At 42.0% G+C, this 72,089-nt stretch overlaps 2 protein-coding genes, 1 non-coding gene and 1 pseudogene across 3 annotated transcripts; all 4 read left to right on the top strand.

Moving 5' to 3' along the window:
• Positions 1 to 24,065: 24,065 nt before the first annotated feature.
• On the top strand, positions 24,066 to 24,989 carry LOC149438964 (olfactory receptor 1L6-like; annotated as a pseudogene).
• Positions 24,990 to 45,441: 20,452 nt separating this feature from the next.
• LOC149438963 (olfactory receptor 5V1-like) lies at positions 45,442 to 46,491 on the top strand. The gene has a single exon (XM_089659632.1). The coding sequence runs from the start codon at positions 45,571 to 45,573 to the stop codon at positions 46,489 to 46,491; it is 921 nt and encodes a 306-aa protein (XP_089515758.1). The 5' UTR covers positions 45,442 to 45,570.
• Positions 46,492 to 51,706: 5,215 nt separating this feature from the next.
• TRNAV-UAC (transfer RNA valine (anticodon UAC)) lies at positions 51,707 to 51,779 on the top strand. The gene has a single exon. It is a non-coding gene; the product is annotated as a tRNA-Val (tRNA).
• A 14,113-nt stretch (positions 51,780 to 65,892) lies between these two features.
• LOC149438961 (olfactory receptor 5V1-like) lies at positions 65,893 to 66,816 on the top strand. The gene has a single exon (XM_089659630.1). The coding sequence runs from the start codon at positions 65,893 to 65,895 to the stop codon at positions 66,814 to 66,816; it is 924 nt and encodes a 307-aa protein (XP_089515756.1).
• The last annotated feature ends 5,273 nt before the right edge of the window (positions 66,817 to 72,089 follow it).

The following is a 72,089-nucleotide window of genomic DNA, read 5'->3' as shown; positions in this document are numbered from 1 at the left end:
ACTTGTCCTTCAAAGAAGTTAGGCCCAAAATACGTGGGTCCTTTTCCCGTAAAGAGGAGAATCAATGACGTAGCGTATGAGCTCATATTACCAGATTCCCTAAAGATTTATCCTGTATTTCATGTGTCACTACTCAGGACTGCACCCTCTAACCCATTCCCAGGTCGGGAGGTGGGGCCACCCGAACCTGTAATCGTCGATGGCGAAGAAGAATACGAAGTTGAAACCATTGTTAACTGCAGGAAGAGGAGGAATCAACTCCAATATCTGATTAAATGGAAAGGGTATGGCCCTGAAGATAATTCTTGGGAGCCAGAGTCTAACATCCATGTCAAAGAGTTAATTGAGGCATTTAAACGCAGGCATCCAGAGAAGTTGGCCCAGTTGGGCATCCGGAGGCTGCCCTTAAGGAGGGGGCACTGTCAGGGATCCTGTCGCCGTGCAGCGGTGTGATGGCGACAGATCTCCTCTAGTCACGGCGGTGTGAGTAGTGCGGAAAACTCGCACATGTGCAGTAAGCGCACCCGTCACATCTGGCGGGCTATTTAAACCTGCTTCATAGTGAAATCACTGCCTTCTGGTCTAATATGTTCCTGCATACATTTCCTGATCCTGATACCTGTATTCTACCCGACTAAGAAAGAACTCCTCCTGCATTGACCCCGGCTATCCCTGACCATTCTCTTGCCTGCTCCTCTTGTACTTATCTGCCCGCTTGTTACCGACCCGGCCTGCCTGACTCCGCTGTATTATTCTGCCTGCACCTGCACCTGACCTGCATCTCGTCAGCTACCATATCCACCTACCGCTGCACCCACGGCTCTGCATCTGGCCTACATCCAGATCACCACCATATCTGTCAGCCACCGCATCCACGCACTGGTGCTCGGTTCCAAGACCCACACCCTGACTGCCGCCACACCTGCTTGCTGCTGCACCTACGTTCCTGCACCATTGCCTGGCTTGTGTCCGGATCTCCTGGGTCCCCAGCTACCTGCTGACAGCCGCAAGATCTACACGGCACTCCTGCAACTCCTAGCTCTGCGCCCCTGTTCCCACTTTCAGGGGCTCCGAGCAGGAGTTGTAAGAGGATGCCCCCTCTCCACTTCAGGCTCCCCAACCAGGTACGTGACAGGCAGGAAAGGGAAAAAAACAATGATGTGCACGCACCCACCTTTCTCCTTATCAACTGATGATGTCATTGGTTGTTAGGATACCGGCAGCTAGACGGTCATAGAAATGCACAATGAAATCTGTGGCTTTATGTACTAAAAGGCAGGATTGATCCACCTGCTGGCTTGTATACATTTTTGGGAAATTTCTAGGCATTTTGCTAACACACACATAAAGAAGCCTGAAGGCACCCCAGGGTGCCTGGGCACCCTGGTTGAAAAAGGCTGTTCTAGGGGCATAAATTACACATCTAATTTCCTGACTACCTGTCACATTTTTAGAGGCCCTGGAGCACCAGGTCAATGAAAACACCCACAAAAATGAACACATTTTGGAAAGCAAACACCACAAAGTAGTTTCAAAGAAGCATTGTGAGTCTTTTGAAGACTTCATTGTTTTGACACAAGTTTTAATAATATATTGTATTTCTCACACAGTATAGGCATACTTAGAAAACACCTCAAAACACATTCTACTAATCCTCCTGAATATGGCAATACCACATACACTATATTGCCAAACGTTTTGGGACACCTGCCTTTACACGCAAACAGGGGCGGACTGACAAGTCATGGGGCCCTCGGGCAATAGGGGATCATGGGGCCCCTGTGTCCTTGCCCAAACTCAAAAAAGCCGATGAAAAAGGTACCAGGGGCATCTCATGGGGCCCCCTACTGACCCTGGGCCCTCGGGCAGTGCCCGAGTTTCCAAATTCTCAGTCCGCCCGTCCGCCCCTGCACGCAAATGAACTTTAGAGGCATCCCAGTCATAGTCCGTAGGGTTCAGTATTGAGTTGGCCCACCCTTTGCAGCTTTAACAGCTTCAACTCTTCTGGGAAGACTGTCCACAAGGATTAGGAGGGTGTCTATTGGAATGTCTGACCATTCTTCAAGAAGCACATTTGTGAGGTCAGGCACTGATGTCGGGGGTGGAGGCCTGGCTCACAGTCTCCACTCTAACTCATCCCAAAGGTGTTCTATGGGGTTGAGGTCAGGACACTGTGCAGGCCAGTTAAGTTCCTCCATCCCAAACTCACTCATCCATGTCTTTATGGACCTTATAATATTTAAAACACAGGTTGCGCTAATATTGTCAAAAAGATATATATGAATCAAATAAATCATATATTTAGTGTCCAAAAAATATTAAATGTGAAAAGTCCAAACCAATATAATATTGTGTCATACAGTAATATGAAAATTTGATTCATATATATTTTTTTGACAATATTAGCGCAACCTGTGTTTTAAATATTATGTGCACCTCTTCAGGTTAGGTTTGCAGCTTTAATAGTTCATATTTTCTTTGCTTTATTTATATTGATTTTTTTCTGTGGCGCTATTCATTTTTTTTCTACTTTATGGACCATGCTTTGTGCACTGGTGTGCAGTCATGTTGGAACAGGAAGGGGCCATCCCCAAACTCTTCCCACAAAGTTGAGCGTGAAATTGTCCAAAATGTCTTGGTATGCTGACACCTTAAGAGTTCCGTGAGACAACAGTGGCAGTCATCCCCTGCAGACAACTTCATTACCGGAACAACAGGACCTCTTTATTCTTTCTTTCTTCAGTCTCCAGTACTTCCTGGCTACTGAACATGTAATTCCTGGGGGAAGCCACCTACCCATAGGCTAGGCTTGCTTGGCTTATAGAAACTGGGACTGCTATAAGATATGCTACACTAAGCTATATTCCCTGGCCACTCATATAGAGGTAACCATTACAGCACATTGGTTTTGAAACAATTGGTTGATTTGTGTGACAGACATGATACAATGCCCAGTATACTGTAAATTATTATACAGGATTTATATAGCGCCAACAGTTTTCATAGCGGTTTTATAAAGGGAGACAGTACAATTACAATACATTTCAGTACATGCAAACTGCTTCTATAAACATTTGTGAAGAATGGGTCGCTCTCAGGAGCTCAGTGACTCCAAACGTGGTCCCGTGATAGGTTGTCACCTGTGCAATAAGTCCATCCGTGACATTTCCTGGCTACTAAATATTCCACACTCAACTGTTAGTAGGATTATAACAAAGTGGAAGGAACTGGGAACAACAGCAACTCAGCCACGAAGTGGTAGGCCACGTAAAATGACAGAACTGGGTTATCGCATGCTGAAGCGCACAGTGCGCAGAAGTCGCCAACTGTCTGCAGAGTCAATAGCTAAAGACATCCAAATTTGGTGTGGTCTTCAGATGAGCCCAACAACAGTGTGTAGAGAGCTTCATGGAATGGGTTTCCATGGCCGAGCAGCTGCATCCAAGTCTTACATCACCAAGTGCAATGCAAAGCGTCGATGCCGTGCTGTAAAGCACTGGACTCTAGAACAGTGGACACGTGTTATTTGGGGTTACAAATCACATTTCTCTGTCTGAAATCCAATGTGTCTGGGTTTGGCGGTTACCAGGAGCACAGTACTTGCTTGACTGCCTTGTGCCAAGTGTAAAGTTTGGTGGAAGGGGGATTAGGATGTGGGGTTGTTTTTCAGGGGTTGAGCTTGGCCCCTAGTTCCAGTGAAGGCAACTCTTAAGGTGTCAGCATACCAAGACATTTTGGACAAATTTCATGCTCCCAACTTTGTGGGAAGAGTTTGAGGATGGCCTCTTCCTGTTCCAACATGACTGCACACCAGTGCACAAAGCAAGGTCCATAAAGACATGGATGAGCCAGTTTGCGGTGGAGGAACTTGACTGGCCTGCACAGAGTCCTGACCTCAACCCCATAGAACACCCTTGGGATGAATTAGAGTGGAGACTGTGAGCCAGGCCTCCTCCCCCGACATCAGTGCCTGACCTCTCAAATGTGCTTCTGCAAGAAAGGTCAAACCTTCCCATAGACACCCTCCTAAACCTTGTGGATGGCCTTCCCAGAGAAGTTGAAGCTGTCATAGCTGCAAATGGCAGTGGCCAACTCTATATTGAACCCTACGGACTAAGTCTGGGATGCCATTAAAGTTCTTGTGCGTGTAAAGGCAGGCCCCGTAGTGTATCTGTAGCAACAGAGATTGATGGCTTGGAGTTATATAGGAGGTCTATATCATCAGAACATAGATTGAATTTCAGTATTTATAGATCCATCTCCCTCCTTTAGATACCCATGTTCTATCAATAATGGTATTTATGATCTACCTTTATTATTATTAATAATATTATTATACAGGATTTATATAGCACAGGATTTATACAGTTTGCTCAGCGCTTTACAATATAACGGGAGACAATACAGCAACAATAAAGTTCAATGCAAGAGGCATTTGAGGGCCCTGCTCCTTGGAGCTTACAATCTAGGAGGGAGGGGCTAGTGGTACAAAAGGTAGTAACTGTGGGGGATGGACTGGTTGGAAGAGTAGAAGATTCCATTATTAGCTGAGGGCAGGATAGGCTTCCCTGAAGAGATAGGTTTTCAGAGATCGCTTAAAGGTGAGCAGAGTAGCCGATAGTCTGATAAATTGCGGTAGAGAGTTCCAGAGGAAGGGGGAAGCTCTGGAGAAGTCCTGGAGATGAGCATGGGAGGAAGAGACAAGGGAGCTAGAGAGTAGGAGGTCTTGCGAGGAGCGGAGAGTACGGTTTGGGTGATATTTAGAGACAAGATCGGTGATGTAATTTGGGGCAGAGTTATAAATGGCTTTATACGTTATTGTTAGTGTTATGAATTTTAACAGTTGGGCAATGGGAAGCCAGTGGAGGGATTGGCAGAGGGGGGTGGCAGATACAGAATGGTTAGTAAGGTGGATGATTCTGGCAGCAGCATTCATGATGGACTGAAGAGGGGATAGCCTGCGATGAGGTCGGCCAATGAGGAGGGAGTTACAATAGTCAAGGCGAGAGATAACAAGGGAGTGAATAAGTTGCTTAGTGGTTTCCGAGGTTAGGATCGGGCGTATCTTGGAGATGTTGCGGAGGAGAAGTCTACAAGATTTGGACAGTGATTGGATTTGGGGCTGAAAGGACAGATGGGAGTCTAGAATTACACCTAGTACCTTGGCATGAGGGGAGGGACTGATGATTGTGTTATTGATCTTGATGGAGAAGTTGGGGGAGGGGGCACGGGCTGGGGGGAATACTAAGAGCTCCATTTTGTAAAGATATAGTTTGAGAAAGTGGAAGACATCCATGCCGATATGTCGCTTAGTAGGTTAGTGATGCGAGAGGAGACTGAAGGGGTGAGTTGAGGGGTAGAAAGATAGATTTGTGTGTCATCAGCATAGAGATGGTAATTGAAGCCATGGGAGTTTATCAAGTGACCAAGGGAGGAGGTGTAGATGGAGAAGAGAAGGGATCCAAGGACAGAACCTTGAGGGACCCCAACAGATAGAGGGAGTGAAGAGGAGGAGGCAGTGTTATAGGTAACGCTGAAGGAGCGCTGCAATAGGTAGGAGGAGAACCAGGAGAGAGCAGAGTCTCGGAGGCCAAGAAAGTGGAGTTTTTGAGGAGCAGGGGATGGTCAACCATATGAAAAGCCGCAGAGAGGTCAAGTAGTAAGAGTACGGAGTAGTGGCCATTGGTTTTAGCAGTTAGTAGATCATTAGTGAGTTTTAGTAGGGCAGTTTCAGTGGAGTGTAGTGAGAGAAAGCCAGACTGTAAAGGGTCAAGAAGGTTGTTGTCGGTGAGGTAGGAGCTCAGGCGATTGTAGACTAGGCGTTCTAGGAGTTTAGAGGTAAATGGCAGCAGGGAGATGGGTCTTAAGTTGTTCAGGTTGGTGGGGTCCAGGGAGGGCTTTTTAAGTATAGGAGTGATGTGCGCATGCTTTAGAGGGGAGGGGAAGGCACCAGTAGAGAGGGAGAGATTGCAGATGTGAGTGAGGGAGCATAGGATGGAAGAAGAGGGTGACCGTAGTAGTTGTGAGGGGACAGGATCCAGGGGACAGGTAGTGAGACGGGCTTCTGAGAAAACCTTAGTGACCTCTTCGGTAGTAGCAAAGTTAAAAGAGGAAAGTGTTGAGGGAGGTTTAGTATAAGGTATGCTAAGTGGGATGGATGTCTGTGCAGTGGAGATGCCCCTACGAATTGCGTCAATCTTGTTTTTGAAATGATTTGCAATCTCGTGAGCGGTGAGGTACTGGGTGGGGGAGGAGGTGGAGAAAGTAGGAAGTTAAAAGTAGAGAAGAGACGACGAGGACTGGATGACAAGGTATTAATAAGAGTGACAAAGTAGGCTTGTTTGGCAGCATGAAGGGAGGAATTGTATGTTAAGAAAGCAGATTTATATCAGGTGAATGCTTGTTGAGATTTGGTTTTACGCCACAAACGCTCCAGCGCACAACTATGTTGTTTAAGATTTCTGGTGTCGTCATTCTGCCAAGGTTTTAATGGTCGGGGCCTGATGCTTTGTGTTGTTAGAGGAGCGAGTCTAATGTGGATGAAAGTGAACTGTTATACAGCAGTGGCCAGGTCAGGGCAGGACAGGGGAGAGATTCTGTTGTAGAGTTGGTCAGTTGCAGATCTACCTTGCATTACTATAAGATAAATTACATTTCAGTAACAGATATAGATGATTTATCAACAATGATATTTATGATTCAGTAGGCTGCATTGATAGAGGATTGTTTGAACCTTAACATCAATAAATATATTCCTTTTCTCTGGTTTGAGAGGATCCATTGATCTATCTTTATATCCTCTGGATAGAGAAGACCTAATAGTAATGGTTTTGTATGATTTATCTCTACACAGATAGGTATTTACATTGGCCTAATACCTTATATTCAGGGATAATTTATGGTACAATATAGTAGGCGCTCTCCTTTCCCCATTGGTACATGTACATTGATATCTGAGCAGTTTGGGACATACTTTATAAATTCGCAGATCAAGGTTACATTTTAGCATTGGGCCTTCTGGTGTGTACGGACACGCACCCTCGTACAGTTTAGACTAAACTTGCAAAGTTACCAAAAGGTTCATTAAAAAAGAACACATGTCACTCCTAATCAACCTTCATTTCCATGTACCTGACAGTCAAAGTAAATAATTATGCTCTGGGGGTGATGTTATTAGTCTCTTGGGTTCTATATCTTCTATAAATTTCTCCTGGTCTCAGGCATGGCATTGGCATGCTGGCAATCTTTCTGTGTCCTGTCTACTGTATGAAACTGGTGGAGGGTCAGACAGTGCTAAGAACAGATACTATCCTCCCATGTTGTATATGTATCGTACTAGATGTGGGGACTGCGGATGAACTGGCAGAAACAGTCTGTTTAGACTTTGTGACAGGTAAGTGGACTTTTCCAAAACCTTACATGTGGTAAAAAATAATAATTTTCTTCGGTATTGTATACATAAATCTTAGATCTTGAAATGGTGGATTGGGCCCCGAGTAGGTACTGGTAAAGCTGCAATCACCCAAATTCATAAATCCCTGTTTTACTTCATTCCTGAATCTTACCTTCAATGTCTTTCTGTTTGTGAACGGAGATCATGAACCCATCAGATTGTTTGACTTTGGTACAAAGATTTTGCAGTCGATAATGGTGGATGTTGGGGATATTTTCAGTATGAGGTGTTATCACCACTAGCATTGCCATTATTTTGTTATATATGATCCATTTTTCCCCTCCTGGACATAACACGGTTTGGAAAAATAAGATCGCCATACCGATTTGTTCAGTCCAGTATACATTTTTTATTAGATGCAATGTAAAGACAAAAACCAGCACATTTTGAGGGCTTACAAATCCCCTTCCCCATATGGAAGAAAAATATATTTGAAATATATTTTTTAAATATTCTTCCCAAATATATTGACATATATTTGAAATAGTACAATTTTGGCCATATTCAATATATTTCAAAATATATTTCAATATATATATATATATATATATATATATACTGCATGTTGAAATGTGTTTTTATTACAAAATATATGAAAAATAATTTTAAAAATAAATTTCAAATATACCGTATGTCTTTAAAAATACAAATCTACATTTTTGGAATGCATTTACAATTATATGTAAAAATATATGTTAGAATGACTTTTTTTATGTTAAAAAAATTCAAAGAATATATTTAAAAATATATATATATATATTTTTTAAAATATATATTTTATAAAATATATTCTTCAGATTTTTTTAACATAAAAAAAAATTATATTTTTACATACATATATAAATGCATTCCAAAAGTGTAGATTTGTATTTTTAAAGACATACAGTATATTTGAAATGTATTTTTAAAAATATTTTTCATTATATTTTGTAATAAAAACGCATTTCAAAATGCAGTATATATATATATATGTATATATATATATATTTTGAAACATATTAAATATGTCCAGAATTTTAGTATTTCAAATATATGTCAATATATTTGGGATGATTATTTAAAAAATATATTTCAAATATATTTTTCTTCCATGTGGGTCATCAGGGATAGAAAATTAAACAACACGAATAGTTAGCTAACTATTTATACTACAAAGACCTTTTGATATATTCCTTACATTTTTATAATAATATTTGTATCTGTTTACACGTAGGAGCTCTGTGCAAATGCGACAAAATCAAGGGAAACACCTGTATTTTTGTCACTAGATGGTGCTGAAGATTATAGGAAATTAAACATTTATTTTCTATGATCACGAGCTCCATCTAATGGTCATATTAAAGTATTTTTGTGATTGGGAAACATTTGAGTTGTAGAGGAAATAGCCTGAGAACATTTGATTTTGCCCCATTTGCCCCAGAACAAATGTATATACAGTTTCAACAGACAAATAGCTCTGCACATTTCTTTTATCAATCGACCCAATGATGTTATTATCATTCCTTTATTGTCAATTGATTGCAAACAAGATTTGTTAATCTGCAAACACAAATACTTTTCCTAACAAATTCATTCAAGACCATGTTGCAAAAGTGAATACACCCCAATGAAAGTCTTAAGAGCAAAACTGAATTTTAGACAACAAAATCCTAATTAACAAGAATTCAACTACAGGTGAGTCTAATTATTCATTAAACAAGTGTCCAGTAAATAGTTGATTATAGAAGGGTGTTACTTAACAAAGAAAACCCCGCCCATTTCATGCTGTCAGCAATGGCACCACAAAGCAAAGAAATATCACAAGGCCTGAGAAATAAAGTAATTTCTTTACACAAGAAAGATGAAGGCTACAAGGAGATTAGCAAAGCTTTACTTATCAGTCAGAATACTGTAGAAAAAGTGATACATAAATTTAACAAAGATGGAACTGCAACCATCTCACAGAGACGTCCAGGCCATCCATGGAAGTTAACCCCTCAACAGGAGCGTCTTCTGATGAGAAGGTTGAAGAAAATCACCATGCAAGTTCACTGCAATTAACTAAAGAAGTAAAAAGCCAAACTGGGATGATTGTTTCCCATGACACAATACAGCGTACCCTGCAGAGGAATGGCAGGCATTAGTGTTGTCCACGAAGGAAGCCTTTCCTAAAGCGCCTGCCCAAAAAAGCCCACCTTGAATTTGACAGGGCCCATGCTGAAAAAGAAGAAGACTACTGGGACTCTGTATTCTGGACTGACAAGACCAAGATAAAATGTTTTTGGATCTGATGGCTTAGAAACTGTATGGTGTCGCAAAGGTGAGGAGTACAAAGAAAAATGCATGGTGCCTACTGTGAAACATGGTGGTGGCAGTGTCCTTCTGTGGGGCTGCATGAGTGCTGCTTGTGTCAGAGGGCTGCATTTCATTGATGGTATCATGAATTCACAGATGTACTATATTGAAAGAGAAGATGCTAGCATCACTCTGTGCCCTTGGTCGTCGTGCACTTTTCCAACATGACAATGATCCAAAACACACATCTAAGGCCACTGTTACATTCCTGAAGAAGAATCGGGTGGAAGGGATTCAGTGGCCAAGTATGTCTCCTGATCTGAGTCCAACCATATGGGGAATTCTAATGAGACAAGTTGAGCATCACTCTCCATCCAGCATCCAGGCTCTAAAAGAGGTGGTTCTTGAAGAATGGAAAAAGAGAGATGTTGCAATATATCACCAACTTGTTCACTCCATGCCTAGAAGACTCGGTGTCGGAGATCGCCGCGCCGCTGGTCCCGGCGCAGGCGCAGTACACCTCCCTGTACGCGAGCGCCGGGACTTGGCCGACCGCGGCAATCAGGTTCGCGCATGCGCAGTAGTGACCGCGGGCGCGCGCCTGGCACCAATGACAGCGCAGGGCGGGATATTTAAACGGCCCTGAGCTGTCATTCAGTGCCTTTTGGTCTTTTGTATCCTGTGAACCTGTGAACCTGTCTGAAGTAAGTTGCTGACCCGGATTGTGCCCTGACCTTGCTGTTTTCTCCTGTTTTGACCCTTGCTTGCCTGACCTCTCTCCTGAATGCCCCCTATTGGATCTGACCTGCTGTTGCTGACCTGGCGTGTGACCCGACTATTCTCTGCCCGCCGCTCTGTACCGCACCGTCCCCATAGTTACCGACCCGGCTTGTATGACCCTGCTCCTGCTCAGCCATCCATCCATCCATCCGTCCCTCTCTACGGGGTCTCCAGACCTCCTCATACCTGGCTCTCTCCCGTGGGAGCCCCTGGCGAATACCCCTACCACTGACGGGTGTCCTCAGTAGTCATGACCTGGTCCTAGGGTACTCCAAGTCCATCCCCACCATCAGGGGCCCTGGTGAACAAGTACCCTGGGGCTTAGACTCCGTGCGCTGGGAACATCCGACCAGTGGAGTGCTAGTGGTACCGCCGGGCGGTCCCTTACACTCGGTGCCGTCCTTACAAATCATGGAGGTCATAGAAAATACTAGATGGAGTAATTTTTGTTGTGGGGCGTATTCATTTTTGCATCAACTAATTGGAGTAAAACTGAAGATTTTGTTATATTATTAACATTATTTTCATGTAATGAGCGAAACAAATGTTCTATAAAACTCAGTTTTGTCAAAATTTTGGAAATCGTTCTTGTGTTCACTGAGATATTGATTAAAATCTTACTTTTTTCAAAAGGGGTGTTCTCATTTATGCTGAGCACTGTATGTGTTTCTGGTGCAGATCCAAGGGGATCATTTTCTGAGATATCTAATTTAGACCTTTGATTCTTAACTAGTTGCCGACCGCAGATAGCCGAATGACGGCTGCACTGCGGCCGGCCAGTTCTGAGTGGACGTCATATGACGTCCTCCCAGAACGCGCTCTCCTGCGCGCCCCAGGGGGCGCTCACCCGGCGATCTCCGTGAACGCTGTGTCCTACGGACACAGCTGATCACGTGATGTGGTAAAAGGCCAATCACTTTTACCACGTGATCAGCGGTGTCCAATGACACGCTGATCAGAGGGAAATGCAAGTGCCGGTTCTCGGCTGCACTTTCCTCACGCTGTCAGATCGTGAGGAAAGTACTGCCGAGAACCGGCAGTTGTCAGAGCGGGGATCGGCACCGATCATCAGGGCACTGATGATCAGTGCCCTGATGATCGGTGCCCAGCAGTGCCACCCGCAAGTTCCGCCCACCTGTGCCCAGCAGTGCACCCACTAGCTCCGCCCACCTGTGCCCAGCAGATCACCCACCTGTGCCCAGCAGTGCACCCACCTGTGCCACTCTGCAGTGTCACACACCTGTGCCCAGAAGTGCCACCTACCTGTGCCCAGCAGTGCCACCCACCTGTGCCCACCCACCTGTGCCCACCAGTGCCACCCACCTGTGCCCACCCACCAGCGCTGCCCACCAGTGCCACCCACCAGTGCAGCCCAGCAGTGCTGCCAGTCAGTGCCACCAGTCAGTGCCCAGGGGTTGTGCCAGTCAGTGCCGCCAGTCAGTGCCCAGCAGTGATGCCAGTCAGTGCCGTCTATCAGTACCCATCATCAGTGTCACCTATCAGTGCCGCCTATCAGTGCTACATATTAGTGCCGCCTATCCGTGACACCTCATTAGTGCTGTCTATCAGTGCAGCCTATCCGTGCCACCTCATTAGTACTGCCTATCAGTGCCCTTTAGTGCTGCCTATCAGTGCCCATCAGTGCCGCCTATCAGTGCCCATCAGTGCTGCCTCATCAACGCACATCAGTGAAGGAGAAAAAATACCTGTTTGAAAAATTTTATAATAGAAACAAAGAAACTTTTTTTTTTTCAAATTTTTTGCACTTTATTTTTTGCATTTTTTTATTTATAGCGCAAAAAGTAAAGCGCCCAGTGGCGATTAAATACCACCAAAAGAAAGCTCTATTTGTGAGAAAAAAATGATCAAAATTTCATATGGGTACAATGTTGCATGACCGCGCAATTGTCAATCAAAGTGCGGCAGCGCTGAAAGCTGAAAATTGGCCTGGTAAATAAGGGGGTATAAGTGCCTGGTAGGCAAGTGGTTAAGCAGCCCATAGTGTTGTTGGGGGAATCGGCACAAAAAAGGTAAAAAGAAGGATGTTCAAGGGTGACCCACCAATATATATCAAAACCAACTATACAGATACATATTTAATATAAAACCCACTTAACAAGTTTTATTCAACATACATTAAAAACAAAGAATATACACAGTATATAAAATACATAAATAAAAAAGCACAAAGGGGTTAACTGTCCATAGTACCGAGTTGAAGTTGTTGTTGACGCGTTTCACGGTTAGTACCGCTTCTTCATAACATTAGGCTGATACATGACAGATATTCAACCACTTGCCTGCCACCCTATAGTAGAAGTACTGCTACAGGGCAACACTGCTGTGCAAAATACGTATTGCATATATATGTGACTAGCATTTCCGGGTGGGAGTACGCGCGCTGCCCTACCCGCGCCGCCATTAGCGGCTAGAGATTTCAATCACCGGGTCCCGGCCACCGATTCCCCGCCGGCACTCGGAGATCATCAGGAAAATTGATACGGGAGAGACTTGTGTTTAAACACAGTTCTCTCTCCTGTCTGCAAGGACATGCTACTCTGTTTTAGCAGAGATGTATAAAACAGCATGTCTCCAAAGTAAAACAGCACACAGCACATAATGTTAAAGAGCACACAGTTAACCCTTTGATTGCCGCAGATGTTAACCCCTTCCTGCCCAGTGCCATTAGTACAGTGTCAGTGTCAGAATGCCCACCGCAGTCCTGCTATAAGTCACTGATCGCCGCCATTACCATTATGAAAATATAAATAAAAAATCAAGTATATATACCGCCATTTGTAGATGCTATAATGTTTACAAAAACCAATTAATTTACCCGTATTGGAATTTTTTTTAGCAAAGACATGGAGCAGAATACATTTTTGGCCTAAATTTATGACGAAATTAGAATTTTACATTTTTTTTTACTGGTTACGTTTTATAGAAAAAAGTCAAAAATATTGTTTTTCCTTTCAAAATTGTTGGACTTTTTTGTTTATAGCACAAACAATTAAAACCACAGAGGTTATCAAATACCACAGAATGAAAGCTCTATTTGTGGGAAAAAAGGACGTAAATTTCATTTGGGTGCAGAGTTGCATGACCGCGCAATTGTCAGTTAAAGTAACGAAGTGCCGAAAAACAAATGGCCTGGTCAGGAAGGGGGGGAAATTCTCTGGAAGGCAAGAAATACAAAATAAACAGTATGTAACGCTCCATCTTTCCCCATGTGGGTAGGTACTACATTGATTTAAATTTTTAAAAGCATAAACGTATACATGTATATTTGTTATTTATGGTATGTTTTGTACTTCTAGACATTTCATGGATATCTGTCATGTATGAGCCTAATGTTAGGAAGAAGCCGTACTAACCGTGAAACGCATCAAGAACAACTTCAACTCGGTACTATGGACAGTTAATCCCTTTGTGCTTTTTTAATGATGTATTGTGTATACTGTGTATACTCTTTGTTTTTAATGTATGTTGAATAATATTTGTTAAGTGGGGTCTACTTTAAATATGTATCTGTGTAGTTGGTTTTGAAATATATTGGCGGCATAAATAGCTTCAAACATGCTTGGGACAAGCAAAGATCTGTACTCAGACAAAAAAGGTAACAAAAAAACCCCAAAAACAAAAAAAAACCCCTCCCCACAGAAAAAAACAAAAAAGAATAAAAAAAAAAAAAAACAGGCAGACTCGATGGACCACTCTGTCTTTTTCTGCCATCACTTTTCTATGTATCTAGTTGGTTTTGATATATATATAAGGTAAATCTTCTTTTGACCTTTTTTGTGCTTTTTGCTTTTTGGGTTTGTGACCCTCCAATATAAATAATAGCATATATTTCATCTACTGCTGCAGTGCCAACCCCACCTTTAGCATTCGTTAGTTCTTGTTGTCCCTCTACTGTGTTCTGTCAGTGGGGAACCTTGCGATATACAGCACCGCACATATTTGAACCCAGGCTAAATGAATTTTCTTTTCGCAAAGTGAATTTTCTCTTGTCTTGAAGTGAGGTGGGGCTGATTTTAATCATCCAATCATGTGCAGTCATTTTTTTTTAACTTACACATGATTGGGTATTCTTTGCAAAGTGAGTGTTTACTTTCTTTCACTTCATGACCAGGGGACTAAAGATGGCTTGTAAATGCCACTAAACAATACCTACCCCCCATCCTTAACCTAAGTAACCACGCTGACAACAAATGGCGTTAATGGCCCAAAACCGGCCTTTCATTACAACCATCAATAAATAAAATGTTTTAAATAACAGAAAAACACAGTATAAATATATGTTCTTACAAGGTCCCAATAGGCATCAAGAAAACGAATGCCTACGTCCTGCTTAACTAGGTTTCCAGCCGCAACATCACCGACTCGGAGACACCACCGCAGATACCCCCACCAGAACAACTGGAAGCCGTACTTCAGACGGGTTCCTACAAAGTGCCTTTTCTTGTGCCCACATTAACCAATGAGGACTTCGCACCCCGCCGGACGTCCCCCAGCACCAATATGGCACAACCACCACCAAGACAAACCATCCAACAACGGGCGGGTGGGAGGGAAGTTTGCCCTGTGAAAACTCTCTTCAAACTGAAAACCCCCTGCCACACCCTAAAAGACCACCCCTCGTAGCTCCCCCCACTCCTTCCTTAACTATTTTTGACTCCCCCTTATGCTAATGGAACTTTGCCTCTCCCAACCCCCTTTAACCCCTGTTATGCCGACCATTTGTTCAGGTCTTCTCTCTTCTTACTCCGGGCCTTCCTTTCACGAAGACAAGGGAAAATTATCTTTGGAAGTATACATTCTCTACTCCTTTAATAAATGAGGGCCATTCTTCTTCTGACAACAAATCTTGATATCATGATTAGTTGGTCTTGCTATGCAGCATGGATGATGCCAGCTGATTTCAAAGTGCAAACCTCTTTATTTTTGTATGATCGCATAGAAAAGCAATGTTTCGGGACCATGTAGGGACCCTTCTTCAAGCTACCTTCAATGATCTAATCATGAGCAAGCAAAAATGCCTTTTTTAGTTTCCCATAAGATTGGGTATTATGCCGTGCAATGGACCAAAACATCGCTTTTCTATGTGATCCTACAAAAATAAAGAGTTTTGCACTTTGAAACAAGCCTTTTGATGTGCTGGCGATATATTCTGTCCACGTTTTATGCTGTCATCAGAAATGAGTCGTTACAACACCTTTTAATCACGGGATTCCAGTATGGTATGCAAGAGAAATGTACAACATGTTTGCTCTGCAGCTTGACCCCACAGCTCTGTATCTGTCATCCACTCATTTCTGGTGACAGTTACACCCTATTCACTGTATATTAGTGATGCACCGTTATATTGGCTGCTGAAAATTATCCGTCAAAAATCTGCATTTTGCCAATAGAAAAAAAAAAGGTGCTGTAATGCCTATGAAATGTGTTGGCATTGGACCCTTTGTTATTTTTACAATAAAGCATTGTTGCCCAAACGCCAGGGGCATGAGAGGTGACTTGATGTGTCATTTCTCTAGGTCAAAGAAACAAAGTCACAAGATATTCTGCTGAGAGCAAGATAAAAACTTGTTTATGGAATGAAACGTGTTTATGACACATTAGGAGATAAAAACCTGTTTAAAGACGTCTACTTGCTTGAGAAGTTAGAAATCTTTAAGTCTGGGGTAGATGAGAAGAAGTTTTGGGGTAGATAAGAAGCAAAAGTGTGACTTTTCAGATAGCAAATATGGTGGTTGAAAGTGACTCTGTTATCTTCATGGAACCCTTCTGCTAGCTCCTCCTATGGTGGGTGTGGTGCCCACCCAATATTGGACAGCTTCCAGAAAACTGTTTTATAAGGTGGAGGTCTGGGCGAGACCAGTAGAAGCCCCCCTTAGTGGCCAAAGGACACTCTGACGCGAGGATTTTTGCCCAGGCTATATGGGCTCATCGACTGGTCGCGCCTATGGCTTCTCCATGACCTCCTGGGCAGTTTGGTTCAGATGGAATCTGTTCCTTTCAGCTTCTAACATAGTTTTGGTAATGTACTAATTCTATGCTGTGACGCTGTCAAATGATGTGTCTATTTCATGCTGTAATGCTCTGCTCTTATTGGTGTGTGTTATTATGCAGATTGCAGATAACGGATCAAAATGCTCACACTAATGTACAAAGCTGTCCATAATACTGCCCCAAACTACATCACCGACCTAATATCCAAATACCACCCAAAACACACTCTCTGCTCTTCACAAGACCTCCTTCTCTCTAGTTCCCTGGTCTCCTCCTCCCATGCCCACCTCCAGGACTTCTCTAGGGCATCACCCATCCTCTGGAACTCCCTAACCCAATCCATCAGACTATCACCTACTCTCCTCTCCTTTAGGCGCACCCTGAAAACCCACCTCTTCAGGGAAGCCTACCCCGCCCCCTGCTAATTGCCAATCTCCTCCACTCTTCCCACCACTCCATCCCTCACAGCTTTTCCTCCCGTACCACTATCCCCTCCCTCCTAGATTGTAAGCTCCAAGGAGCAGGGCCCTCAAACCCCTCGTGTATCGCATTGTATTGTTATTGTGCTGTCTTATGTATTGTCTCCCATTGTAATGTACAGCGCTGAGCGAACTATTGGTGCTATATAAATACTGTATAATAACAATAGTAATAATTGTGATGACTATAAGATATATCCTCCTGTGTGTCATGTGATAATAAAAGTGGAGGTTTTGACAGTGCAGGAATATAGCAGTTGGATTTTGATATTTCTTGGAGTACCGGGTGAATGCTATAATGTGCCAGGGCAGGTGTTCATTGGGTAGATGGTCTTTCACGTGCGTAGAATATGTAATGGTTTAAATGCTGATTAAAAGGTACCTGCATGACTACATGTTGATTGTGTGCGTGTATATGACTTGTTTTTAATTATTGCACCCAGCATTTCTATTACAGGTGCCGATAATGATAATTGACTTCAATGCAAAATCGTTTCCCATTGACTTCAACTTTTGTCCCTTATTGACTTCAATTCAGAAATGCTCCCAATTGACTTCAATGCAAAATTATGTCCCAATGACTTTAATGGAAAAACGCCCCCCCCCCCCCATTAACTTCAATGCCAACTTGCGTCCCACTTCAATGCAAATACGCCCCCTATCGACTTCAATGCAAAAACCTGTCCATTTCTGTACATCCTGAATTTTTGGTTTTGATTTCGGGCTAGAATTTTCATTTTGGTGCACCACTACTGTACATGTTAATTTTTCAGTCTGTTGTAACACTTCTGAAGAAGGAGGATCACCCAACCCCCACCCCACCCCCACCTCTACAGAAGAGCAGTAAGTTCAACTGTCTTTGCTTTAATTTCATTATGCTGATAACGGTATGGAACAGGTTTGACAGATTTTCATACTGGATGTGCACATTAGCATTTTGGGATCCACCAACAGATTCTATTTGGTAGTCATGTTATTTGTACTAAAACTTGATGTTTCCATTTTATCTTAGGCCACCAAGATGTGCTGACATAATTCAGATCTTACAACATAGACAGGGTAAGTATATAGTTATTGTATCATTTGTACTTTAAAAGGTATATAAGATAAAGTGATCGTTCAAAAGTACATTCCTATGCCAATACAAGTACTACAGTATTGGGGTTTCTAGTAAAACAGTGTTAAGATGCCAAGAAAAACAAAAGTGTTTATTATACACTACCTAATCACCTGGTGCAGATTTTCTCAACCTTTGTACCCAGGGCAAAACCTTAAAATAATTTTCAGGTCTCCAGGAACTCTTTACCAAAACCAATTAGATGATGGCCAATTAGAAGAATACCTTAATACAGTGATGGTCAAAATGCCACTCTTACAGACAGCTGAAAAGTTCATTGTTGTCATGCAGCTGGATCTCCCAAGAGGTGCTGGCTCCAAAGCTCAGAGTACCCATATAACCTCTAGAGGAAACTGATTGTTCCACAGAAACCTGGTTGGGAGTGGCTGCCCATGAGGCTTTCCAGATTTTCTCCATCAGGTAGAAGGTCAATTGGTAACAGCTCAGGGAACCTAAAGCAAGCTCTAGAGGAATGTTATTGTTCCACAGAAACCTGGTTGGGAGTGGCTGCCCAAGAGGCTCTCCAAATTTTCTCCATCAGGTAGAAGTTCAATTGGGTCAGCTCAGGGAACCTATAGCAACCTCTGGAGGAATGTTATTGTTCCACAGAACCATGCTTGAGAATAGTTGCCCTAGAATCTCTCCAGATTTTCTCCATCAGGTGGGAGGTCAATTGGCCACAGCTCAGGGAACCTCTAGCAACCTCTGAAGGAATGTTATTGTTCCATGGAACCATGGTTGAGAATAGCTGCCCTAGATGCTCTCCAGATTTTCTCCATCAGGTGGGAGGACAATTGGCCACAGCTCAGGGAACCGCTAGCAACCCCTGGGAAAACCTTATTGTTCCATGGAACCCTGGTTGGGAATAGCTGCTCTCTAGATTTCTCAACTGTCAAGCCCTTGTTGCCAAAATGTTTAATCCTCCAAGCCTGTTTTGATCTGGTCCTGCTCTGTTGTTAATAGATACCAGGAACACATTTTCAAATTGTATACAGTGCAACTCAAGCATAAAGTGTGCATCCTAAATATAACTGATACATCACCCATATGACACAAATGCTTGCCTAGTTCCATGAGCTTTTTTCTGGCTAAAAATAAAGTGGTCACTGGGTGTCCTTTGGCAGTCCCACTGTTCCCTAGTGGATGGGACCATTCTATGTTACTGTACAAAGAGCTGGCATATGAGCATAGAGGATGCCAAGTTCAAGAGAATTTGGGGCACCTGGTTAATAAGTACTACAGGCATGCACTGGGCCTTGGTTCTGTCTACACCTTCCTTTCACTACCGGGTTTTAGAATATAGCCGTGTTCTGATAGTCCCATTTTGAAAATAAAAAAACAAAATAGAAAATAATAGAGTAGAAAAAAAGAAAATAATAGAATAGAAAATAAAGCATAGGAATAGAATAGAAAGAAAAGAATATCACATAATTGAAAAAAAATTAAATTGATTTGAATAGAACAAATATAGCCATCTTCCAAAATTCGAATTTTGAAAAGAATAGACTAGAATAAAACAGAATAGAATAGAGTAAAACAGAACAGAATAGAACAGAAAAGAATATAATAGAATAGAAAATAAAGGCCTAGAAAAGAATAAAATAATAGAATGAAAGAGAATAGAAAATAAAGGAATAGAATGGAAATGATTAGAAAAGCGTTTAATAGAATAGAAAAAATAGAATTTAAAATAAAAGAATAGAATAGAAAGAATATAGCTGTCTTGAGAAATTTGAATTTCTAAAAGAATAGAATAGATTAAAACAGAATCAAATAGAAAAGAATAGAGTAAAACAGGATAGAATACAAAATAAAAGAATAGAATAGCAAAAATTGACAAGAATAGAAAGAATATATTGTCTTCCGGATTTCAAATAAAACCAGATACTCTTCACAATGAATTTTATGTTTTTGATTCAAATTATATTCGAATACTTCTAATCCATTGGAGAAATTTGAATCCGGTTGAAAACTAAATTAATTTTGTTACGATTGCGACAAAACTAATTTATTCATTCTGCATATACTTACTAAAAAAAATATGAATAGCAATTTAAAAAGTAGAATGAAAAAACAGTTTTTTCTGTAATATTCACCTTCAAACCAAAGCTGTTCCCAGTAACATTAGATGTCCTCAGTCTGAGCCCGGGTTCACATACGTGTGGCTCCGAATATTGCATGTGATTCACACAGGAAACGCACCGCATTCCTGTGCAAATCACATGCGAATTCTGTGCGGTGCGATTGGAGTCATACATTTTGTATGGCACTAATCGCACCGCACCCGCACCAAAATGATATAGGACCCTTTTTTTGGTCCGCACTAGAATCGTATTGCATAGGTATGCACACCTATTCGATCCGATTCTGCACACCGCACCGCATTTTGCGGACCGCTTTCAGGGTGTCGTTAACTCAACATACACACTCGCAGCGGTTCGCATGAACGGGGTGCGATTCTGATGCTGTGAAGAATTCACACTGAAATCGCTGCAAATTCCACACCTCATCAGTGGGAACCTGGGCTGAAGCCCGACAAGAACCTGCACAGTGATGCGCTCATCTCTCTGCCACTCCACAGTACTTTCTCATCCTATCAGCATGCTCCTTGCAAGCACATGAACTGATTGGCTCCTTGCGCTGCTTCTTCTGTTTCATTCTCCAGCTTCTCTCTACAGGAATTCCAAAGAGGCTGATATCAGGAAAAAATGTGGTTTTTAAATTTTACTTTATTAAATATAAAAGTATATAAACAAACAATTACATACAGGGGAAACTCGAAAACTTAGAATATTGTGCAAAAGTTCATTTATTTCAGTAATGCAACTTAAAAGGTGAAACTAATATATGAGATAGACTCATTACATGCAAAGCAAGATAGTTCAAGCCGTGATTTGTTATCATTGTGATGATTATGGCTTACAGCTCATGAAAACCCCAAATCCACAATCTCAGAAAATGAGAATATTGTGAAAAGGTGCAATATTCTCGGCTCAAAGTGTCCCACTCTAATCAGCTAATTAAGCCATAACACCTGCAAAGGGTTCCTGAGCCTTTAAATTTTCTCAGTCTGGTTCAGTAGGAATCACAATCATGGGAAAGACTGCTGACCTGACAGTTGTAAAGAAAACCATCATTGACACCCTCCATAAGGAGGGAAAGCCTCAAAAGGTAATTGCAAAAGAAGTTGGATGTTCCCAAAGTGCTGTATCAAAGCACATTAATAGAAAGTTATGTGGAAGGGAAAAGTGTGGAAGAAAAAGGTGCACAAGCAGCAGGGATGACCGCAGCCTGGAGAGGATTGTCAGGAAAAGGCCATTCAAAAGTGTTGGGGACTTTCACAAGGAGTGGACTGAGGCTGGAGTCAGTGCATCAAGAGCCACCACACACAGACGGATCCTGGACATGGGCTTCAAATGTCATATTCCTCTTGTCAAGCCACTCTTGAACAACAAACGTCAGAAGCATCTTACCTGGGCTAAAGAAAAACAGACCTGGTCTGTTGCTCAGTGGTCCAAAGTCCTCTTTTCTGATGAGAGCATCTTTTGCATCTCATTTGGAAACCAAGGACCCAGAGTATGGAGGAAGAATGGAGAGGCCCAAGGACCTCGAGTATGGAGGAAGAATGGAGAGGCACACACTGCAAGATGCTTGAAGTCTAGTGTGAAGTTTCCACAGTCTGTTGATTTGGGGAGCCATGTCATCTGCTGGTGTTGGTCCATTGTGCTTCATTAAGTCCAGGGTCAACGCAACCGTCTACCAGGAGATTTTGGAGCACTTCATGCTTCCTTCTGCAGACGAGCTTTATGGGGATGCTGACTTCATTTTCCAGCAGGACTTGGCACCTGCCCACACTGCCAAAAGCACCAAAACCTGGTTCAATGACCGTGGGATTACTGTGCTTGATTGGCCAGCAAACTCTCCTGACCTGAACCCCATAGAGAATCTATGGGGCATTGCCAAGAGAAAGATGAGAGACATGAGACTGAACAATACAAAAGAGCTAAAGGCTGCTATTGAAGCATCCTGGTCTTCCATAACACTTCAGCAGTGCCACAGGCTGATAGCTTCCATGCCACGCCGCATTGAGGCAGTAATTGCTGCAAAAGGTGCCCAAACCAAGTACTGAGTAAATATGCATGCTCAGGGGCGGACTGACCATTTGGAAACTCGGGCACTGCCCGAGGGGGCCCCATGAGATGCCCCTGGTACCTTTTTCATAGGCTTTTTTGAGTTTGGGCAAGGGCACGTGGGCCCCATGATCCCCTATTGCCCGGGGGCCCCATGAGTTGTCAGTCCGCCCCTGTGCATACTTATACTTTTCAGAGGTCCGATATTGTTCTATGTCAGGGGTGGGCAAACTTTTTGACTTGAGGGCCGCAATGGGTTCATATATTGGACCCGGGGGCCGGACCAAGAGTAGATGAATGATGTGTGTGTGTCATCCATAGTAAGTATAGTAATATTCCCCCATAGTAAGCATAGTAATTCATCCCCCATATAGTAATTCATCCCCCATATAGTAATTCATCCCCCATAGTAATTCATCCCCCATATAGTAATTCATCCCCCATAGTAATTCATCCCCCATATAGTAATTCATCCCCCATAGTAATTCATCCCCCATATAGTAATTCATCCCCCATAGTAATTCATCCCCCATATAGTAATTCATCCCCCATAGTAATTCATCCCCCATATAGTAATTCATCCCCCGTAGTAATTCATCCCCCATATAGTAATTCATCCCCCATAGTAATTCATCCCCCATATAGTAATTCATCCCCCATAGTAATTCATCCCCCATATAGTAATTCATCCCCCATATAGTAATTCATCCCCCATAGTAATTCATCCCCCATATAGTAATTCATCCCCCATAGTAATTCATCCCCCATAGTAATTCATCCCCCATATAGTAATTCATCCCCCCTATAGTAATTCATTCCCCATATTAATTCATCCCCCATATTAATTCATCCCTCATATAGTATTTCATCCCCCACAGTACTATTCCCCCCCAAGTAGTAAGCCAAGTCCCCCCTGTGTCAATTCACTTACCTTTGCTCCGCGCGTTCCTCTCACCGTGTTCCCGCGCCGTTCCGGTCTTCAGGGCGGACTGTGAGAGGAGCCTAGCTCCCCTCACGTTTGTCACGCTGCCCCGCCTACACACATCCTGACAGCCAATGTATCACGCTCCGCGGGCCGGATTAAAACGTCCGCCGGGCCGGATTAAAAGGTCCGCCGGGCCGTATACGGCCCGCGGGCCGTAGTTTGCCCATTGCTGTTCTATGTACAATCCTTGTTTTATTGATTGCATGTAATATTCTCATTTTCTGAGATTGTGGATTTGGGGTTTTCATGAGCTGTAAGCCATAATCATCACAATGATGACAAATCACGGCTTGAACTATCTTGCTTTGCATGTAATGAGTCTATCTCATATATTAGTGTCACCTTTTAAGTTGCATTACTAAAATAAATGAACGTTTGCACGATATTCTAATTTTTCGAGTTTCACCTGTATATAAAGGTTTTATTTCAAGATGCGTCTTTTATTATCTGTCTAAAGTTCAGTCTTAAGTTTGACTGCAAAATGGCATTAGAGACCCCACAAGCATGTTGTCCTTGTACCGAGGCAAGTAATGTAATTTTAACCTGTATGTATCTTGTATGTTTCATAGTGTCATGTTCAGACAATTCTTTGTTATAGAAAATCAAAACAGCTATCTATAGAACCACATGAACAGCATAGCCCTCCTCATCGGATCATCTAGAGATATATTTGTGACTTGTCTCTTGGTTTACACGATGTGTCGTATGTTCTACGTGTTATTCTGTAAACTGTGTGTTGCATCCTATGGTTTATCAGTATAAATGCTTCCAAATATATTCTTACCCTGTTGTGATCTCCATCATTTAACCACAATCATAACCAGTCTATATACACATGGAACCCCCTGAAAATCAGACTCTTGCTGGCTTTGTCTTGTTGGGGTTCTCTGATATGCCTCAACTTACCCTTCCAATCGCCTCCTTCTTCTTGGTTTCATATATCCTCTGCATTGCTGGAAACACCTTCCTCTCTTTTCTTATTATGTCACAACGCCAGTTTCACACCCCGATGTACATTTTGATGGGAAACCTTGCCTTTGTGGATGTATGCCTCACCTCCATTATCATCCCCAGGACCTTGTATGGCCTGTTCTCTGGCGACACCCACATGCCCATCAATGACTGCTTTGTCCAGTTCTTCCTGTTTTTGGCAGTAGGAAACACAGATGGTTTTCTGTTGACCTTCATGGCTTTTGACCGATATTGTGCCATTTGTTTCCCTCTGCGGTACCTGATAATTATGAACAGGAAAATTTGCATCTATCTGGTGGCTTTCTGTTGGATCACATCTTTTTTCCGCTCTACTTTTTACACTGTGCTCACTTCTTCACCAGCAGCTCTGTAGTTGGGTTATCCAACACTTCTTTTGTGATGTCCCAGTAATAATGATGTTATCCTGTACAGATATTTCAGCAGCTTTGCACAATGCTGACTTCATTGAAAGTTCCATCTTCATCTTTGGGCCGGTGCTCTTCATCCTGGGGTCCTACATACTCATCATCAGAGCAGTGTTGGCTCTACAGTCATCCCAAGGAAGGTGGATGACCTTTTCTACCTGTTCATCTCATCTCACCATGGTCATCCTCCTCTACAGCACACTTATATTTATGTATTTCCGGCCAGGCTCCATCTACTCACCAGCCTACGATCGGGCCATCAGTGCAGTGTACAGTGTACAGTGTCATTAACACTCAACCCCTTTATTTACAGCCTGAGAAACAAGGAGGTCAAAAACGCTGTAAGAAAACTTTTAAAGTAAACAAAAAATTGCTTCAGGCTTCAGGAATACTTTATTACATCTAGGAAATGTGATGATGTTAGACAGACAATCGCTAGCATGTGTTCATTCATTATAGATGTACAGGCATTTGAGGTTTCCATTGTACCTATGAAAAAATATTTCTATGTAGTAATATGGATAGTTATCTACTGGCCATTATGGCCTGGGAATGGTATGTTCTCATGTACCTACTCTTGACAACCATCCTGACAAAGAGGACATACAGTGAAGGAAATGCGTATTTGATCCCCTGCTGATTTTGAATGTTTGCTCACTCACAAAGAAATGATCAGTCTAAAAATTGAATGTTCGGTGTATTGTAACACTGAGAGACAGAATAGCAACAACAAATTCAAAAGAAATGCATGTCTAAGAAATGATGCACTGATTTGCATGTTCATGAGGGAAATAAGTATTTGATCCCCTTCACAAAACATGACTTAGTACTTGGTGGCAAATCCCTTGTTGGCAATCACAGAGGTCAGACGTGTAGTTGGCTACCAGGTTTGCACACATCTCAGGAGGGAGTTTGGCCCACTCCTCTTGGCAGATCCTCTCCAAGTCATTAACGTTTGGTGGCTGACGTTTGGCAACTCCAACTTTCAGCTCCCTCCACAGATTTTCAATCAGATTAAGGTCTGGAGACTGACCAGGCCACTCCAGGACCTTAATGTGCTTCTTCTTGAGCCACTCCTTTGTTGCCTTGGCCGTGTGTTTTGGGTCATTGTCATGCTGGAACACCCATCCACGACCCATTTTCAATGCCCTGGCTGAGGGAAGAGGCTTCTCACCCAAGATTTGATGGTGCGTTGCCCCGTCCATCGTCCCTTAGAACTCACCTAAGAAACGTGGAAGTGATGCTTTGAAGCACAAATGTAGTACTTTAAAAAAAAAAATTACATTTGTAAGAGAGGGAGGGGGGAGAAATCAGGGTGGTACAACATACTTTTAGGGCAGGTGAGTCAAACTGGAGGCCCTCCAGCTGTTGCGAAACTACAAGTCCCATCATGCCTCTGCCTTTCGGAGTCATGCTTGTAACTGTCAATCTTGCAATGCCTCATGGGACTTGTAGTTTGGCAACAGATGGAGGGCCACCAGTTTGTCACCCGTGCTTTAGGGTAAAGGTCCGCTTTAAGTTAGGAAAGCCAAAGCAAAATCTTATTTTATATGGGAAAAAAGGGTATAGCATTTATATACGGCAGCCAGACTCATTCACCTTTCCAACCACTCCATCTCTGCCACCCCCCTCTGCCAATCCCTCCACTGGCTTCCGATTGCCCAACGGATCAAATTCAAAATCCTAACACTGACGTACAAAGCCGTCCACCACACTGCCCCGAACTACATCACCGACCTAATATCCAAGTAACACCCAGCACGCACACTCCGCTCCTCACAAGACCTCCTTCTCTCTAGTTCCCTGGTCTCCTCCTCCCATGCCCGCCTCCAGGACTTCTCCAGGGTGTCACTCATCCTCTGGAACTCCCTGCCCCAACCAATCAGACTATCACCTACTCTCCTCTCCTTTAGGCACACCCTGAAAACCCATCTCTTCAGGGAAGCCTACCCCACCCCCTGCTAACTTGCCGACCTCCTCCACTCTTCCTACCACTCCATCCCCCACAGCTATCTCCTCCTGTACCACTATCCCCTCCCTCCTAGATTGTAAGCTCGAAAGAGCAGGGCCCTCGATCCCCTCATGTTTTGCATTGTATTGTTATTGTTCTGCCACATGTTCTGTCCCCCTTTGTAATGTACAGCGCTGAGCGAATTATCGGCGCTTTATAAATACTGTATAATAATAATAATAATAATATTGTCAATTTAATAAGCATGCTAAGCTCATTAAATTAATGATTTGTTAAAGAAAAGTACAGTTGTCCTTTAAAACCAAAGTTTATCACAGATTGAAGTATGGTTGTTTACAGCATAATTCTTTGGATCAGAGCTGTAACTAGAGCCTTCAGGGACCCGATTAAAGAAACCATGAAGTGCCCTCCTGACCCACCCCAACCTTACATCATGGTTCAAAGTGTTCTCTTTTACATCACGGTCTGCAGCATTCCCCTTTTCATCACGGTCCACAGTGATCTTCTTTACCACATGGTCCACTGTGTTCCCCTCTGCATCATAGTCTGCAATGTTCCTCTTTACATCACAGTCCACAGAGTTCCACTTTACATCAGACTCCAGAGTTCTGTTTTACATCACAATCCACAAAGTTCTCTCTTACATCAATGTTCACAGAGTTTCCCTTTACATCAGAGTCTGCAGGGTTCCCCCTTTACAATGTACGGGAGAACTCTGCAGATCCTGAAGTAAAGGGTAACTCTGATGTAATGGGGAATACTGTGGAGTCTGGTGTAAAGGGGAACTCTGATCACCAGAGCCCTCCCCCTTGTATCAAAGTCTACAGTGTTCCCCTTTACATTAGAGTTCCCCTGTACATCAGGGTTCACAGAGTTCTCCCTTACACTGTAAGGGGGAATCCTGCAGACTTTGATGAGCTGAGGGAGAGGTGTCACGCCCAGGTCAGTGTCTGGAGTGTGGCTCCACATTCACCTCAGCAGCTGCTGTGTGCTGACCTACCGTCCTCTTTTCTACAGATGCCACCCTGCCTGCCCAAACACAAGCAACATTTGGCTGTTTTGGGCCCCCCACAGTGGTGGAATGCGGCCTTTGAGACCCTGGTAGTTCCACCACTGCTTTGGATATTGGAAACACTGGTTCACACTGGTCGCGGTTTTGAATTCCAAAACAGACTATACAGTGCAATTTCATTGCAGCTTTGTGACATCTGTGCAACTTCATTTAACAGATGTCAAGTTGTAATAAAATCGCACAAAAATAGTGCAGGAACCTTTTCAAAGTTGCTGCAACTGGAGTTGCACCGATTTGAACAGTTACATTGCCGCAAATGGGATGTGACTTGTCATGCGACTTTGAACTGTCAAGTCGCACTGATGTGAATCCAGGCTTACGGGTCAATTTTTAAATGTTTTTACCCAAGTATTCACACATTCACCCAGGATTCACACATTTTCCTATTTCAATTCATTATTAATGTATGGTATTTAAACAGCAAGTAACCCGCGCTACTATACCCAAAATAATATACAGTATCACCAAAAATAATAGAAATGCTGCTGCTCAAAGTGATATACACTAAATGCTAATAATTAATAAAACACAGCGCAAACCACTTGCCCTCCAGAGAATTTCCCCCCTTCCTGCCCAGGCCATTTTTTGCAATAAAGCACTACATTACTTTAACTGACAATTGCACGGTCATGCAACGCTGCACCCAAATCAAATTTACGTACTTTTTTTCCCACAAATTGAGCTTTCTTTTGGTGGTATTTGATCGCCTGTGCATTTTTTTATTTTTTGCACTATAAGCAGCATTCTATGCATGAAGGTAAAATACCTTCTGTGTGTATCAGCTCCCCCAACCCCCCCTAATACTCACCTACGCCCCCTCTTGATCTTGTGCACTGGAGTCTTGGCTGTCCGGGGACTCCCTCTTCTCATTGGCTGAGACAGAAGCATTGACTGCTGTCAATCACAGCCAGTGAGCCTATGAGAAGAGAGAGGGGGCAGGGCAGAGTGTGAATGGACACACGGAGCAGCGGGTACCCCTATAGTAAGCTGCTTGCTATGGGGGCACATGACAGGAGGGAGGGGCCAGGAGAGCCAGCAGAGGACCTGAGAAGAGGAGGATCCAGCCTGCTCTGTGCAAAGCCATTTTTAGACTGATCATTTCTTTGTGAGGGGCGAACATTCAAAAGCAGCAGGGGATCAAATACTTATTTCCTTCACTGTAACACTGGGAAGGGGGAGGGGGGGGTGCTCCAATATGAGTGTAAGTGCACCAAAGCTGAAAATAAGACTGGGAAGGGGGGGAGGGGTGCTCCCATATGAGTGTAAGTGCACCAAAGCTGAATATAACACTGGAAAGGGGGGGGTGCTCCAATATGAGTGTAAGTGCACCAAAGCTGAATATAACACTGGGAAGAGTAAAAATAAATAATTAATATCAATAAACTGTTTTAAATCGATATAGAAATATACATTTGAAATCAAATCGTTATTTTTTGCCAATAACATGGTATGGGTGGATTTCTGCTAATCACTGATGGGGGGCACAGTCTCTGATGGGGGTGCTGCTTCTGATTGAGTGCTGCGCTGAACGAGTGCGAAGCAGTTAAATACAGCAGTTTAATTATGCCTTCTCTACTTTCACAGGTAAATGCATCTTTCTCCTACCTCCGTTCTTAACTAGAAAAACGCATTGACTCCTGTTAAATTCAGAACAAATGGTGTATTTATATTTATGTATATGTTGACCAGTCCTCACCTTCAGCTGCACCCAGTTTACGACTGTAGCCTGTTCCCAACGAAACATCCCCCACTACTCATGTGATCCTTATCAGCTTCTAATTGGGGTGGAGTTGAATGCTCATTTGAGCATCTCCCTATAAATTTAGATCAGCTCATGGGGGAGATCACTGATGGGGGGCACAGTCTCTGATGGGGGTGCTGCGCTGAACGAGTGCGAAGCAGTTAAACACAGCAGTTTAACTAAAGCAGGAGAACTTAAGCAGCAGGAAGACACAACAACAAGAAACTCTACTGCACGCTGGACAGACTGCAAGCAAACACCCTGGGAAACATCTCTTACATACCTGAGTCCCACTCCGTTTACCTTTATATAATACGCCCCTCCTTCTCCTTATCATATTACTATTCTCTGTTCCCAGATCTCATTTCTTTACCCCTCTGCTCCACCCCAAAACTTGTACATCTCCCCCCTCATTGCTATCATCTCCCTACTACTGCTCTCATCACCTCCCCAAAATGCCTCTTACACTCCTCCTTCTCATTTTCCTCTCCTCCGTTACCAAAATCCATTCACTATATCCCTCTGCTCCTCCCAAACATTTGTATATTGTGTCTTCACTGCTTCCTTCACCCATCTATGGCATCCACCACCTCCTCCTATTACTCCACTCTCCCACTGACCCGAACACCTCCACTAGTAGTTTCTCACGCTCCTGCACATCCCGCTCCCATGCCACCTTTCTCACCCTTCTCCTCCTCCTAACCGCAGGGGACATCTCCCCGAATCCTGGCCCTCCACCAACTCCCTCACCCGCACAACACCCTCCCGCCTCCACGTCCTGCTGCCACCCTCGCAACTTAGTATCTGTCCCCCTGCTCCCTAAAATCTTCCCCCCGTTTTCATGTGCACTCCTGAACGCCCGATCGGTGTGCAACAAGCTTACCGCCATCCACGACCTCTTTGTCTCCTGCTCCCTCAACCTCCTAGCGATCACAGAAACCTGGATCCAGCCCACTGACTCTACCTCGCCTGCTGCACTCTCCTACGGAGGTCTCACCTGGACCCATTCACCCAGGCCTAACGGTCGTAAAGGTGGTGGGGTTGGTCTGCTCCTGTCACCGCAGAGCACCTTCCGAGTCCTCCCAAACCCCCCCTCCCTATCCTTCTCCTCCCTTGAGGCCCACTGAATCCGACTATTCTCCCCAACCCCCCTGAAGATTGCTGTGATATTTTGGCCTGCTGGATCCATACCCCGCTTCCTGGATGACTTTTCCACCTGGCTACCCTTCTTCCTCTCCTCTGAGCTACCCACCATCATCCTTGGGGATTTCAACATCCCTGTCAACCTCAACAACCCGGATACATCCCATCTCCTCCACTTAACCTCCTCCTTTGCACTTGCACAGTGCATGCAATCCACCACCCACTCCAACGGTAATATCCTTGATCTCGTCTTCTCCAACCGCTGCACTCCCCATAACCTCACTAACACCCCCTTCCCTCTCTCTGACCACAACCTGATCACCTTCTCTATCTCCTCATCCTCCAACGCCTACCCCTCCAAATGTCACACTACTACCAGCCGTAACCTCCGCAACCTTAACCCTGCCCCCCTCCACTCTGCAGCTGATCAACTTCATGACAGCATCCTCCCCTTGTCCTGCCCCGACTTGGCTATGACTGCCTACAACAATGCGCTGTCAACAGCCCTTGACTCACTAGCGCCTTTGACCAAGCGCAACATCAGACCCCGATCGCTCCAGCCCTGGCAGACTGATCACACCAAAACCCTCAAACGACACAGTCGTGCCCTGGAGCGACTATGGCGCAAAACCAAATCCCAACAAGCCTTCACCCGCTACAAATCTGCCTTCCACACCTACACCTCCTCCCTCCACGCAGCCAAACAAGCCTACTTCCTGACCCTCATCATGACCCTCGCCGACTCTTCTCCACCTTCAGCTCTCTATTCTCTCCACCCCCACCTCCACCCAGCACCTCACTCACTGCCCTTGAGATTGCCAATCACTTCAAAAACAAGATTGACACAATTCGCAAGGACATTGCCGCAACTCACATGACCTCTCAACCCGTCCCCTCTCACACAGCTACCCCCTCATCCCCCCTCCCCCTCGACATAACCCGCAGGGACTTTGTCGCTGCTCAAACTCCCTCCAACCCCGTTCCCCCTCACTCAGCTACCCCCTCATCACCCCTCTCCCATGGCCCCACCACTGCTCTGACCTCCACTTCCACCCCACCCTACATTCTTCATACTGAAGCTTCCCCAACACTCCGCACCTTTGACCTTACTACCATCGAGGAAGTCTCCAAGATCCTCTCTGATGCCCGCCTCACCACCTGCCAGCTCGACCCTATCCCCTCACAACTCCTACGACCTCCCTCCCCCTCCATCCATCACATCTTCAATCTCTCCCTCTCCTCAGGCACTTTCCCCTCCCCTCTGAAACATACACATATCACCCCCATACTTAAAAAGCCCTCCCTGGACCCCAATGACCCGAACAACCTCAGACCCATCTCCCTGCTTCCATTTACATCTAAACTCCTTGAGCACCTCGTCTACACCCGACTATGCTCTCACCTCAACGACAACCAGCTCCTTGATCCCCTACAGTCTGGCTTCCATCCCCTACACTCCACCGAAACCGCCTTACTCAAACTCTCCAACGACCTTCTAACTGCCAAAGCTAATGGCCACTATTCAGTGCTCCTACTCCTTGACCTCTCGACCACCCCCTCCTCTTCAAAAAACTACACTCCCTCTGCCTCAGAGATCCTGCTCTCTCCTGGCTCTCATCCTACCTGTCACAATGCTCCTTCAGCGTTACCTATAATGCTACCACCTCCCTCTCACTCTCTCTCTGTTGGGGTCCCTGAAGGCTCTGTCCTTGGGCCCCTTCTCTTCTCCATCTACACCTCCTCCCTTGGCCAACTCATACACTCTCACGGCTTCAACTACCACCTCTATGCCGACGACACACAAATCTATCTCTCAACCTCCCACCTCACCCCCTCAGTCTCTGCTCGAATCACACACCTACTGAGCGACATATCAGACTGGATGTCGCTCCACTTCCTTAAACTGAACCTCTCCAAAACTGAGTTTCTTGTCTTCCCCCCAGCCCGGACACCACCCCTCATTGACTTCTCCATCACATCCAACAACGCCACCGTCAAACCCGGCCAGAGTACTTGGTGTCATTCTGGACTCCAACCTATCCTTCCAGCCCCAAGTCCAATCTTTAACAAACTTGTGCAGACTCCACCTCCGCAACATCGCCAAAATACGCATGTTCCTAACCCCAGAAAACACTAAACAGCTCATCCATTCCCTCATCATATCACGACTCAACTACTGCAACTCCCTCCTCACTGCCTGCCTTGCCGCTGGCTATCCCCGCTTCAGTCAATCCTGAATACGGCTGCCAGACTCATTTACCTTTCCAACCGCTCCGTTTCCGCCAACCCCTCTGCCAATCCCTCCACTGGCTTCCGATTGCGCAACAGATCAAATTCAAAATTCTAACACTGACGTATAAAGCTGTCCACCATACTGCCCCGAACTACATCACCGACCTAATATCCAAGTACCTCCCAGCACGCACACTCCGCTCCTCACAAGACCCCCTTCTCTCTAGTTCCCTGGTCTCCTCCTCCCATGCCCGCCTCCAGGACTTCTCCAGGGTGTCACCCATCCTCTGGAACTCCCTGCCCCAACCCATCAGATTATCACCTACTCTCCTCTCCTTTAGGCACACCCTGAAAACCCATCTCTTCAGGGAAGCCTACCCCACCCCCTTCTAACTTGCTGACCTCCTCCACTCTTCCTACCACTCCATCCTCCACAGCTATCTCCTCCTGTACCACTATCCCCTCCCTCCTAGATTGAAAGATCGAAAGAGCAGGGCCCTCAATGCCCTCATGTTTTGCATTGTATTGGTATTGTTCTGTCACATGTTCTGTCCCCCTTTGTAATGTACAGCGCTGAGCGAACTATTGGCGCTTTATAAATACTGTATAATAATAATAATAATCACAGACTGTGTCAGAGTGTAATCACAGCCTGTGTCTTAGAATAACAGGGAGGTGAAGCCTCCATCAATCAAGATGTGATGTCCCACCCCCACCCCCCTTGCGGTTAGCTGGTTAGTGGGCATAGAGGAGGAGGGAGGGGGTGGGCTGTCATTTACCACTGTGTATACACCCATATGTGTGACTCTATAGTCACATGGGCTGCTCAGATGTGATAGAGTGGAAATGCTCAAACATAGAAACTCACTAAAAACTGAGCATGTGCAGTAGCTGCCTACACCACTCCCAATTGCACTAGGGACATGGGACATGGACAGAAGGGGGGAGATAGAGAACAGCAGGATCAACCAGTTTTGTGTTTGCGGAATACAGAAAATGAATCCTATAGTGACTGGGTGAGTAGTAACAGCATGTAATACAGCATTTACTGATAATGATTTATGATGTGAGTTTAATGACACTAAGTTTATTATTATTATTATTATAATACAGGATTTATACAGCACCGACAGTTTGCTCAGCGCTTTACAATATAAATGGAGACAATACAGCAACAATACAGATCAATACAAGAGGGTTAGGAGGGCCCTGATCCTCAGAGCTTACAATCTAAGAGGGAGGGGCTGGTGGTACAAAAGGTAATAACTGTGGGGGATGGACTGGTAAGAGGAATAGAAGATTCCATTATTATCTGAAGGCAGGATAGGCTTCTCTGAAGAGATAGGTTTCTGCACCTTTGAGCTTGCAATCTAAGATCTAGTACATTGCCTAGAACAGGGCCAAAAGGTGGATTAAGGGTTTTTTTTCTGCCACAGTACTCAGAGTGAGCATCTTTCTTCATTTCTGCTCCAGGTAAGGGTGGGTGTCACACAGGTGAAATATAAATAGGGCTTCCCTGTTCAACTTGCCAGCCAGCTAACCAACAAACATTGGTCAGCAACCCCAGTCTAAAAATGGCTTTTATCAGCAAGGAACATGGATAGGTATCACTTATCAAAAAGGGGGATAAGAAAGCCAGTTCAATCTGCCAGCCAGTTAGCCAACTATCAAAAACCAAATTAACCTGTCTAACAACATGTGTTTAAAAACAGGGGTTTAGTTAGCACACATTTGCAAATACATACGTAAGCCACAGAGCCACATCACGGCACCCTGAATATCTGTGGTCATAACTCTACAAATCTTGAGAGTCCTCATAATAGAGGCACATGCATTTAATGGATAGAAACAAGGGCAGGTGGACCTGAGGGAGCCCACCCCTCATTAAAGTTACAGGAGCGCACTGACACCCAGCATGTAGCACAATGGCAGCCAGAGTATCCAATGCACCCACAAACCTCAAGAAATACATACAAAATACTGGTCACCGACCCAGGTCTAAAACTGCCTACAGAACTGGTAGATACACAACCTCAGGCCACCCAATTTTATGACCTCTAGGCTGAGCTAGGGTGGTGTACTAGTGAATAGCAGATGTATGTAATTATTTACATGAATATTTTAAAAGATCTCATGTCACTCCTCATCATAGTAAGATTTAATTTCCCTGTATACCTGTCAGGGAAGGTGTATAACTGTGCCATGTGGGAGATGTTCGGACTCCCCAGGGGTTCTGCACCGTCTACATAACCTTCCTTGGCTTGGCAGACATGGCCAAACCTACAGTAGTTTGCATGTCACTCTGTGTTCTGGTTATTTGTTCTAGGACATCAGTTGGAAGTCAGATACACTGTATATAAATCTACTCTATAGACCTGGAACTGCCATTAAAAATTCTAATTTCTTACATAAGCTCTGCATTCCAGCCAAAGACAGGTGAGTGGAGGTATCTTCAAGCCTCACCTCTAAATCATATCATACCATTTTATTAGGTTTGTTAAGTTGCTCTTGAGCAAAATCTGGTAAGACAAAGGTCCAACCAATTCATGCACCAATTGGGGTTGATTTACTAAAGGCAAATAGACTGTGCATTTTGCAATTGCAGTTGCCTCATAGTTTAGTAAATGAGAAGTTCTGTTGACTTCCATTATCCAATCAAGTGCAACCAAAAATGCTGTTCTTTAATTGCCCTTGCATGTAATTGGGTGTTCTTTGCAAAGTAAGGCTTAACCTCATTGACTACGTTCTTGGAGCAAATGCACTTGCAAAGTGCACAGGCTATGTGCCTTTAGTAAATCAACACCCACTATGTCACACAAAGAGCATTTTTCTGAAGCCTCCCTCTCAACTGGCCTGAAAAGGGATCACTTATATGTGAAGACAGATCACAGTGTGGAAAAACGTACCAAAACCATGTAAGCAATGTAAGCATTTTATTACTTTTTAATTTCAAGCTGTCTTCAGAACATCCAATATTGGTGCAGATTTTTGTGCTGTATTTGGGTATTTATTTATAACTTGAACGTATAGCAAACAGGCATCAAAGCTTCATCAGACATTTTCTGAGTCCTAATTATATCACTCATGGGATTGCTGTGATAATATGATATTTATTGCCATGACAGTATAAATTGGCTTGAGATTAGGGTTAGTGTCAGGGTTAATGTTTTTTTAACTACTTGACCTCTGGCAGGTTTTACCCCCTTCATGACCAGGATATTTTTGGCTATGTTGTGCTGCTTTAATTGGCAGTTGTGTGGTCAGGCAACGCTGTACCCCAATTAAATTTATATTATTTTTTCACATAAATAGAGCTTTCTTTTGTTGATATTTGATCACCACTGTTTTTTTTTTCTTTTATGATATAAACGATATTAAAATTTAGAAAAATAAATGATATTTTCTACTTACTGTTATAAAACATATCTGACAAAATAAAATATCTTCATAAATTTAAGCCAAAATGTACTCTGCTACATGTCTTTGGAAAAAACCAAGCTGCCATTTTGGGGACACTATACTACTGGAGACACTAGTATAGTTCTGATCGTGATCAAGATACTGATCTGTGCAGACACTTTACTAGTAATAACAGTGATCAGCAACTTATAATGTGACTGTGATAGTGTGGCAGGCAATCTGGTGCTAACTGACAATGGCTGGGAGGGACATTAACTGACTAACTAACACTGACGTCACTATTGATACTAATACAATGATCGGTGATAATACTGTACACTGTAACTCTACTAATGACACTGGCTAGGTGACAGGACAAACAGGGCAGTCAAAGGGTTTGCTGTGGAGGGCAATCAAGTGGTTAAATGTGCCTAACAAGTGTATGCAAGTGTATCTGTGCTGCTTCTACTCACAGAATCTGGTTTGCATCTCTCCCTGAATGAAAAGGGTTGAAGGAGGAAGAAACTGGCCATGTCCTTGGTGTTCTGTTCACACACCCAATCAGGTATACAGCCATAATCATTGGCTGTATCCTGCTGACAAACTTGTGCTGTGTCCAGTCACAGCACAGGCCAGCAGGGGGCGCACGCACTCACACCCAAAACCCAAAGCTAAGTTGCGACGTACTGGTACTTCGCTTAGCCTGCAGCTTCCTGCCCACCTGCAGGAAGTGTACTGTGGGGGAGGTACGTGGTTAAAGCCCAAACTTTTTTCTTCTTTTGGATAGAGTAGGGGAGGGTTCAAACTGCCGTCACTGTCCTATGTTGTCTATGGGTACTTCAAATCTCACACTCCATAGCAGAAACTTGGAAACAGCAAAGATTTATTACAACTGACAAAATTGTAATGTTAATCCAGATGTGGAGATTTGATAAAGAAGGTAGTCAACTGGTGTATGTTCTTCGTCACGGCAAGCTGTGTGATTTTTTTTGGGGAGTACGTTTCCAGGAATTAATGCAGCATAAATGCAAGGTACCCCCTCTATGAAGTGTACAGCCAATCATCTTCTTCCTTTTATGTTGCTTAATAGATTTAGCCAAAAGCAGAATCAGTTATGAGCATTCCTTGGGTGATGGAACAATGGCTTTGCAATGGTCCATCATAGGGTGGTGGGTAGCTGCACAAGTTGGCAATAATACCTAATCAATAATTTGTGACCCAGGAAAGAGCCAATTAATTAATTACTTACAACCATTTGTAGGCCTTCTGTTACTAATTGTGAGCACCACCTGACTGTTATTTTGCTGAATAGAGGGCGGAATGGTTGGGTGCAGGGGCAGACTGACCATTTGGGAACTCGGGCACTGCCCGAGGGCCCGGGGTCATTAGGGGGGCCCCATGAGATGCCCTTGGTACCTTTCATAGACTTTTTTGGGTGTGGTTTGAGTGTGGGTGAGGACACAGGGGCCCCATGATCCACTATTGCCCGGGGGCCCCATGAGTTGTCAGTCCGCCCATGGTTGGGTGCTCTGCTTAGAGTGACCTAAAGCTAAGCAAAGAGTACTACTTCATCACTCCATCACTTTGTATTTAACTGAATTCCTAGGGCATCAAGTTACTAATAGAACTAGAGATGAGCGAATCGAACTAGGCGAACCGGAATTCGAGTCGAATTTCAGGAAATATTCGATTCGTGTCGAAACCGAAATTTTGCCTACTTCGGGTGCGCGAATCGAACATTTCCCGATCAGCCGGCAAAAGTGTCCCTGCAGTGAGCTCCGCTATTTCTGACAGTTCTCTGACAGAAGGAACACATGTTTAGCGGTTGAAACATTGTATCTATTAGTTTACATTTAGGATACAGATGTTTCAACCACTGTACATGTGAAGAAGTTGTGAGAGAACTGTCAGAAATAGAGGAACTCTGCACATACACTTTTTGCCGGCTTGGAATTATTCTTCTTTTCATCCTACTTCTTCTTCTTCTTCATCCTCAGAAGAAGAGGATGAGGATGAGGATGAAGAAGAAGAAGAAGAAGAAGAAGAAGAAGAAGAAGTAGGATGAAAAGAAGAATAATTCCAAGCCGGCAAAAAGTGTATGTGCAGAGTTCCTCTATTTCTGACAGTTCTCTCACAGCTTCTTCACATGTACAGCGGTTGAAACATCTGTATCCTAAATGGAAACTAATAGATACAATTTGTATCTATTAGTTTCCATTTAGGATACAGATATTTCAACCGCTGTACATGTGAAGAAGCTGTGAGAGAACTGTCAGAAATAGAGGAACTCTGCACATACACTTTTTGCCGGCTTGGAATTATTCTTCTTTTCATTCTTCTTCTTCTTCCTCATCCTCATCCTCATCCTCATCCTCTTCTTCTGAGGATGAGGATGAAGAAGAAGAAGAAGTAGGATGAAAAGAAGAATAATTCCAAGCCGGCAAAAAGTGTATGTGCAGAGTTCCTCTATTCTGCAGATACACTTAGAGGAGCTCTGCAGATACACTTAGAGGAGCTCTGCACATACACTTTTTGCCGGCTTGGAATTAATCTTATTTTCATCCTACTTCTTCTTCTTCTTCTTCTTCTTCATCCTCATCCTCAGAAGAAGAAGAGGATGAGGATGAGGATGAAGAAGAAGAAGAAGAAGTAGGATGAAAATAAGAATAATTCCAAACCGGAAAAAAGTGTATGTGCAGAGCTCCTCTAAGTGTATCTGCAGAGCTCCTCTAAGTGTATCTGCAGAATAGAGGAACTATGCACATACACTTTTTGCCGGAAACCGCTGTATGGAGTGAATGTCCCAGAACTGTCAGAAATAGACTATTTATGACAGTTCTGGGACATTCACTGCATACAGCTGTTTTAACCGCTGTATGGAGGGAATGTCATGGAACTGTCAGAAATAGACTATTAATGACAGTTCTGGGACTGTCCTTCAATGCAGCGGTTGAGCGGTTGAAACATTGTATGTATTTGTTTCCATAAATGGATCCATTTATGGAAACAAATACATACAATGTTTCAACCGCTGTATGGAAGGACAGTCCCACAACTGTCATTAATAGTCTATTTCTGACAGTTCCATGACATTCCCTCCATACAGCGGTTAAAACAGCTGTATGGAGTGAATGTCCCAGATCTATCAGAAATAGACTATTTATGACAGTTCTGGGACATTCACTGCATACAGCTGTTTTAACCGCTGTATGGAGGGAATGTCATGGAACTGTCAGAAATAGACTATTAATGACAGTTCTGGGACTGTCCTTCAATGCAGCGGTTGAAACATTGTATGTATTTGTTTCCATAAATGGATCCATTTATGGAAACAAATACATACAATGTTTCAACCGCTGCATGGAAGGACAGTCCCAGAACTGTCATTAATAGTCTATTTCTGACAGTTCCATGACATTCCCTCCATACAGCGGTTAAAACAGCTGTATGGAGTGAATGTCCCAGATCTATCAGAAATAGACTATTTATGACAGTTCTGGGACATTCACTGCATACAGCTGTTTTAACCGCTGTATGGAGGGAATGTCATGGAACTGTCAGAAATAGACTATTAATGACAGTTCTGGGACTGTCCTTCAATGCAGCGGTTGAAACATTGTATGTATTTGTTTCCATAAATGGATCCATTTATGGAAACAAATACATACAATGTTTCAACCGCTGCATGGAAGGACAGTCCCAGAACTGTCATTAATAGTCTATTTCTGACAGTTCCATGACATTCCCTCCATACAGCGGTTAAAACAGCTGTATGGAGTGAATGTCCCAGATCTATCAGAAATAGACTATTTATGACAGTTCTGGGACATTCACTGCATACAGCTGTTTTAACCGCTGTATGGAGGGAATGTCATGGAACTGTCAGAAATAGACTATTAATGACAGTTCTGGGACTGTCCTTCAATGCAGCGGTTGAAACATTGTATGTATTTGTTTCCATAAATGGATCCATTTATGGAAACAAATACATACAATGTTTCAACCGCTGTATGGAAGGACAGTCCCACAACTGTCATTAATAGTCTATTTCTGACAGTTCCATGACATTCCCTCCATACAGCGGTTAAAACAGCTGTATGGAGTGAATGTCCCAGATCTATCAGAAATAGACTATTTATGACAGTTCTGGGACATTCACTGCATACAGCTGTTTTAACCGCTGTATGGAGGGAATGTCATGGAACTGTCAGAAATAGACTATTAATGACAGTTCTGGGACTGTCCTTCAATGCAGCGGTTGAAACATTGTATGTATTTGTTTCCATAAATGGATCCATTTATGGAAACAAATACATACAATGTTTCAACCGCTGCATGGAAGGACAGTCCCAGAACTGTCATTAATAGTCTATTTCTGACAGTTCCATGACATTCCCTCCATACAGCGGTTAAAACAGCTGTATGGAGTGAATGTCCCAGATCTATCAGAAATAGACTATTTATGACAGTTCTGGGACATTCACTGCATACAGCTGTTTTAACCGCTGTATGGAGGGAATGTCATGGAACTGTCAGAAATAGACTATTAATGACAGTTCTGGGACTGTCCTTCAATGCAGCGGTTGAAACATTGTATGTATTTGTTTCCATAAATGGATCCATTTATGGAAACAAATACATACAATGTTTCAACCGCTGCATGGAAGGACAGTCCCAGAACTGTCATTAATAGTCTATTTCTGACAGTTCCATGACATTCCCTCCATACAGCGGTTAAAACAGCTGTATGGAGTGAATGTCCCAGATCTATCAGAAATAGACTATTTATGACAGTTCTGGGACATTCACTGCATACAGCTGTTTTAACCGCTGTATGGAGGGAATGTCATGGAACTGTCAGAAATAGACTATTAATGACAGTTCTGGGACTGTCCTTCCATGCAGCGGTTGAAACATTGTATGTATTTGTTTCCATAAATGGATCCATTTATGGAAACAAATACATACAATGTTTCAACCGCTGCATGGAAGGACAGTCCCAGAACTGTCATTAATAGTCTATTTCTGACAGTTCTATGACATTCCCTCCATACAGCGGTTGAAACCGCTGTATGGAGTGAATGTCCCAGAACTGTCAGAAATAGACAGAAACTGTCACAGAACTGTCCTTCTTCTCATCCTTCTCCTTCTTCTCATCCTTCTTCTCATCCTTCTTCTCATCCTTCTCCTTCTTCTCATCCTTCTCCTTCTTCTCATCCTTCTCCTTCTGCTCATCCTTCTTCTCATCCTTCTCCTTCTTCTCATCCTTCTCCTTCTCCTTCTTCTCATCCTTCTCCTTCTCCTTCTTCTCATCCTTCTCCTTCTCATCCTTCTCCTTCTCCTTCTCATCCTTCTCCTTCTTCTCATCTTTCTCCTTCTTCTCATCCTTCTCCTTCTCCTTCTTCTCATCCTTCTCCTTCTCCTTCTCATCCTTCTCCTTCTTCTCATCCTTCTCCTTCTCCTCATCCTTTTTCTTCTCATCCTTCTCCTTCTCCTTCTTCTCATCCTTCTCCTTCTTCTCATCCTTCTCCTTCTTCTCATCCTTCTCCTTCTTCTCATCCTTCTCCTTCTTCTCCTTCTTCTCATCATTCTCCTTCTTCTCATCCTTCTCCTTCTTCTCATCCTTCTCATCCTTCTTCTCATCCTTCTTCTTCTCATCCTTCTCCTTCTTCTCATCCTTCTCCTTCTCCTTCTTCTCATCCTTCTCCTTCTTCTCATCCTTCTCCTTCTTCTCATCCTTCTCCTTCTCATCCTTCTCCTTCTCCTTCTTCTCTTCCTTCTCCTTCTTCTCATCCTTCTCCTTCTTCTCATCCTTCTTCTTCTCATCCTTCTCCTCCTTCTTCTCATCCTTCTTCTCATCCTTCTTCTTCTCATCCTTCTCCTTCTTCTCATCCTTCTCCTTCTCCTTCTTCTCATCCTTCTCCTTCTTCTCATCCTTCTCCTTCTTCTCATCCTTCTCCTTCTTCTCATCCTTCTCCTTCTTCTCATCCTTCTCCTTCTCCTTCTTCTCTTCCTTCTCCTTCTTATCATCCTTCTCCTTCTTCTCATCATTCTCCTTCTTCTCATCCTTCTCCTTCTTCTCATCCTTCTTCTTCTCATCCTTTTCCTTCTTCTCATCCTTCTTCTTCTCATCCTTCTTCTTCTCATCCTTCTCCTTCTCATCCTTCTCTTTCTTCTCATCCTTCTCCTTCTCCTTCTTCTCATCCTTCTCCTTCTTCTCATCCTTCTCCTTCTCCTTCTTCTCATCCTTCTCCTTATTCTCAGCCTTCTTCTTCTCATCCTTCTCCTTCTCATCCTTCTCCTTCTCATCCTTCTCCTTCTTCTCATCCTTCTCCTTCTTCTCATCCTTCTCCTTCTCCTTCTTCTCATCCTTCTCCTTCTCCTTCTTCTCATCCTTCTCCTTCTCCTTCTTCTCATCCTTCTCCTTCTTCTCATCCTTCTCCTTCTCCTTCTTCTCATCCTTCTCCTTCTCCTCATCCTTTTTCTTCTCATCCTTCTCCTTCTCCTTCTTCTCATCCTTCTCCTTCTTCTCATCCTTCTCCTTCTTCTCATCCTTCTCCTTCTTCTCATCCTTCTCCTTCTTCTCATCCTTCTCCTTCTTCTCTTCCTTCTCCTTCTTATCATCCTTCTCCTTCTTCTCATCATTCTCCTTCTTCTCATCCTTCTCCTTCTTCTCATCCTTCTTCTTCTCATCCTTTTCCTTCTTCTCATCCTTCTTCTTCTCATCCTTCTTCTTCTCATCCTTCTCCTTCTCATCCTTCTCTTTCTTCTCATCCTTCTCCTTCTCCTTCTTCTCATCCTTCTCCTTCTTCTCATCCTTCTCCTTCTCCTTCTTCTCATCCTTCTCCTTATTCTCAGCCTTCTTCTTCTCATCCTTCTCCTTCTCATCCTTCTCCTTCTCATCCTTCTCCTTCTTCTCATCCTTCTCCTTCTTCTCATCCTTCTCCTTCTCCTTCTTCTCATCCTTCTCCTTCTCCTTCTTCTCATCCTTCTCCTTCTCCTTCTTCTCATCCTTCTCCTTCTTCTCATCCTTCTCCTTCTTCTCACCCTTCTCCTTCTCCTTCTTCTCATCCTTCTCCTTCTCCTTCTTCTCATCCTTCTCCTTCTCCTTCTCCTTCCTCATCTCCAAGGGCATTTAAATTAAAGGTACAGTGTTCTGCACTAATTTAAAGGCTCTCTGAAGCCTAGAAACCCTTTAAATAAGTCATCTTCGTAGCGGAGAAATTCGCATCGAATCGAATTTCACACTGGAATTCGCCGAATCAGCCGAATCGAATTTTTCATTTCTTCGCTCATCTCTAAATAGAACCTTGAGACTATCTAGATATAGTGAAGAGGGTTACTATCATTTAATGTTGGTCTACTGATGAGTCTGTGATATGTTTGTGTGAGAAGGCAGTTTTCTCAACAAGTTCCAATCCCAGAGAAGACAAGAATCTTGCAAAACAATCCAAAAATTAACACCCAACGTAGGATTTTTAAGGCATCAAAATCATAAGTACAAATAAATATATAAAGGGTTGTCTTTATTACAAATCTCAATAAAACATCAACACTAAGTGCTAAAAAAATATTTGGCTGATACATTCATATCTCTTATTAGACCCAACAAATACTACATATGCCATATGGTTGTCACCATTACAATCAGATTTTGATATTAATTCACATGTGGAACCCAGCATGTTTCAATTGTAAATCTTTATCTGGGGTCCAATGATGGAATTTCTTGCAGTAGACAAGTATCCAAAAAGTAATCAGCCACAATTGTAAAAGAAATGATCCAAAGGCTGTCAGCAGTGCCACCAGAACGCAGATGCAAGGTTTGACATAAAAAGCGGCAAGCCCCTACTAACCCAAAGAGGCTGTAGACCTCTGTGGCTACAATGGTGTTGTAATTGCATAAGCCCATAAAAATTCTTGAGGTATGCGGCATCAGGAAACACTAACACAACACCCCTAAACGGGCAAGGAAATGTACCTAGGCCAGTGAAACTGTGTTTGGTAGAGCCTACAAGTGTACTTTTCTGGGAGAGTCACTATGTGCCAGATCAAGCAAGAAGAGCAACTGCCCAAAAAATCTATCCCCATAAAATGGAAGTAGAGGTGGGCTCAATAGAACAACACATGGGCCATATGCCTAATCATGGACTGCCTGATGCTGATGTCAAAAATAACGCCAAAGACATTCACTTCTATTGAGCCTACCTCTACTTCTTTATGGTGGAAGGCATTTTTGGCCAGCAGCTATGCTTGCTTGATCCGGGTCGGTTTGCACATAGTAACTCCTTTACTGGAGAAGAAGGTTCACTTGTAGGGTTGCATGCATGGGTTGTTAACATTTTTTGGATTCTATGATTTGGGATGTGGCATCCTGAGTATTCAAACCTGACTCTTTGGCTTGCAAAACAACTCACTGCTTCTACACCAACAGCTTTTTCAGACTCCTATCTCCCCACTACTATTATTGATAATAATAGTAAAGTGGTTTAAAGGCTAAACATTTTTTACCTTAATGCATTCCTTGCATTAAGAAAAAAATGTTTAGGCATCAGTCCCCCCCCCCCCATTTCTTATACTTACCTGAGCCCTCATTTGATCCAGCGCTGTGCCTATCTGCATATCTTCTCTCCACTCACTTCCTGACCTCACAGACTTTGCTGAGGTAATGGGAGCCATTGGCTCTCACTGCTGTCAATCAAAGCCAGTAACGGGGGGGAGCTGTCTGTGTCTATGGATGCAGGCAGTGGGGCTCAGAAGCATGCCTGAAGGAGCAAATTTCTATGGGGGCACTCACAGGAGAAGTGGAGCCTTGAGTGCCGGCAGGGGACCTTAGAAGAGGAGGTTCAGGGCCACTCTGTGCAATTCCATTGCCTAAAGCATGTACGTATAAGTTTATTTAAAAGAAAAAAAAAAGAATTCATTTTCAATACCTTTAAATCCAAAGTGGGAACAAGGGTCCACAATCATGTTGCCTTGAAACCAGGCTATGTAATAAAATAATTACCTATACATGTTGGGTTGGCATGCTTTGCCCAGGTTTCAGATTTCCTTCTCCAAGCACTAAGCTCCTAAGCTTTTTACAAAGGTTTTGGAAAATGTACCAAAAACTGAAACTGTTATCTGCATAAGTACATGGGACATAGAGAAATGATATTGGAATTTATGGATTTCTAGCTTATTTATATACTGTAGCTGTGTGATTAACTTTATTCTGCTCTTCCCATGCAGCATAGACCTCAATGGTGACTTGTTTTTCGGTGTATCTGACTTTGGTCTGCAAAGTCTGTAAAACGTGTTATGTCCTATTTTTTATAGATTTGTAAACTAATGCCTTCAGATTTATTACTTCATCTTTTTTATCACATAAGTGGTCAATAATACATGGAACCTACTGAGAATAAGACTCTTTTTGGCTTTATACTGTTGGGTTTCTCTGATGTACCTCATCTTCTCCTTCCACTCTTCTCCTTTTTCTTGGTTGTGTATGTCCTCTCCATCTCAGGAAACTCTTTCCTGATTGTGCTTATTGTATCACAGCCCCAACTTCACACCACAATGTACACCTTGATGGGGAACCTTGCTTTTGTGGATATGTGTCTTACCTCTACTACCATTCCTAAGTCTTTGCATAGCCTTTTATTCAGAGACACCCATATCTCCTTCCATGGCTGCTTTATCCAGCTCTTTCTGTTTCTTACAGTGGCCAGCATGGGTGGTTTTTTGTTGACCATCATGGCCTTGGACCGATATTGTGCGGTGTGCTTACCCCTACGTTACCTGACAATTATGAACAGTAGGACCTGTATGTGTCTATTAACTTTCTGTTGGATCATTGCCTTTCTCCAATCTACTTTCTACACTGTTTTGACTTCTTCTCAGACATTCTGTAGTTGGGTTATTCTTCATTTCTTCTGTGATGTTCCTGTACTAATGAAATTGGCTTGCACAGGAATCTCAGAAGCTCTACAAATTGTTGACATTACCATAGTTTCCCTCATCATCGTTTGCCCACTGATCATCATCCTTGGATCATATGTATTCATAATAAGAGCAGTGTTGGCTATACAGTCATCCCAAGGAAGGCGCAAGACCTTCTCCACTTGCTCATCTCACCTCACCATGGTCATCCTTCTCTACTGCACAAGCATATTTATGTACTTCCGACCAATGTCCTTGTACACACCGACTTATGATCGGGTCATCAGTGTGGTGTCCAGCATCATTAACCCAATGCTCAACCCCATTATTTACAGCCTGAGAAACAAGGACGTAAAATCAGCTGTAAAGAGAATTCTAAAATAAAAATTAAAAAATGCTAGAGGTTAAGGCTACACTATAATTTTCTAGTAAAAAAAGCAGACTAGATAATTATGTCATTAACTTGCTTTATCACTTTTGATCTAATATACATATTCAGGTACAAGCACACACGCACACTCAGTATATACCAAAATCAGCGCTCATATCTTCATGCTACACAGAAAACATGGAATCAGACACTCACTGAGATGCCGTCCTCAATAGATCGGGAAATCTTGATGCTGGCAAAAAAGAATAAAACAGGGCGCACTCTCCTCATGCATTACCGTGATATAAAGGAAATGTAATGTAAAATTATAAATGTATACTCACAAACCAAAAAGGTCATAAAAACAGAGACAAGGAGCCAAAGATAACAATCGCGGACAGCGGAGGTCATTGGGTGAAAGGTGCTAACGCATTTCGGGAGTCGAACACCCTTCCTCAGAAACTGCTCTGAGGAAGGGAGTTCAACTCTCAAAATGTTTTTCTTTTTTGCACACTCAGTAATATGATCATCTTTTGACTGTCTATCAAGGTCTGCGATTAGTATGCTGGTCAATGTATACTCTTTTGTTACCCAATCACCAGGAGCATAAGAAAATGTGTTTTTTTTATGGACTATCCTTACTCACTGTGTCACTCTTTGTATGGCCATAGATGTCACTTTCTTTATTCAGGTTGGGTAATTCTCCATGATTTTTGCTGTACCATCCTGTAGCTGCCTTGGATTAACACTTATGCTCAGTAAATAGCTGTCTTTACGGAAGGGCCCTTAATTATCAGGGGCCTAAAACAGAATCCCATCACAAAAGTCTCAAACAGGCTTGAACATATTTTCATTTCAAAGGTTTTTTTCAATCTATTTAAATATGCAACTTTGATTAAATTATGTGTATGTTACCCCAAAAATGTTTATCACTTATATGAGTCTGTTTATCAGCTTTTCATGTTTTTAATTATTCTATCCTGAACTTTTTTTTTTTTGCTTCCTGTTAATTTTTTTTTGTTCTTTATTTACTCTGCCAATTAATCCTTTTGTTAAACTCAAGAAAACTGTACTTGGTGCAGCAATTCAAAAATTAATTCAGAAGTGTTATATGTGTTTAGTAGCACTCAGAAAACACCAAAATACAAGTGCATAGGTCAACTTTGCAATGTTGTTGCGCTGTACCTAAGTAAATCAAATGAGATAAAATAAATAAAATATATTTAAAAAATCCATGAAACAAATTAATAAATAATGTGTCAACACCTCCAGTGAGATATGTATATATATTCTGTGTTATATCATATAGTCCAAAAGAAATGTTCATTAAAGTGACTTAAGCAAAGCAACTGAAAGTCTCCCAGTGAGTTCCACCACCGTTGCCATACACAGCCTCTTACCATTCTGAAAGACCCCAAATTATAAGTGGTCTTAATGTGCTAACAAATATGTGGGATCTGCATGTATGATGTATTCCAGGGCATGGGAACCACAGGGTACACCAACAGGGACTCTGCTAAATCACCTCTCTCTCTCTGCTTACATCAATCCGGCAAGAAAAACAGATAACAACATCCCATAGTGTAAAACTGCCAGCTTCAATGGCCTGCAAATTGTAAATCTACTCACAGTCCAATGTCTGTAAAGGGCTTTTCAAAATTTTCACAGTGCCGCTAACTCTGTCGACACAGGCTCCTCTGACGTCACCGTGCATGCTGGAGCTAGCGGTGATACAGAGTTTTTGAAATATCCTTTACACACATTTGATTGTTAGTAGATTTGCAGTTTACAGACCGGAAGCCTTTACTGCCCCAATGCCAGAAAAAGTTCAGTTACAATATGTTCAACAACACCTTGACCTGCATTGGCGCAGTAAAGGCTTTTTTCTGGCAACTCGACAATGCAGCTCATCTTTGTCCAAGTATCATCATATTGTGCTCCTTGAAACAACTTCCAGAGCAGCCTGTATTTCTCCTGAGGTTACCTGTGGGTCCTTCCTTGTACAGCATCCCGAACAATTCTTCTGGTAGTTGTAGCTGCAATCTTTCTTGGTCTACCTGACCTTGGCTTGGTATCAAGAGATCCCTGAATTTTCCATTTCTTAAGTGATTGAACAGTACTGACTGGCATATTCAAGGCTTTTGATATCTTTCTATATCCTTTTCCATCTTTGTAAAGTTCCATTACCTTGTCACATAGGTCTTTTGGCAGTTCTTTTCTGTTCCCCACGGTTCAGTATCTAGCCTGTTCAGTGCAACCACGTGAAAACTAACAAACTCACTGACTATTTATACACTGACACTAATTGCAATTTAAAAAGCCACAGATGTGAGAAATTGACCTCTAATTGCCATTGTGTGTCACCTTGTGTGCCTGTAGCAAGGCCAAACATTCCAGGGGATGGAAACTTTCCATCATGACCATTTGGGGGGTTTCTGTTATCATGATTTAAAAGGGAACCAAACAACTATGTGATAATAAATGGCTTCATATGATCAATATCCTTAAATAAAAGTCAGTTTTTTTACATGATCAGTCATATTTTCAATATCAATGCACACATTTCACGATTTCTGCCACGGGATGCAAATTTTTTAGCACAACTAACTCTAGTCATCATCTTTAAAGCTTTGCTTATACTCAACAAATGCACACAACTGTATAGCAAATCCTAGTAATAAAAACAATATTCAGGACAAATAAGAGTCCTGCCCATACAAACTTGCAATCTAACAGAATAAAACCCCTCTGCAGATAGAAGACGATGGTTGGCATGACCTGCTTAGCATATTTAGGATGGTAGTGGGAAGCAGAATCATATTAGTGTCATTATCCTAATTGGTTGTTTGATACCTTAGAATAATTATTATTATTTATTATTATTATACAGAATATGTATAGTGCCAACAGTTTGCGCAGTGCTTTAGAATGTGAGGGCAAACAGTGCAGTTACAATACAATTCAATACAGGAGAAGTCAGAGGGCCCTGCTTGTTAGAGCTTACAATCTAAAATGGGTGGGTCAAGTGATACAAAAGGTAATAATTGTGGGGGATGAGATGATGGAGAAAATACATGTATAGTTGTTAGGTGGAGGCAGGATAGGTTTCTCTAAAGAGAAACGTTTTTAGGGATCACCTAGTGGACAGAGTAGGAGATAGACAGATTGGGGGTAGGGAAGTCCATAGGATGGGAGAAGCTCAGGAGAAGTCCTGGAGGCGAGCATGGGAGGAGGTGACAAGGGAACTAGAGAGCAGGAGTCCTGTCTTGGGAGGAACGAAAAGAGCGATTAGGTTGGTATTTTGAGACTAGGTTAGTGATGTAGCTGGGGGCAGAGTTGTAGATGGCTCTATAAGATGTTAGTATTTTGAATTTCATTTGTTGGGTGAGTGACAGCTAGTGGAGGGATTGGCAGAGAAGGGTAGCAGACACTGAATGGTTGGTGAGGTGTATGAGCCTGGCAGCAGCATTCGTGATGGACTGGAGGAGGGATAGCCTGTATCCAATTAATGTTCAGTGATGTCCGTAGACATATCATAGTCTTCTGATCCAACCCTAACCAGACACATTAGGAGACTTTATGTCTAAGTAAGATTTAAGGAACAAGTAAAGCATAAACTGTATACTGTGATGGTGTGCCAAAAGTTAACAAGGAGCATAAAATAGACCAGTGGCTGAACAAATGAAATTAGATTTTCTTCAAGTGGGGAATCCTAAAGTGAAACTATACGGTATATGAGATCCACAAACTGAAGACTCTATTTATACATTATTATTATTCAAAGTAAACTCCCCCATCCGTCCACGTCTCCATGCTTTATTTTGTTGAAAAATCACTTTGAAAAATACCTGAAAAAAATGCCATAGCCATCTTGAGTAATAGCAGATAATTCATGTAGCATTTACTTCCTGGAATCCATGTGTCCTTAGCTCAGGCATGCAGGGAAGAGGGTGTGCATGGATGAGAAAACCCCTCCTCCAGTTGAAAGAAAAAACTGCTCATGAAGACTTCTTGGATGTATGACATAATTCTGGCCTAAACCAGAAACCAGGGCCCAACTGAAGAAATGTAAAATAAAATTTAAAACAAGTAAATATAATATTCCATCCTATCTATTTACTAAGGCTAGCGGCATATGGATTAAAAACAGTTCATGTTGATTAAAATATTTCAATTTCACTTTAAAGAACAATACTTTTACATACCTGTACCCTGACAGCCTCCCTATGCTATGTATACCCTCAGATCAACAGCAACCTCAACCAGGGGCCAAAGCTTCTGGACGGCCAGATTGTGACTCTTCCAAGTCAGTGGGTTGCATGGTACCGCATTTGCATGTCTTCTCTATATAGGCCTCAATGAAGTTCCAGCAACCAGAAGGAGCAGCCTGGAGTCCCATGCTTAGGCTCCTGGCCACTCTATGGCTAGCCCTCCACTGAACCTTGTTCCCAGGCTCAGTTTACCTCTTCTAAGCAAACAAGCCCCAGTCCTGTCTTCAGGCTCCAGCACCCAAATGTCCTTGGGAAGACACTTGTTTGCTCTCCCCACAGGCCTCCTTCACGCTTTCCCCCAGCTTCAAGAGCGGTGGGCCTAAGCAGTGTCCAGCAGCAGTGGCAGCCAATAGGAATCCTCCTGACCCAGTTGCTAGGTGTGGGCATGTTACCCAGCTGCGGCAACAGCCAATGTCTTCTTCTGCCTCTCCTCTCTCCCTGCACTCTATCTTCAGGTGGCTAGGGTGATGCTCGGGTCCCTTACAGGTGTATCAACTGTCCCCGATGGTGGCCCTGAATGTAAGTAAGTACACTGTTGACTGGGGCATTGGACCCAGCACACTTGGGATGGGGAGAGACTAATTTCTGTGCCCCTTTAAATGTTGTTCCTGGGGTGACTGCACCAGCTGCCCCCAAGGCTATGCCACTGCATGTATGATTCAGTATATATGCTGCAGAAGACTGTAAAATCTGCAGACATGATACCGGTGTGGTCGGAGACTGCAAACCTACTGCAAAAGACCGTAAGAGACGGGTAAAATGATGGATGAGATGGTGGGAGATCGCTGCCATTACAGTCCTTTTACAAATGAATGCTCTGCGCCGATTACTGATATCTGTGAACCAAAGGCTACACAAGAAATACCAAAGGGCCTCAGGCTGACCTGCAGGATGCAATAATTCTTTGGCGTTTGATCCTTCCCTTTCTGAAAGACAGACATTTTGGACCACTTTCAGAGGTTCCATAGTGTAGTGGTTATCACATCTGCTTTACACACAGAAGGTCCTGGGTTTGGGCCCCAGTGGAGCCATTTTGTAATATGAAATCAGATACTGACTTACTAAAAGTCAGAGTTTAGAACGCACCCCGCACAACACCATGGAAAGCAATAGAGACTTTAAAGTGGAACTGAACTCAAAAAGTTGATATTTGCTGTAGTGTAAGGGACATTTACACATGTTAATTATTCCTAAGCAGTACCCTGAAAAAAATTCCTGGTATACAAGTGTGCCCAAGCACTCCTGAGGCTACAGCCTCATAGCTGTGTGTCTGTGAGATCTAAGGTGCTGCTACCTCTGACTTCTAGTCTCAGGAGATTTGGAGTGAAATGTGTTGATGTCACTACTGCACTGCTCACTGGTCTCCTTACTGGAGGCTCCTGAATTAGGAAGCAAAGCCGTGCTTCTACCAAGATGGCCACCTCCGCACAGAGAAACGAGACATGGTAAGTCAGTAACGGGGAAAAGATCAGCTGCAGGGTAACCATGGGCAATGCTGGTAACTAGTCCTTTGCCCTTTGCCTGCCTTTTTTGGGGGCCACAGCTTCCAGAGGCTAGTTCCTCTTTAACCTCCCTGGAGGTATTCTCGAGTGTAGCTCGGGGTAAAGTTTCAGCACCAAAAGCGGTAACCCCGAGCTACACTCGGGAATACTTTGCAGCGTTGCTCCAGGATCCCTTCTGCACTCACCTTGTCCTTCGCTCCCGCGATGTCCCCCCTGCAGCGTCCCCGGCCATCTCCTCTGGATGATGCCGGCATCCGTCTTCCGGGTTCCGTTCCCTGCGAGCGTCGGGACATACGGGGGACGTAACAGGCGGGAAATTTGAAAATGACAAAATGTGACATTCACTAAATACACTAAAATCACATAGTATTCCATTACTGTATCAAACCATTTCGAGTTCTTTGTCCTGTGCCCTGCCTACATTTTTACTGTTCTTTCTGCCTGGAAATGGAGAAACGTCCATGGCGTCCAAAAAGCGTCCCTTTAGGTCAAAATCGGTTTTAGATCAGCTAGAGAACAGCGATAGTAAATCAGAACCACTTGCAGAATTGAGTGATAATGATTCGTGGGGAAATTCGTCATCAGACACTGAAAACGATTTTGCGACTTTGCTCAGCGATGTGCGAACTTGGAGCTATATTTCAAATTTCAGTGTTTTTGGTTTGATTACATTATTGAATTACATTTATTATTATTATATTATTATTTTTTATGTTTATTTATTAAATTATAATTCATGATTTCGTGTTTCAAATGTTATCATACCTGGGATTTCAGTGAGTTATTCCTAAAAATTACAGGCCTGCAATAAAAAAACAACATATTTCCATGCAAACAAATGTACCGCTTTGCGCACAGAAATACTGACATAATCAGACCGCTAGGGAGGCTACAGGTATCAATCATGGGGAAATGTGCATGTATTGAAGAAACCTACAGAATATGTTTTTGCCCTGAAAAACACTTTCAATGGACACACTGTATGCAGCTCTTTCTAAAAAGCAAGATAAATATTACATCTCTCCAAAAAAGTTCTACTTACTTTTCAGTATTTTATTCCCAGTGAGTATTTGCCAATTAAAGCAAATTATGAAAAAACAATCCGCATCTCTCCTAATCAATCTATGGTTTAATTTCCCCGCACACCTGACTGGATTATAATTGTGTCACAAGGGAAAATCTTGACACTCTCCAGAGTCCTATAAATTGATTTGAACAGAGCCAGCCCGGGAGTCACGGTGTGTCTGGACTGTTTCGTAGGTCCAGTGGACTCTGGTTCCGACAGACCCTACATCCATCTGAAGTCTTGCATTGGAGGAAATGACATTACAGGGTGTGACATCAAAAATGAATGTCCACACTAATGATGGGTAAGTGGACGTGTCCTGATGCGTACGCATAATCTTTTTTGTCTAATGTCATTTATATAGCCATAGAATGGGAATGGATTGAATTCTTCCTGAATAAATAAACCCGTCACATGTGAAGAAAGATCACAGTATTGAAGAGCAGAAATCCATTTACTTTTGAAAGATGTGTTGTTGGCCGGCAATGGAAAACTGCCCATTTAATTAACCTCTTCCTGTCGGCTGCACACAAACGGCCTCTTGGTGGGTGGGCTTTAAGCACTTGCCCTCCAGAGGATTTACCCCCCTTCCTGTCCAGGCCATTTTTTGTGTTGCGGCTCTGCGTTATTTTAACTGACAATTGCACGGTCATGCAACCTTGCACACGAATTAAGTTTACATCCTTTTTTCCCAAAAAATATAGCTTTCTTTTGGTGGTATTTGATCGCCTGTGCATTTTTTAAATTTTGCGCTATAAACAAAAACAGGCCAACAATTTTGAGAAAAAAAAACAATATTTTTGACTTTCTGTTATTAATCGCTTCCAAACCATCTTATAGCAGAAATACTGCTACAGGGTGTGCAAAATCACGTATACATTTGTGACCGCGGCTGTCAGTCACCAGACCGTCCGGGGTAATTACTCAATATATTGATTGGAAGGGCTTGTATTCATGGCATTTATACCAGGAGAAGAGGTAGAGTTGGAAATGCATCAAGCCTTTGCAGCAGAAGGCCCAGGTTTATCTACTGAAGATGAGGACATTAAAATTAAGTTTCGGGAACATAAAAAACTTGTTATTAAACGTCTTAACCGGAAATGGGATGTATGCTTCTTGGAAGCCTACATTAGACAGAGTATTATCCCACGTGGCTTGAGAAGTAAGGTAGTCCCAGTTGAACATTTACACAATGAAAGGTTTTTAGAGAAATGGAAAGTGCTATGCATAGAACATGGGATTAATGGCATGAAACTCATAGTTGAGGAGGAAAAATTACAACTTGAGGAATTGGACCAGGCTATCAGCAAAAGTGTATCTGGATTAGACCCTTTTAAAAATCAGGAGAACTTTGAAAAATATAATGAACAACTTAAAAAGGAAGTTGAAAAAGTACAAAAAAATCTTAGAACTACTAAACAAACTAAATTTAGACGTGACCTTAAAGATTGGGAAACAGGTGAGATATTCGATCTCACTACCAAAAGAAGTAGAAGTCGATCTAAACGAAGAGTATTTCGTTCTCACTCTAGATCAATGGTGGAAACCATGTCTAGTGAAAGTGATTCTGAAAATCTTGGGAAATCTGTTTCTTTTTTAGACCAACAAAATGGAGAACCTCCTCGCACCAATCAATTACAGATGGGAAGAGGATCCAAAAAGAAAGTAGAGGAATCCTTAAAAAGCAAACATCAGGAAGACAAGGGCAGAACAAGAAGTCAGAGGAGGTAGCAGATGAAAGTATTCATGATAAAAAGGTAATCAATTTTTGATTTTCCACTCAAAAAGGGAACATATTTCTTTACTAAATAAAGGTATGTCCTTTTCACCAGTGACCCCCATGGATGAATTCGAGGTATTTAAAGATGTCAACTTATTTTTAAGAAAAGTTTTCTTGAGAATGATACATGGTAATCCCACTATGTTGGAGGGTATGACCTCCGATTCGTCCATGGAGGACCGCAAGATGCTCGATATGTTGATATCTCTCATGGAGGAAAGTGAGGATGGTGATGAGAGCGAAATAGATTTGGATAATCACAGCAATGTGATTAGAAAAGTTGATCTGAATATTAGATCAACAAAAATGCCGAAAATACGTTCCAACATGAGGATTTCGACATTTCTAGATTTTGTTGCTGATGATCTTAAAAATCTTGAGTGGAAAATGCCAATTGGTGATAATCTTACAAAAAAAGAAAGAAAAGCCCTTAAAGAGTTAAAAGAGACTAAGAATATTGTAATTAAGAGAAGTGACAAAGGGGGTAATGTAGTGATTTTAAATGAACAAAACTACGTCAGAGAGGTAAAGCGCCTATTAAGTGATTCATCCACCTATAGGAAAGTAGCCACTAATCCTTTTCATGTGGTGGCAAAAAAATTAAATTCCATCTTAACACTGGGAAAAGAAGTGGGTTTGCTAACTAAAAAAGAGTATGAATATCTGAGAACTGAAGAATTTAATCACCCTACTTTTTACATTATCCCTAAAATACATAAAAATCAAGAAAATCCTCCGGGTAGACCTATTGTTTCTGCCATTAATGGTCCCCTAGATAAAACAGGGAAATATATAGATCTGTTTCTTAAAGATATGGTTCCTAATCTTCCCTCTTATGTAAGGGATACTAAAGATGTGTTGGCAAAAATTGAGAATATGACTATCAATGAAAATTCCATTCTAGTGGGAATAGATGTGGAATCACTTTACACTTCTATCCCACATGAATGTGGTATGAGATCGGCTTCTTACTTCCTTGATAAAACATACCCTACTTTGGGAGGACAGAATGAGTTTATTAGTGAGTTGTTGGATTTTGCATTACGACATAATTTTTTCCAATTTAATAATACCTTTTATCAACAGACTAGAGGTACTAGTATGGGAGAACCATGGGCTCCGGCCTACGCATGTCTTCATTTAGGTTTCTGGGAGGAGCAGGTTGTCTTCAGATCATCAAGATTTCTTGTTAATGTCCAGATTTGGTTAAGATATATAGATGATGTGTTCCTTGTATGGAGAGGAACATCTGAGGAATTAAAACTTTTCATGGAGGAGTTAAATCAAAACTCCTTTAATATTGGACTTACATATATATCTGATGAAAGATGTATCTCCTTTCTGGACCTGGAAATTAGACTTGAGAACGGAAGACTCCTCACAAAGACGTATAGGAAACCAACTGCTGCCAATACCCTATTAGAGGCCAGAAGCTACCACCCACGTTCACTGATTTCAGGGATTCCAGTGGGACAGTTTTTGAGATGTCGGAGAAATTGTTCGAACATTAATGACTTCAGGATGGAGGCTCAGGACCTCTATAGAAGATTTAGGGAAAGGGGATATTCTCACTCTCAAATTAGAAAGGCTCGGAGACGGGCATATCAAACTGACCGCAAGGATCTATTATCTCCCAAAAAAGATGAGAAGGTCAAATTAAGTGATCAACCTGTCAGAATGATAACCCAGTTTGGAGCCCAATGGCAAGATGTAAAATTAATATTAGAAAAGCATTGGAAGATTTTAACTCAATGTCCTAAATTGAATAAGATTGTAGGTGAACGCCCCCAGATGGTAGCAAGAAGAGCACCAAATCTTGGTGATCTCCTTATCCATTCTGATTATCAACCGTTAAAACAAACTACATGGTTAAAATCACGTACTAAGGGGATGTTTAAATGTGGAAAATGTCAAATCTGTAAATATGTGGACCGTACGGATTCCTTTAACGACTCAGGAAACAACACTCACTATAAAATTCAAAGTCTTATAAATTGCTCTACAGTGAAAGTACTATATATTTTGACCTGTCCCTTTAATAAGATGTATATTGGTAAGACCAAAAGACAACTTAAAGTACGAATAGGTGAACATCTTAGAGATATTAGATCAAATGACCCTGAAAGCAATCTTGCTCAACATTATGCTAAATATCATGGAGGTAAACTGGATGGCACAAAAGTGAAAGGTTTCTATGCATTGCACTTTCCACAAAGGAGAGGTGATTTTGACAGAGAACTGCTTAAAAAGGAGAAATATTGGATATATAAACTTGATACATTGTACCCAAAGGGGTTAAATGTGGAATGTGATCTCCAAGTATTTTTGGATAAATAGATCTACATAGTTATGTACCCTTATATTGCCATGTGTTGGCTAACCTATGGCATTTTTCTGTTTTCATTAATGGCTGGACTATATGCTAAATAATTAAGGTAAACCTTTTTTGCTTTTGTGAAAAATTTTGATGACCTCATGGTATAAATTTGAGTATAGTTCTAAAAGTGTAAAAGGATTGACTTTTGAGCTAATTATGCTCTTTTTTCTTAATAATAATTATACCATGAAATGGGTATTTGAAATCTAGGTATCTTTGGCAAAATAATCCATGGTGAGATTCCTTAATCAACATTGCCATCTTGTGGCGGCTCTGTGGTAATTCATACTGTACTGTTAGGAACTGTTGACTTAATGAATAGGTCTGGTGATTCTTTATTAATATCGCCATCTTCTGGTGAGAATGTGGTAATTTTTCAACTGATCAGTATATTTAATCTATGGTCTTTTGATTTGTATATGCATTGTTGAAATTGCCAAGCCTTTCCTCTCTCGGATATTTCTAGTCGCCTGTCTTTTTTATTGAATTTAATAATGACCAGCAGCTGTGCTAAGTATTTAGCCCCCTTTCTTTTCCATTGGGAATAACTGCAAGTTAATTTTTGGATAAATAGGTGGGTCTCAACCCACTATAAATAGGAAACTGATACGCAGGTGTCTCATTGGTCCTGACGAAGCTGAGTGAGATACGCCCATCGGCGAAACGCGTTGACGTCATACGTCAGATACGTCACTTCCGGTCATGCGCACTAGGTGGAACGCACGCTGACCTACAAGGAGGAAGCCATCTTCACATGCCATGAGGCAAGCATAAGCAGCACAGGCGCCAAGAAGAGGCCAGAAACCGCGGTATATCGGCTGATGTCAGCGGTGGTTCCCTGGCCTCCCTGGCCTTGTATGGCAGTACTTATGAAGGACATCTTTTCCTTTCCTATTATCCATTGCACAGGTGGTGAGTGGACTGTTACAGGACACTAGATATATGGTCCTATGTGATCTATATGACCTATACATCCTATATAGAGTGAAAGCTCTTTCAGTGACTTTCCACATATTGTTTGTTTCACTACAGGATGGGGACATCATGGTGCTTTACATAGGAAACAAGATATACCACATGTATTTCAACAGGCAGAAGATCTATTGGGATGTGTCTTGTTTTTCTTATAGAAAGTGGTGTGTAGTCCACATGTAGTGGTGAAGAAACCATTTCAAGCAGTGCGCTGCGTTTTGCATCTATCCCTCCATCCTGGTAACAAATGGGGCATATTCTCATTTTAAAGCCCTCGGAAACAGCTGTTCATATCACAGATGAATGGGCCCCAACCACTTGTGCCGGCATAGGAATGTACTGCATATTATACATGATATTTATTTCTTGTCTTATTTAGGCCTAAAGGCATGCTTTTCTTTTTGACGCACACTGTGCTTGCTGCATTGCATACATGTGATACTTATATCTAGAGATGAGCGAATCGAACCAGGCGAAGTGGAATTTGTTTCGAATTTCAGGAAAAATTCGATTCGTGCCGAATCCGAATATTAGCCAACTTCGGGTGCACGAATCGGATTTTTCCCGATCAGCCGGCAAAAGTGTCCCTGCAGAGAGCTCCGCTATTTCTGACAGTTCCTTCACATGTACAGCGGTTGAAACATTGTATCTATTTGTTTCCATTTAGGATACAGATGTTTTTATTCGGAAACAGATACAATGTTTCAACCGCTGTAAATGTGAAGGAACTGTCAGAGAACTGTCAGAAATAGCGGAGCTCTCTGCAGATACACTTTTTGCTGTACTGGAATACTTCTTCTTTTCATTCTTCTTTTCATTCTTCTCATTCTTCTTTTCATTCTTCTTTTCATTCTTCTTCTCATTCTTCTTTTCATTCTTCTTCTTCTTCTTTTCATTCTTCTCATTCTTCTTTTCATTCTTCTTCTTCTTCTTTTCATTCTTCTTCTTTTCATTCTTCTTCTTCTTTTCATTCCTCTTCTTTTTCTTTTCATTCTTCTTCTTCTTTTCATTCTTCTTCTTTTCATTCTTCTTCTTCTTCTTTTCATTCTTCTTTTCATTCTTCTTCTTCTTTTCATTCTTCTTCTTCTTCTTTTCATTCTTCTTTTCATTCTTCTTCTTCTTCTTTTCATTCTTCTCATTCTTCTTTTCATTCTTCTTCTTTTCATTCTTCTTCTTTTCATTCTTCTTCTTCTTTTCATTCTTCTTTTCATTCTTCTTCTTCTTCTTTTCATTCTTCTTTTCATTCTTCTTCTTCTTCTTTTCATTCTTCTTCTTCTTTTCATTCTTCTTTTCATTCTTCTTCTTCTTTTCATTCTTCTCATTCTTCTTTTCATTCTTCTTCTTTTCATTCTTCTTCTTTTCATTCTTCTTCTTCTTCTTTTCATTCTTCTTTTCATTCTTCTTCTTCTTTTCATTCTTCTTCTTCTTCTTCTTTTCATTCTTCTCATTCTTCTTTTCATTCTTCTTCTTTTCATTCTTCTTCTTCTTCTTTTCATTCTTCTTCTTTTCATTCTTCTTTTCATTCTTCTTCTTCTTCTTTTCATTCTTCTTCTTCTTCTTTTCATTCTTCTTTTCATTCTTCTTCTTCTTCTTTTCATTCTTCTTCTTCTTTTCATTCTTCTTTTCATTCTTCTTCTTCTTTTCATTCTTCTCATTCTTCTTTTCATTCTTCTTTTCATTCTTCTTCTTCTTTTCATTCTTCTTCTTTTCATTCTTCTTCTTCTTCTTTTCATTCTTCTTTTCATTCTTCTTCTTCTTCTTCTTTTCATTCTTCTTCTTCTTCTTTTCATTCTTCTTTTCATTCTTCTTCTCATTCTTCTTTTCATTCTTCTTCTTCTTCTTTTCATTCTTCTTTTCATTCTTCTCATTCTTCTTTTCATTCTTCTTCTTTTCATTCTTCTTCTTTTCATTCTTCTTCTTCTTCTTTTCATTCCTCTTCTTTTTCTTTTCATTCTTCTTTTCATTCTTTTTCTTCTTCTTTTCATTCTTCTCATTCTTCTTTTCATTCTTCTCATTCTTCTTCTCATTCTTCTTTTCATTCTTCTTCTCATTCTTCTTTTCATTCTTCTTCTTCTTTTCATTCTTCTTTTCATTCTTCTCATTCTTCTTTTCATTCTTCTTCTTCTTCTTTTCATTCTTCTTCTTCTTTTCATTCTTCTTTTCATTCTTCTTCTTCTACTTTTCATTCTTCTTCTTTTCATTCTTCTCATTCTTCTTTTCATTCTTCTTCTTCTTTTCATTCTTCTTCTTCTTTTCATTCTTCTTCTTCTTCTTCTTTTCATTCTTCTTTTCATTCTTCTTCTTCTTCTTTTCATTCTTCTTCTTCTTCTTTTCATTCTTCTTTTCATTCTTCTTCTTCTTCTTCTTTTCATTCTTCTCATTCTTCTTTTCTTTCTTCTTCTTTTCATTCTTCTTCTTCTTCTTTTCATTCTTCTTCTTCTTTTCATTCTTCTTTTCATTCTTCTTCTTCTTCTTTTCATTCTTCTTCTTCTTTTCATTCTTCTTTTCATTCTTCTTCTTCTTTTCATTCTTCTTTTCATTCTTCTTCTTCTTTTCATTCTTCTCATTCTTCTTTTCATTCTTCTTCTTCTTCTTCTTTTCATTCTTCTTCTTCTTCTTTTCATTCTTCTTCTTTTCATTCTTCTTCTTCTTTTCATTCTTCTTTTCATTCTTCTTCTTCTTTTCATTCTTCTTCTTCTTCTTTTCCTTCTTCTTCTTCTTTTCATTCTTCTCATTCTTCTTTTCATTCTTCTTCTTTTCATTCTTCTTCTTCTTCTTTTCATTCTTCTTCTTCTTTTCAATCTTCTTTTTATTCTTCTTCTTCTTCTTTTCATTCTTCTTCTTCTTCTTTTCATTCTTCTTTTCATTCTTCTTCTTCTTCTTTTCATTCTTCTTTTCATTCTTCTTCTTCTTTTCATTCTTCTCATTCTTCTTTTCATTCTTCTTTTCATTCTTCTTCTTCTTCTTTTCATTCTTCTTCTTTTCATTCTTCTTCTTCTTCTTTTCATTCTTCTTTTCATTCTTCTTCTTCTTTTCATTCTTCTTCTTCTTCTTTTCATTCTTCTTTTCATTCTTCTCATTCTTCTTTTCATTCTTCTTCTTCTTCTTTTCATTCTTCTTCTTTTCATTCTTCTTCTTCTTCTTTTCATTCCTCTTCTTTTTCTTTTCATTCTTCTTTTCATTCTTCTTCTTCTTCTTTTCATTCTTCTCATTCTTCTTTTCATTCTTCTCATTCTTCTTCTCATTCTTCTTTTCATTCTTCTTCTCATTCTTCTTTTCATTCTTCTTCTTCTTTTCATTCTTCTTTTCATTCTTCTTTTCATTCTTCTTCTTCTTCTTTTCATTCTTCTTCTTCTTTTCATTCTTCTTTTCATTCTTCTTCTTCTACTTTTCATTCTTCCCATTCTTCTTTTCATTCTTCTTCTTCTTTTCATTCTTCTTTTCATTCTTCTTCTTCTTCTTTTCATTCTTCTTCTTCTTCTTTTCATTCTTCTTCTTTTCATTCTTCTTCTTCTTCTTTTCATTCTTCTTCTTTTCATTCTTCTTTTCATTCTTCTCTTCTTCTTTTCATTCTTCTTTTCATTCTTCTTCTTCTTCTTTTCATTCTTCTCATTCTTCTTTTCATTCTTCTTTTCATTCTTCTTCTTCTTCTTTTCATTCTTCTTCTTCTTTTCATTCTTCTTCTTCTTCTTTTCATTCTTCTCATTCTTCTTTTCATTCTTCTCATTCTTCTTTTCATTCTTCTTCTTCTTTTCATTCTTCTTTTCATTCTTCTCATTCTTCTTTTCATTCTTCTTTTCATTCTTCTTCTTCTTTTCATTCTTCTTCTTCTTTTCATTCTTCTTTTCATTCTTCTTCTTCTTTTCATTCTTCTCATTCTTCTTTTCATTCTTCTTCTTCTTCTTTTCATTCTTCTTTTCATTCTTCTTCTTCTTCTTTTCATTCTTCTTTTCATTCTTCTTCTTCTTCTTTTCTTCTTCTTCTTCTTCTTCTTCTTCTGGCAACTCCACCACGCAGCTCATTTTTGTTCCAGTATTACTGTATTTTGCTCCTTCACAATCCTGAAACTTTCTTTTGGCAGGTGTACAGACTCAGGTACTCAGTGCAGGAATGGTGGGAATCCCTCACAATGGACACAGCAGGTGTACATACAGACCCAGGAATTCAACACAGGGACAGTGGGAACCCCTAATAATGGGTAAAGCAGGTGGGCAGACCCGGAATCTCAGCACATGGATGGTAGGAACCCCTCATAATGGGCACAGCAGGTGTGCATACCCAGAACCTCAGCACAGGGATGGTGGGAACCCCTAGTAATGGGCACAGCAGGTGTGCAGACCTGGGACCTCAGCACAGGGATGGTAGAAACCCCTCATAAATGGAACAGCAGGTGTACCGACCCAGGAATTTAGCACAGGGATGGTGGGAACTCCTCCTAATGGGCAGAGCAGGTGTACAGACCCAGGAACTCAGCACAGGGATGGTGGGAACTTCTCATAATGGGCGCAGCAGGTGTGCAGACCTGGAACCTCAGCACAGGGATGGTGGGAACCCCTAATAATGGGTAAAGCAGGTGGGCAGACCCGGAATCTCAGCACATGGATGGTAGGAACCCCTCATAATGGGCACAGCAGGTGTGCATACCCAGAACCTCAGCACAGGGATGGTGGGAACCCCTAGTAATGGGCGCAGCAGGTGTGCAGACCTGGGACCTCAGCACAGGGATGGTAGAAACCCCTCATAATGGGAACAGCAGGTGTACAGACCCAGGAATTTAGCACAGGGATGGTGGGAACTCCTCCTAATGGGCAGAGCAGGTGTACAGACCCAGGAACTCAGCACAGGGATGGTGGGAACTTCTCATAATGGGCGCAGCAGGTGTGCAGACCTGGAACCTCAGCACAGGGATGGTGGGAACCCCTAATAATGGGTAAAGCAGGTGGGCAGACCCGGAATCTCAGCACATGGATGGTAGGAACCCCTCATAATGGGCACAGCAGGTGTGCATACCCAGAACCTCAGCACAGGGATGGTGGGAACCCCTAGTAATGGGCGCAGCAGGTGTGCAGACCTGGGACCTCAGCACAGGGATGGTAGAAACCCCTCATAATGGGAACAGCAGGTGTACAGACCCAGGAATTTAGCACAGGGATGGTGGGAACTCCTCCTAATGGGCAGAGCAGGTGTACAGACCCAGGAACTCAGCCCAGGGATGGTGGGAACTTCTCATAATGGGCGCAGCAGGTGTGCAGACCTGGAACCTCAGCACAGGGATGGTGGGAACCCCTCATAATGGGCACAGCAGGTGTTAGGGGGTTTAACTCTCCAGCATCCATTAGAGACTGATATAGTAATATAGTTCATTCTTCTTTTCATTCTTCTTTTCATTCTTCTTCTTCTTTTCATTCTTCTTTTCATTCTTCTTCTTCTTTTCATTCTTCTTTTCATTCTTCTTCTTCTTTTCATTCTTCTTCTTCTTCTTTTCATTCTTCTTTTCATTCTTCTTCTTCTTTTCATTCTTCTTCTTCTTTTCATTCTTCTTTTCATTCTTCTCATTCTTCTTTTCATTCTTCTCATTCTTCTTCTCATTCTTCTTTTCATTCTTCTTCTCATTCTTCTTTTCATTCTTCTTCTTCTTTTCATTCTTCTCATTCTTCTTTTCATTCTTCTTTTCATTCTTCTTCTTTTCATTCTTCTTCTTCTTTTCATTCTTCTTTTCATTCTTCTTCTTCTTCTTTTCATTCTTCTCATTCTTCTTTTCATTCTTCTTCTTCTTCTTTTCATTCTTCTTCTTCTTCTTTTCATTCTTCTTTTCATTCTTCTTCTTCTTTTCATTCTTCTTCTTCTTCTTTTCATTCTTCTTCTTCTTCTTCTTCTTCTCCTTCTTCGTCGTGCCCCGTGACTGCCCAAATGAGTGAAGTGTGCGGTGATTCTAAGATCGACGGCACTCATCTGCATGTCATACTGACTGACAGTATTATTTCTCTTCCCCAGCAGACTCCAAGGGCATTTAAATTAAAGGTACAGTGTTCTGCACTAATATAAAGGCTCTCTGAAGCCTAGAAACCCTTTTAATTAGTTAAATTCGCAGCGAATCGAATTTCTCCCGCAAATTCGGCGAATCAGCCGAATCGAATTTTTGAATAATTCGCTCATCTCTACTTATATCCATAGTATAATTTTTTGAAACTCCTTGTTTGGGATATAACCATTAGGGTAGTAGCATAGTCTACATATTTATAACATGTTATATGGTATACCTATGGTATAATTTTTTGCATACACCTCCTTTGGGAAGTGTTCACCTATGCGCCAGTGCTACAAAGACTTTAGACTCTAGTAGTCATTGCCTTTGTGGCACATGCATTCAGACCGGTCTTGGCGTCATTTTATATGGTTTTAGGTCTGTGTATTGTCTCATACTGAGGTGATGGTAAACCAGGGCGAATGCCCATATGTCAAATTTGTATGTGTAATAAAGCATAATTTTTGGAAATTTTTCTGAGTATCACATTCTGTTCATAATGTAGCCGCTTTCTCTGTGAATCTCTTTTCACAACCCTCTTTGTTTTGTAATTACTCGCCGGCACCCGGTGATTTCCGATGATCACCGATGGGGAGGAACACTGTTTTGTTTTGTTTACTAACAGTCCTCCTCCTTGACAGCTCGGGCATACTGCTCTGGATGGCTGTGCACCCAGTTCTTTCGGTACATTGTAGCCTTCTTCTGGCTTTGAGAAAAATGGCCATCTGAGGGCGCTTCTAAGTTTAGTAAGTTGTGTTTATTATTGAAAACAGCGAAAAATATACTCACATTTAGTAATATGAAAGAAGGCATATCTTAAAACCAAAGGAGTCATCCAAGGGACTCAGGACAAACTGCAGCAATCCAGGAAGGTGTAGAGAAAAGCCGCTTGCAGCATGTAGAGCTATGACACCAAAGCCAGTGTGACAGCTTTGGAAAAATTCCAGGATGACGTCAGATGCCATTGCACATGTGGGGCATGTAAGGGGGCATGGCTACGCCTTTTAAGCCTGAGATGACTTATTTTGGTTTTTAAGACATTTCTTCTTTCACTGTACTAAGTATGGGTGTATTTTCACTATTTTGTAATAATAAACACTAACTTGCAACACTTAGAAGTACCATCTGGTGTCCATTTGACTCTATTACAGATCACTTTGAATCTGCAGAGGAGCTGCTCTGGGGCCAAGCAAGTTTTCTTTATGTGGACTTATGAACTGTGTTTAGCTGTTACTACTTTTTAGGCTACTTTTTTGCACCATAAACTCCTCTTATTTTGCTTCTGGCTTTATTCTAAATTGTCTTGTTATTCTATACATAATGTCTTAATGTTTTTTTAACAGGGAGCATATTCATTCAGATGCTTGGCATCATGATGTGATCACAAGCTTTTCTTCATATTCGTAACCAGTTGATATAAACATGGAGCCGCCTGGGAATAAGACTCTTGCTGGCTTTTTCCTGTTGGGATTTTCTGATACACCTCACCTTCTCTTTCCTCTTTCCTCCTTCTTCTTGGCTTCATATGTCCTCTGCATTGCAGGAAACACATTCATCCTCATGCTTATTGTTTCACAGCCACAACTTCACACCACAATGTATGTCTTTATGGGAAACCTTGCCTTTGTGGATGTATGTTTTACATCCATTATCATCCCCAGGACATTGTATGGCCTCCTGTCTGAAGACATCTCTATCTCTATTCATGGCTGTATTGTCCAGCTATTCCTGTTTCTGGCAGTGGCCAACATGGACAGTTATTTGTTGACCATCATGGCCTTTGACCGATTCTGTGCAGTTTGGTTTCCCCTACGTTACCTGATAATTATGAACAGTAGGACTTGTACTGGTCTAGTTGCTTTCTGTTGGACCTTCGTATGTCTCCACTCTGCTTTCTGCATTGTGCTGACTACTTATCGGCCATTCTGTAGATGGGTTATCAACCACTACTTTTGTGACCTTCCTGTAATAATGCAGCTATCCTGTTCAGGTGGCTTGGAAACTCTAAACCAGGCTGGCTTCATTGAGGCTTCCATCGTGGTCTTTAGTCCCTTACTCTTCATCCTTGTATCCTACGTACTGATTATCAGAGCAGTGTTGGCTCTAAAGTCATCCCAAGGAAGAAGGAAGACCTTCTCTACTTGCTCATCTCACCTCACCATGGTCATCCTCTATAACACAATCATATTTATGTATTTTCGTCCAAGCTCCATCTACTCACCAACCTATGATCGGGACCTCAGTGTCGTGTACAGTGTCATTATACCAATGCTCAACCCATTTATTTACAGCCTTAGAAACAAGGACATCAAAACTTCTGTAAGAAAACTTCTAAAACAGATATGAGAAATGATACCATTTAAAGTGAATCCACACCTTTAAAACCACTGTAATAGTGTAAGGCAGGGTTTCTCAACTAGGGTTCCTCCAGAGGTTCCTAGGAGTTCCTTGAGCAATTTCTACCTCTCAGATAAGTTTCCACTGACACCACTGATCTTTTGAGCTCCATTATCATTCCCAGGGGTTTGTATGGCCTCCTGTCTGGAGACACCCACATCTCCACCCATGACTGCTTTTCCAGCTCTTTCTCTTGATGGTAGCAGGTAGCATGGATGGCTTTTTGTTGGCTATCATGGCCTTTGATCGCTACTGTGCAGTTTGTTTTCCCCTACGGTACCTTTTAATTATGAACAGGGGAACTTGTATCTGTCTGGTGACTTTTTCTTGGATTATTGTTTGCCTCCACTCTACTTTCTACACTTGGCTGGCTTCTTCTCATCTCTTCTGTAATTGGGTAAGCCAAAACTTCTTCTGTGACTATCCTGTCATACTCATGCTATCTTGCTCTGGCTTATCAGAAACCCGGCAGAAAGTTGACTGCATTGAAAGTTCTGTCATCAACTTTGCACCAGTGCTTTTAATCCTTGGGTCCTATGTACTGATCATCAGAGCAGTGTTGATTCTAAAGTCATCCCAAGGAAGTAAGAAGTCCTTCACCACTTGCTCATCTCACCTCACCATAGTCATCCTCCTCTATAGCACAATCATATTTATGTATTTTCGTCCAAGCTCCATCTACTCACCAACCTATGATTGGGACATCAGTATCATGTACAGTGTCATTATACCAATGCTCAACCCATTTATTTACAGCCTTAGAAACAAGGACATCAAAACTTCTGTAAGAAAACTTCTAAAACAGATATGAGAAATGTTACCATTTAAAGTGAATCCACACCTTTAAAACCACTTTAATAGTGTAAGGCAGGGTTTTTCAACCAGGGTTCTTCCAGAGGTTCCTAGGAGATCCTTGAACAATGAGCAATTTCTACCTCTCAGATAAGTTTCCACTGACACCACTGATTTTTTTAGCTATTGTAAGGGGGTAATTTGTCCCAATGACCACAAGGGTAGAGAGCATTCTTCCCACTGACCATCACACTAATGTATTAGGAGTTGTAGATAAAGTATTTTTTTTGCAGGGGTTCCATGAGACTGGAAAGTTATTTCAAGGGTTCCTCTCTGTTGAAGAGGTTAAGAAAGGCTAGCGTAAGGGAAGGCCAGATAATCAACTTTATAATTAGAATGTTTTTTAAACTTGATCATTATACCTGCAGAGGATTTTGATGCGTTCATTGCACAGAGAAGTTTGCCTGGCTGGTCACTGTATGGATGAATAGGCTGCTATAAGCCTGCCCATGTGACATCACAGCCAAAGGCACGTTGTCAAAAAATCCTCTGTACACTGCCATACATCCTAATTCCTGCCAAGAAAGAAAAGAAACCGGCATTCTTGGTCCATGTTCATTGTCATGTTCAAGCCAGTAGTACCAAAGTGATCATTTCTTTGGCCAGTGCCTAATAAGCAAAATGCCAAATACTTTCATTTAAGAATAAGGCCTGCAGCTAGATGGGCAGCATAGGCGGAAGGTCTGACATGACTAGGCTTGCAGGACAGGCCAGAGCAACGTAGGGTTATTAAAGGAGATTTTGTTTAAGAAGGGAAAAAGGTGTATTAGCTGATTGGAAGAAGTTCGGGTGTGGCTCAAGAGGGGCCAGGTGCCTCGGGTGGAGCAAGAGGGGCGGTGCCAAAGTGGTCAGAGTCAGTTGGAGCTGATACAGCATAGAACAAGCTTCTCCCATCCTCCCTCCCATATGACGTCTTGCGGCTCCATGTTTTCGGTACTTACTTTGTTTTATTTCTTGCCTTTCTATGGTGGTGGTGCTCGGACAGTTTCCTATATGGGGGATTGCTTGGCCATGTTACTGTATGTTTTGGGGGTTCGCTTGTTTTCTGGATTTTGTCATAGCCGTTTTCAGCAGGGGTCTCAGGGTCTTGAAAGGCAGTGATGGTTTAAATTTTGGTGAATGGGTTGGGCCCTTCACAGGTATGGGTGTACCTACCCTAGTAAATGTATTGCAGTAATGGTTCAAGAGTAAGTTGACTGTATCAAGGGTATTTCTTAGTAAATTGTCCCCAAGTCGTGTATTTGTGGCTGGGGGCCTTGAAGTCTATTTTGGTGGTAGATACAGCCAGTTGGTTGATATACAAGTTGCCTTCTAAGACCCTAGACTTTAATTAGGTCATATTTGTAATAACATTAAGGTGATTAATGTTCAGAGAGTTATATAAAGAATTTGTATTTTGGTAACAAAGTTGTAATCTTGTTGTTTAATAAAATGTCTGCTATGGCCTTTTTCAACTCCAAAGAGGGTCAGTGTCCTCTGTTGTTTGGGGAGGTCACAAGAGTAGGTTGAGGTTTTATATGGTGAAGAGCAGCCGTAATATCTGCAATACCTTAGTCATCAGTCTTTGCACCTTACCTCAACAAAAACTTTAATCGTAAAAGGAAGCTCCTGATGATGCGCTCTCCCACTAAACAGCTGTAGAGAGATTTTATTGATACGCCAGAGGTCCCGCCGCCACTCTCATTTAGGATTGGCAGCTGAACATGTAAGTGATATCTTTGGTCAGATGATTTAATATATGTTTATAAAGCTATTGGTTTTGGATATCTGTTTTTAATAAAATTACGACACTGTAAGACCTTTTTCATTTTTGATGGTCTTTTGTGGTCTCAACGGGCTAAAAGAGTGGTGGAGAGACATTGATTCGCTTGGAGCACCTTTTCTTGGAGAAGAGCTTCATTTTCTAACAAAGCATTTCATGCTGTTCTATTTGTTTAGACAGCAACTGAGTCTGGTGAGTGCGCACTTTTATTTAAGGTGGAAGTTCAGGACAATTCAAGACACCATATATGGAAAACATCTGAAGATGTGATAATATAGACGAGAAGAATTTTCATTAAGTATTTTATATTTTTGGTCTGTTCATATTCTTTTTTTATTGATTATACACTTGTCACGGGTGTTTTATTGTTTAATATTTTTTATTTGTGGTTATTTTTAAGTGCTGCAAATAATTAGATCAAAAATTATGCATTAATTATAACAAGGGGCTAGTGCTATAAACCATATCTAGCAATCCATATGCTGTGCATTCAGTTTTTACACATATACTGATCCCCTGAAGATGTGACACGCACGAAACGTGTTAGGGCAGAACCATGCTATTGCCATCGCATCTGTTGATGTCACTTCCAGTAGAGCGCCAGCTTTACCAGCAAGTGGATGTGCCGCTGAACTGTATGGAGGCTAATATTCATACGTATACCCTGTAAGTGCAGCAATTTGGTTTTATGCTAGTTTGCAAATAATTTTCTGATTCTTGCTCGAAGTTCAAATTTAGCAAACCCCACTGAAGTCTATGCGTGTAAATGAGCCCTTTCTGTCCTGAGCCCCCTATAAAGCTGCTTTAACATTGATGCACTGTGGTTTACCCGCACTACAGGTGCAGTGCAGTGCACCTGTCGCTTTCCTGCAGGTTAGTTGTTCTTTGCCATACACTTCTTTCATATTTTGTGGGTGTGGTGCACTTTTTAGAAAGCACGCCAAACTAGAAGGATATCATGGAAGTGTGCTTCCCTGGTTTGAGGTCGAGGGCAACATCAAAGAGTTCCGAGGGCCACAGGTTGAACACCCCTGGGCTACACAATGTTTAATGCATTCATATGGATGAAATAAATGTACAGCACATATATATTTTAGAACCTATATACCAGGGCTCACAATTTCAAGTCTTGAGCTACTAGTCAGTGTAGCAATCATACCCATAGAAATGGGCGCGGTTCAACCATTTTGCTCCAACCTCCATCTTGGCAAAGGATCATCCATCTTGTACAAACATATTTTTCCTCATTCTCCCCCTCCCTCTCTAAGATCCACAGTGGCATTTGGTCGGTGTGTGTGTTGGAAGTGTCAAAGGCAGGCCAGAGCACAGAAGGAAGCTCCGAGCTATAAAACATCTCTGAGCTGGGTGCCGGGCGGGCTAAGAACCTGTGCAATCTGGCACATTGTAAAAGGATAGCCCAAGCCTTCCCCTAAGTTCAAAAACATTCCAGAGGAGTAAGAAACTAGATAACACTTTTAAATCCATTTTCCCCTATGTCTCATATCTTGGAATATGAGAGACTTACATAAAAACCAGGTATATCTTCAGATTGGCCACGAGAAGACAAACAGTTTGATATGTCACTCTCCTTGGCTGGAATATATAGGAAAGCAGAAAATTACATCTCTTGAACCATTCAAGTCTGTATTTTATATTTTCATATCTAACTGTTCCTCAGATGCATCTGCATATTAATCTACCCGCGGGTGGAATGGTACTTGTGCCTAGGAAAAGTTATGAACCAAAATATGAGCTAAGAGAGATTTGGTTCTAGTTTAAGTCTCTGCCCAGACAATCTCTCCCCAAATGAGGCATTGGTCCTTGGCTTCAGAGACACCCCCTGCTGGGGGACAACAAAATAGGCTGTCAGGCCTAAGAGTTGAAGTTGAAGAATTCTCCCTTTTAACATCAGAACCAACTTCGGAGACGGTGTCCTTTTGCTCTGAAACTTGATCTGCTTAACCCAAGGCTGATTGGCAAGTACGTTAACCCTTTAACCTCCTTTCTGTTACCTCTTTGCTGTGCTATTGTTCTCTGTATATTTATATATATATATTGGTTACATCTTTTCTCTGTAAATCATTTTATTGCACCCTTTTGACCTTTTAGTAATAAATCTTTTTTTCTGAAAGTGTTGAACTGTTTCTATAGCTCGTTAATGCAACTTACGAATTCCTGCCGCTGAAGAGCGCTACTATGTGTGTTTAACCTTCTGTATAACCTGTCTGTGATGATAGTGGTATACAGACGATTATCCATTCATCCTAGTGTATTGCTGATATTGCCGAGTTTCCTCTTTCTCTGTACAAAAAGGAGGTGGTGGCAGTGTGAAGGATTAATTGCGTAATTAACCTGACCCAGTAACAATCGCACCCAGGCTGCCGTTACATCGATTTGTGGTTCATTAGCTGGGAAATCGTTGTGCAGGGTGCAGCTGGGCGTGGCATTGTTACGCACGTGACATCGCAGTTTTAGATTGGCTAGTCCTTCGGTCGCGAGTTTGGTGAGAAGGACTGGGGTCTGACGCACGATCGTCACAGTCAGGTCTTAAGAGTTACTTGCCACCAGCTGCCCCACCCAACCCCTACCCTGACCAGCCCCTAATTCC

Source organism: Staurois parvus, unplaced genomic scaffold (assembly GCF_062004578.1).
Source record: "Staurois parvus isolate SC_StPar_1 unplaced genomic scaffold, SC_StPar_1.0 ptg001177l, whole genome shotgun sequence".
NCBI classification, from domain to species: domain Eukaryota; kingdom Metazoa; phylum Chordata; class Amphibia; order Anura; family Ranidae; genus Staurois; species Staurois parvus.
The sequence above is the reverse complement of the archived record's forward strand: the minus strand, read 5'-3'. Positions and strand labels throughout refer to the sequence as shown.

What these genes read in the sequence shown, in the direction of transcription:
- LOC149438963 (XM_089659632.1), top strand. Translation starts at nt 45,571, where the DNA reads ATGGAACCTACTGAGAATAAGACTCTTTTTGGCTTTATACTGTTGGGT.
- LOC149438961 (XM_089659630.1), top strand. Translation starts at nt 65,893, where the DNA reads ATGGAGCCGCCTGGGAATAAGACTCTTGCTGGCTTTTTCCTGTTGGGA.